Raw genomic sequence first — 72,089 nt, forward strand, 5'->3', positions numbered from 1 at the left:
AGCGTACACCCTTGTGCACGCTCACACACATCTTGCCCAGATGACAGTTTTAGACAGCTAATTAAATTAGACCATGGAGTGAAAACTACCTGGAGAGACTAAAACAGAAAAAAAAACTTTAAGACCCACATTGTGAGACTTGGGGGCATAGTTTGACATTTTGGAAAATCACATATTCACTTTCTTGCTTAGAGTTACATGAGATAAATGCCCCTCTCATATTAAATTAGCTTAGCATGAAGAATGGAAACGGGGAATCAGCTAGTCTGGCGCCGTCTAAAAGTAAAGCTAAACTAATTAACACATTGCATTCCTTTGTTTAGTCTGTACAAAAACTGAAATATAAAAATGACAATTTGCCATTTTAAAGGTAGGTTGGGTTCCAAACTACAGTATTTTCTTAGCTGGGCCCAGTTGTCAACCAATGGAGACTGCATCAATTGATTACACTACACATTTTGGTGCGGATTAAACAAACAAACAAATTTTGTTACCTCTGAAGAGAGCCAAGCTAGCTGTTTCCACTCGTTTCCAGTGTTTGTACTAAGCTAAGCTACCCTGCTGCTGACGATAGCTTCATACTTAGCATACCAAATGTTAGAGTGGTATCAATCTTCTCATCTAACTCTCAGCAAGAAAGTAAATACGCGCATTTCCCAAAATGTTAAACTTCCCTTAAAATCCCTTTCCTCTTACAACCACAGCCAAAAGTTGCACAACAATTTAAATTCTTGCAGATGTCTGTGAAAAAAGATAATTGTTTTAGTGCATGTATTCCTTATTTCAGACCAGTATACAGATCAAACTCCTCCTGTAGTGATCGGGTATGAATGGTTGCAGCTTGTAAACTGATGCACTGTATGTGTAAGACTACATGCCTTAATGTGTGTGGAAATATGTGATGGAATAAGCTTCCTTCATGTGCCAGCTTTTTGCCTTTGTACATCCCAAATGCTATGAAAGTAAAAAGAGAGACCGGCAGACTGAGAGGCATACGGGGGGTTAGGGGTTCACAGGTCAAATCACTCACAGCAGCCAGCTCAGTTCGGACTTCTACAATCCAATACGATCCAATACAATACAGCATCTTCTCTTTATTAAATCTGCTGTACCTGCACACTCCCACAATGAAGCATGCAACTGTCGAACTGTTTCAAAGTTCAAAGCATTGAAAACTTTTCAGTTGTGTACATGTGCATTAACTGAATAAATATAAAGAATTGACTCACACAGAAATATGCGAACCATGTTTTCAAGTGCAGTGTGAGTATTGTATTGCAGTGTGTGCACACATACGTGCGAGTAAGGGGTGTGAAGTGTGTGTGTGTGTGTGTGTGTGTGTGTGTGTGTGGGGTGTGTGTGTGTGGGTGGGTGTGTTGTGTGTCTCAATGTAGGAGGAGGGGCGATATAACTTCAGCAGCAGCTGACACTGTAAAGATTTTCTGAGCCTCCAAACACATGGTAGGGATTGTCTTCATGATGGCATGTTATCACTGATTAAATCCAGAATTGGCAAACTTAGGCAGAAATCTGGAAGTCAGTTTTGTATATGTATTAGTTTTATAAGCTGAGAGCATAATACTGACAGGATGACAATGTTCTTACTTCTTTTGCCCACTTCTTATCTGTGGGGGAGTTGGTCATTTGGTTTTGATACTGCAGCATTGTGTCATGTATTCCTTTCCTTTTCGATCACAACAAATAAATCCTTCATGGCTGACACTATATTTGATCTTACCAAGGGGATAAGCGAGCATCCAGAAAGCGTACCTCCTATGGGGAGACTCTGAGGCCAACAAGCCATCACCTTCCACTAGCATTCCATTGACTCCCATTCAATTTGGCGTCACTTTGACAGCGAATAACTTTACATCTGAAGCGTTTAAAGTCTCTATTTGTCCATTATTTATTTCTAAAGATACACGACAATGTATAAAAGGCTCCATTACCTTGTATCTCAGGTTATGGCCCCGTAGCAGCTGTTTTTGTAAAAATAGGAAACGATTGTGTCATAACCACACGACTTTCTGTCGCACAGTAGAGAAATCGTAATCGTAAAACCGTATAGTACAGGAGAAGCTCGCAGGAAATCGAGGGGACGTGGAGGCATACAGTCAAGGGAGAAGCCCATAGAGAGTCCATGAAAGCATCAGAACAAAATATTTCAGCAACGTTTTGCTCCTGCTCCTACACTCATGGACAGCTCCTACTCACGCTCTCTGTCTCTGCAAGATTCGGAATGATACAGATTTCTCTTGGTGCAGCTACCAGAAAATTACAAATTTCAGACAGGTTGCTCACGTCACATCTACGTCGTCAAGCTCAGTTTGAAGCTGCGCAGCAGCTGCGCAGTACGCTCAGCCATCACCGGAAAAGTGCTTCTAATTGACTTCACTGGTCTCCGTCGAAGTCTATGGCGTGGCTGTGTCCATTTCTTTCACTGTCTATATATCTTACGTGACACAGAGCATTTGGAAGATGCATCCAACACCCAGCCCAACGTCTCTGGACAGAGTGTCACAGAGAAAGTCCTGTCCCACTTTTACACTTCATTGTAATTTATCATAGATGCCTTTCTCTTATCACTCTAAAATGCTGAAACATGACTGGGGTTACTTTCCTTATCTTAAGCTAGATGGGTATCAATTGCTGTGCCAGAATCTGTGGCTAAGACCCATCATATGTCATGTAATTACATTTTTCTATTTAAAGACATAAAACCCCCTTTGCATGTTTCAGCTTTGTAAAAATAAAATAAAAACTTGACACTTACAGAGGCTATAGCTTAAAAAAAGATGGTGGAACTCAACAGACCAACTTGCTTACAATCACCTCGATTTTTTTTCACTCTGATCCAGCTACTCGGACTCGGTGCCAAAAAGATCACACCGTAAATCGTCACACATTTATCTCTCCTGCAGCACAGCAGAACACTCATCTGGTTTTCTTTTGGGGAGGATGAAATGCTCCAGAATATGAAACTAGCGCTCCCGATCCTTTGGCTCCCACACTCTGAAGCACTTCTATGAATGATTGTGGGGAAAGTTTAGAAATTTTGGCACGCTGCCTATCAGTGCAGCTGCAGAATACGGGAGAGATGGGAGAATAAGGAGCAGATTAAACAGGGTCAAAGGTTTAATTTCAGACCGTAATCCATCACAAATTACTGATTATACCTGCTTCAGGCTGTAATCTCCAGATCACGCTTGGGTTACAAAAACCCAGACTACTGAATTCAAATACATATTTTTCATTCATGTGTATACATATATAGGCTACTTTATACCCTACTTTTGAAACGCATCATCAATTAAAAACTACCTGATGTGAAACAAACATGACAAACACTTGTTGTTGCAGACTGTCCTTACAAAAAGGAAATGCAATTAGGCCTACTTAATTGCCCTGCAAGCAAACATTCTGTATGTGTTATTTTTATCACACACTGACTCTGTTCCTCTCAGAAACATCCTCCTGCAACCTGAGAGCTGGACACAAACCCCATCTCTCGGCACAGGTGTCAATTGTGATTGGCTACAGGCTGTACTTAACACCACCCCACCCCACCCACACCCCATTCCTCAAAACACACACACACACACACACACACACACACACAGTACTCGGCAACCTTGCGTTCAGTGCTCCCTCAGCAGGCTCCCGGGGGGTGGGGGGGGAAACAGATTCATTCTCGGTGCGGCTTTCATGGGAGTCTGCTATTGCTATTGCAAAGACGAGACACAGCCTATTTAAGACAATCACATGATTTCACTGGGAGTCAAAATGGTCCGCGAGGGTCACTGGGTAGAGAGAGAGAGAGAGCGCGCGGCATTGTGAGCGTGTGTGTTAAAGAGAGAGGGAGAGAGAGACTTTGGATACTGGTCGGACTGTCTGAGTGAATAAAAAGAAAATGACTCGCCTGGAGAGAGGACTGCGATTTGCCGCATTGGAATACTGCGCTTGGAAATGAATGGAACCCAAAGTGACCCAAGTGGAGAAGCCTGCATCTGAAACTCGTTGATGCCTCATTCACCACAAGTCCTGCAGAGCTGCAGCGGCGGCTGTTGGACCGGTTTATTAAAGCTCTCTGGACTGCCGGCAAGTGGCCGTGTGATTTAGGCTTTAGCTTTTGCGTAAAGGTTGACCACCAGCGATGGCTTTCCTACGGATTTGTGCAGAGTGGAGAAACTGGACGCGGCAGTTGCTGGTTTTCCATCTCGTTTGCCTTTTTACTCTGAGCAAAGTAAGTCAGTTGTATTATCTCCGCAGCGCCTGTACGTACATGCATGCAGAGCTCATAAAGTTGTCAACACTTCAAATGACAGAGTCCCGAGTTATTTTCCATGATATTTTGCAGAATACACAGACTAAGTCTTGTACATTTCCTTCCTTACAGAGCGTGCTTTTGACAAATGGTGCTGACAGTGTTGAAACATCGGCCCTGCTCAGCTCTCTCAATTTACCTCAACATACAGGTAGGTGGAAGTGTGGAACAAACCCAAATTTCATCAGTGTTTCTGCGACTGTGATGCCATTTTTGTTAGTGAGTGTGTAAGAGTGCATTGTGATCCGTCAGTTCATGTTTTGCTTTTCGGTACAATAATGACCATTAAAAGTAAAGTCATCCACTGCCTCTCTCAAACGGCCAGCAGCATTAAACAGCGCTCACCTGCGCTGTGTGTTGCCTCTCTTCACCGCTGGGGGGCGACCTGCACCCTGACACAGAGCCACCAGTGTCTGCTGCAGCGCTGCAGCTCAAATTGGTGTTGAGAAATATTTCACTTTTGTAAATAGATAATTTCTTTTAAATAAACTGATTATTAAGTTACTCTAAAGGAACTATTGATTTGTGGAACACTTGAGCAATAATCAGTTAAAAGGAAAGTACCAATAGGCAATGTGACAATCTGAATAGCACAGTGAAAATGCCTCCCTTATTAGTACACTGATTTTTATAACACACTGGGGAGTCTCCAAAACCTTCAGTGAAGGCCCGCTATAGCTGCTTAGTTAATTCAGTAATTAGTGCAAGCAGTGAGTGCATCATCTGTTCTGTGTCTTGTGGGTCTAACCTCATGTGCTGCGCTGAGTCAGCAACTGCTGTGGCTGTGTGATCTCCTTCAGATCCTTTGTTGTTGTTGTTTTTTTATTTTTTTAGTTACCATGAAAAGCAGACACATAAACAAACATCAAAAACTCCTTTCACCGGGCACATGCGGAGATGATCTGAAACAGAAGAGAGGGGAAGCCCTTACTTCTGTTTCAGATCATCTCACAGCCAGCACTTTAGCAAGTATAGCACAGTGTTACATTCATTCAGCTATGTTAGAGCGGGTGGGGAAAGAGTTCACATGTTCAATCTTTTGTTAAGTTGAAGCCAAGGCACCCATTGGTTAGACCCCCTATCAGTACTAATGGCACTCAGGAGCCACTAAACCAACAAACTAACCACCTCAGGATCTTGTCTCAGTCCATCAGACAAGATGTGTGTGTGTGTGTGTGTGTGTGTGTGTGTGTGTGTGTGTGTGTGTGTGTGTGTGTGTGTGTGTGTGTGTGTGTGTGTGTGTGTGTGTGTGTGTGTGTGCACTCTGTTCCCGTAGAGTCTGTGTTTGTATACTGTCAGACATGGGTCACTGCAGCTGGTTTTTGAGTTAGGGCGGAACAAACACAGTTGACTAGCTGTAAATGTGTAAGTGTGTGTTGGGGGTCGGTGGACAAAACACCAAAGATAGAGAAGACCATTTTCTGGTTTTGCCTAAGTGCTTTGGTGTCTGCACAGAAAATGCTTGAGACTTGAAGTATGAGTTTGCTCTTTGCAGTTATGTTACTCTTTGGGTTGATCTTGGTTGTAACACTTCAAGGGGTTGGAGGTTTGCTTTCCACTGTGACCACCCAAGCTTGTATGCAGTCATAGTAATGCAAGGTGCTTTAAATAAATGCATCCACTAATAAGCATATGTCATGTTGTGGGTAGGGGCTTTAAGTCCGCTCAAGATGCACCAAATAGCCAAGTTCAAACCTCAGGCATTCACACTGCCAGTGATGACACACTGTCTGCCACCCTGCATGTTTCTCCCACTGCCAAAACATGTCTGACTGTCTGTCTCTCTGTCTCTGTGCTATATTTAATTATTATTCAGGCTTGCTAAAGCAGGCCATACTGTACAGTAACTAAGACTGGCTCTTGCTGTTATTTCTGTGCACTTTAGGCTGACAAGAGTGGACACATTTGCAATGGCCATTACAACACTGTGACAAAATCAACAATGACACTATTTGTTTGCTTTGTGGTTACTCATAGACCCAAAGTGTTTCAAGAGCATAATGTGTCAAGGTGTGTGTAATGGCTTACAGCACCAGATACTCTATTACCATTAAGATCCTACCACAGTAACAAAAGTTACTGTAAAACACCCTGTAAACTTTCTCCCAGCATCAGTTAAGCATACAATAATTCACACTTCAATACATTTTGTTGCATTTTATAATTTTTTGTGTGTGCATGCAACAGGCATGATCTCCCAAACCCTGCAATGTATCCAAAGCTATAAAGACAATGAAATCCTTCATTGCTTATACAGGATTCCCTGCTTTAGTAGGTCAGCCCATTCTTCGTTCTGCCTCAGAGGATGGACAGGAGCAGCATCAACTGTCATGATTTCCTCTGGAAAACTCATTTTGGTTCAGCTGAATGAGTCAGCTACTCCTTTGATTTGACCGTTGGAGGAAAGCCTGTTAGTTTGTTGTCTGTTAGTGACCACAGCACCATTAGATATTTAACTGGTCTAAAAGGCCAGGCCTGTGACCTGCCACCATCTCACTTTATGACCTGCAGTATTTCAGCCTGAGCTGTAGTAAAAACTCTAGTAAAACACTAGGTCAAACATGATTCACTCTCCGCTATTAGGCCTGTGTTGGAATTGTCTAAAACCCTTCCTTTTCTTGTAACTACTTCATGACCCTGCCGGCAAAAGTATACGAGGCAGGTCAAGGAAACTTTACAAAGGGAAAATGTTGTCGTTTTTATTCAGTCCATAATGCAAGCAAGGTAGCAGCTGACACAGCATTCACTATATCACAGCAAATTATGTTGACAGATCAAATTATTAAGGAGTGACAACAAGGACAATGTGCTTAATGTTTTACCAAGTTGCATTCACAAAATATAGTTCATGACATCATAGCTTTCTCTCAGCAGTCTCTCCTGCTGTTTTGATCCCATGACATCTCTATTAATTTAATTGTCAAAAGAGTAGATTTTGCCTTTAAACTGGCTGCTTTCTTTTATATATATATATATATATATATATATATATATATATATATATATATATATATATATATATATATGTTCTCATTGCATTTAAATTTACTTGGTGAAAACACCCAATAATCTTATTTTCTTTCTTCTTTTATCTCTCATCCAGAATATGAGATTGTATCTCCCTACGAGGTCAACCACCAAGGCGTTTACATCTCTCACGAAGTTGCCCACCACCAGCGCAGAAGGCGACGCAGATCCCTGGCCCCAGATGCAGGCTTATCAAACAGCGACAGCAGCAGCGAAACGGTTCACTTCCAGCTGAGTGGCTTGGGGCAGGACTTCCACATGGAGCTGAGGGAGGCCTCTGAAAGCCTGATTGCACCTGGCTTCGCCATCCAGGTCCTGGGAAAGAACGGCACCAAGAGCCTGAGGGCCTACGAGCAGGACAACCTTTGCTTTTACCAGGGGTCGCTAAGGTCAAGGGTCAACTCCTCGGTGGCACTGTCCACATGCACAGGGGTGGTAAGTCTGAACATGCACAGAGTCGGGTTGCGGGAGGGTTTGGATGAGAAGGGGGGGGAGTATGTGGGGGAGTGTTGGTGTGTCAAAAGGATTCCAGAGTCAGTTCATTTGAATTTTTTTTTTTTTTTTTTTTTTTTTTTTTTTTTTTTTTGGCAGCATTTGGATTGATCAACCAAGTGAGTACTATAATTGCACTAACTGACCTAGAAGAAATACTGATCCCTGGAGCCAAATTTAAGAAATGTAGCTCATCCTGGGACAACTGTTAATATAAACACGCATTAGTGTTCTTGTCATACTGAATTAGTGTGGAGACCATAGGCAGAAGGAAATTACTGAAAGCAATACATAACATGTTTTGTAATTTTGGTTTAAAGTTAATATTAGACACCAGATGCCAATCAGACACTGAGATACTGGAAAGAGTGAGAGGGGAACAAAGTATGAAAGAAATCTGATTTCAGCCATCCAGTAGGTCTAGAAAAACAAACAAAATTTTTTTTAATTGTAAGGCACTTTCTTTTTCTTTGACAAAGCAGTCCTTTCAGTATGCTACTTGAGTCGGTGAATTGAGTTTTACTCGACTTAAATTGACTTAAAACCCACTGGCTAAGTTGCATGCAAGTCATGCACAGGAGTTTCTTCCTCCAGTCTGCCGCACATCATTAGTCCAAGCGCATTCCGTGTATATTGCACTTTTGCCCAAATCAGCTAATGAATAACTAATGGAATGGAAAAGTAAACTCTGTGAACACCACATCATGTTGGTTAATTAGCCAGGACAATCCCCTAAACACATCCAGTACATGCCAAACATGCCAAAACAATGTTTTGGTGGTAGTTAATCTTCTTATTTAGCACACAGTATACTGTTTAGTCAGATTTAATGGCCAACACATGACGTACAGTTTGCATGGATTTAATAAGGTTCTCAAACACACCTGGCAGCAATAGTAGGTAACTGGCTGTGTGCAAATTGCAAACTACAGTATATAGAAAATGTAATTGCACTGAATTGTCTTATAAGAAAGGGTGGGGTGCAACTTGGTAGCAAGCTTACTTGTTAGTTATGTTCATATTAACATGATATACAGCATACTAAAAGCTACTCGACTAATAAACTGATATCCAAATCCAAAATTGTGCAGATTTATTGGTGTTGAGATGATCGGTTCATAACAGAAGTTATTCGTCATTTTATATTGGATTAAAGTGTGTGAACCAAAGACAAGCTTTGTATTTGTTTTGGTGGTGTTTAATATTATTATTTTTCAGTTTCTACTATTGCTAATGTTATACATCCAACTCATTGTCTCAGATAAAAGTCTAAAAATATAATATGTTGGCTGATATTGCTGAATGTACAAATGCTAGTACACCTGGACTTGTTTGTGTTCTGTGGAGAAGGCTGGCTGAATTTCAGTTCTTGCCTTGGTGGTCCTCATCTTCTGTATGAATATAAAGGAAACATTACTGTCAGAATGACATTAAGTAAGCCTAAGTGAAGCAGTTCTATCCCAGTAAGACTCAAGTGTTATAGCCCTCTTAGCAGTCTGAACTAGAGAATAAAGGATTTAAGGAATACACACTAATCCTTTCTTTCTTGAACTCACATACACATGTATTCATTTATAACTAAACAATCACTGGGGACAGAGTGCGGAGACTGGGCAACAGGAACATAAACTCCTGTAATGTTACTTATTTGCAGTTACGTAAATGTGAGTGCAATCTTGCAGTTTATGGATTGAAAAACTTGTCTTGAGCTAATTCCATCTGGAGGACCTTGTTACTGCAGAAAATAAGATGCAGTGTAGTCATTCAAAGTTGCAGTCTTCACAGTTTTAGAGTAAACCATACAAATGTTTTTACTGTAAAACTAGTATCACCACATTTCGCTTCAGCATTGCTTTTCGGTGTTTTAAATATATTAAATTCCTGGCCTGTCTTTGCTTGTTTTCTGTATATATTTTCATTGTAGCGGTCCACTGCTATGTCTGAGAATCGCCCACTAAGAGAATGGCATGTCTCCAGGGATGCTTCTTCTTCCGTGTGTGTGTGTGTGTGTGTGTGTGTGTGTGTGTGTGTGTGTGTCTGCATTTCAGACCAGATCCCAATAAAAGATTCAGCCAAAAGGTCCGGGGTTGCATAGACTGTAAATGTGTTTCTCACGAATGAGGCTGGCTAGGACTGACTGGGTCAGTGCTTCAATGAGAATTCAACTTTTTCTTATGTGAATTAGGGAACTGCAAAACTACATCAGCAGATAAAGCTATTTAGGCTCCTGGGGACTGCCAAAGATAGAAAAATTTTTCAAAAGCCCCAAATTGACTCTCATCATGAGCTGAACAGCATCATTTTACCAATATACATTTTTACAACAGGACCTAGTGGATACTAAATATAATACGAGTTCTTACATCCATTCTTATATTCAAATAAAATCATGATTCATATAGATTAGAATAGCATATTGGTAATATATACATTTCTATCTTTGATGTAGTGTAAAACTTGAACACAACATCTGCAGTACCAACCTGGCTATGCATTTAAAAAGATTGCCCTTGATTATCTGACTGTTGTGCATGTGTGTGGCATGCACTCATATACATATACTATGTTTTGTGTGCTCCAGATGTCCCAGATTGTAAGCCTACAATTGGAGAAAATCTGGTAACAGAGTTCCCTAGGTCACGTGAGAGCTTATGGGAGACTTTGCACTTTGGTCAAGTTCCTATTTGGCAGGAGGGAGGTAAATATTGACAATAGGAACTCAGATCAATAGTTGTATCAGTGAGAGGATCTGGCCTCCAACTGCAGCATGAGATCATTCCATCACCCGTATTTGCTCCAACATTATTTCAGAAATTTTACTTGATAAAGCAATTGTATTTGAAGATTTGAACTTCACCTGGAAATCACATATCGCAGACAACTCCTTTCAGTACAAATCCCAGTATACATGTATTACTTTAGTGTCAAAATCCCTCAACAACATCTTGGTCCTGTTCTTTTTGTTAATATATATACACCAGACACTAAGCTAAAGATATGTCTGATGTTACGTGTGTTAGCTTAACTTACAGACACATAGTTAGCCTAAAACTAACATATGGATATTGGACATTTGTCATTATGTTTATATATGCAGTATGCATTGTTTGTTGAGTGTGATTGTGTTGTATTAATTCTCTTCAAACAAAGACTGAAATTGATCCTTTCCCTATTTATTGATGATCAGTGATTCTGTATTTGTATTCGTCAGAATAGCTAGTAGACTACTCTGTGAGATATTGTAAACATACATTCTCTGCATTGGCAATGTTGGCCTTTGCTTTAATTGCATTGGTTGTTGGAAATCATGTTGTTAATACTAAAAAATGCTTTTCAATTGTATATATGTTGTTATTGTTATAGCCGAGATAACCTCCAGCCCCTCATGACAGTGCTTACAGATAATGGTAATAATATATATAGATAATGGTTTTTTTATTTTAGTGTTTTCCTGAGTTTGCCAAAAAAGGCAGAGATAGATAAAGAAAGAAAGATGGGCGGAAGGATAAGAGAGAAATGAACTGTAGAGATGAAGGCTATAAGGGTCATTGTTCCCTCCCTGGCAATTTGAAGTTCTGAAAACCACCTTGTAAGGAGTGTTACATTGTAAAGCTTATGTATAAGTGGCCTTTTCAACTCCCCTTCTCTGGCAGCCCACATGGTGGTTATCCCCGCTTTGATGACAGTAGGGAGTTCAACCATTAAAATCTCATACTTACAAGCAAGGGATTGGTGGAATAAAAGAAGCAATCCCACTGACTCTGTTCACCTGCCAAATGGTTTAAAACTCTGCACAGTGACACACATGTGGAAGGAGAGATCATAAAGCATGTCCTTTTCTATGTTGACTTTATGCTGCAGCGTAATCCTCTTTAGTCTGGCTTTTATGGGGGTGAGGGAGTTGAGGGGTGAAGAGAGTGCCATTTCAGGCATTGTTTCACTCTGACACCATGGATCATTATTTTTCCTCATATATGATATCTTGTGTGATTTTCAGTCATAGCAGGCTCTAGGAATGGCCATGTTGGTCCGTCGGTCCACCACTTTGGTCCAGACTGAAATATCTCAACATCTATTGGATGGCTTGGCACAATACTTTGTACAGACATAGCCCCCAGGAGATATAGTCTGCTGACTTTAATGATCCCTTCACTTCTCATGTAGTACAATAATCAGGTCAAATTTTTAATTTGTCCAATATTTTGGTACTACTAAATACTTGCAGACTTTCCCATCAACGTCATCTGTTGTTTTTAGTGATATTTAGCAAATGTTAGCATGCTAAAATGCTAGACTAAGATGTGAGCATGGTAAACATTACACATTACACCTTAACTAACACATGTTGGGATTATCATTGTGAGCATGTTAGCATGCTGACGTTAACATTTAGCTCAAAACCCCACTGTGCTTAAGTACAGCCTCACAGAGCTGCTAACGTGGCTGTAAATTCTTAGTCTTGTAAATTGGACTAGTCTGTCGTGTTATATACGTTACCTGCTTGCTTTAATACCTCATACTTTATTTCAGTCTATTTTGCCTCTAAATGTATCCCTGAGCTTTACGTGGGCTACATCAGTATCTATTTGTCTAATCTAATTTTACTCAGACTTCGCAATGGACACTTTTCTTTTGTACCAAAGGGAAATGCTAAACGTCCTCCCACTACAAATCACTTGGAGGTCATGTGTTTTCCTCTTGTAAAAGGATGGGTGTGTTTCTCGCCTCAGGCCTGGTAGTAATCGTAGTAATAGAATGTTGTGCACTCGTCCCACCTCTGGGATTTCCAAGAATATATAAGGGATTGTTTATTGATGTGATAATGCTTTGAAAAGCAGGCAGTGTGGTCTTGGCAGGTTGCTTTAATCAATTTTCAAAACATACAGGAATATCAATCAAAGGATTGTTACTAGTTTTACCATTTGCTAACATCACTCATGTTGTTATATGAAGTAGATTACTGTACAGAGCAATGTGCATATGTCTCAGAGACTGGGGTGAACGCAGTTTTGAACATTTTTGGTTTTCAAATTGATAGAAATCCAGTTGGTGTGATGTGTTCTGGACAGTTAGCCAAAAGATGACTAAGGTACAGCTTGAAGTGAAATAGCTAATTCATTAGTAAATGGTGTCTAGTGCAATGTTGCAGTATAAATCCCAATTTTTCAATAAGCCCTGTCAACATTGAGCCAAAGTTTGAATCCCTGCCTTCAACTGCTAAAAATGCAGCCATCTTGGAACCAGTTTGTATGCACCAGACACAGTAAAGAATGGTTGCTGCACTTTGGTCTGTCAAAAGAAATGTGCTTTTGAAAAATAGATTTGCGATGCCAACTTATCCACTTATCTTTTTCTCTGTTACTGTAATAAAACTATCTAAGCTCTCAGCCATACTGTACTTCTCATATGCTTGGACTGAAATAGAAAGCTAGCTTTGACCAACAACTTAATTAATAATGAACTCTAAGTAAGTTTCTTGGTACATTTTTGGATTCATTTGGTCACCACAAGGGAGAGCAACTTACAGAGAGGTAGACAGAATAAAGGAGAGAACCACATACTATACACAATCAGGTGCACCTTGTAATGCACTGAATGCTTTCCACCTCAGTTCCGTTTTCCTACCCCCCCTTTCCTGTCGCTGCTTGTCTGGATGCGTCTGACTCCAAAGAGTCCAGCTGTTTGCGCCCTCCCAAGTAGTGTTTCAGCATTTTATGACTGCTATTTGCACCTCGTAGCAGCACAGTGTGTAATCTGATGACTTTGGCTATTTAGGAAAGGCAGTAGTTGACCTAATCTCTTAACATAGTGACTTGCATACACACATACTCTGAGGAAGTTGCAGATGCATTTTGTTTTGTGTGACACCAAGCTTAAAGGGTAATTTTTTTTTTCAACCTGGACCATATTGTCCTATGCATTGGTGTCTAAGTGACTGATGTGAACCAAAATCTTTGAAACTGGTCCAGTATTGAGCAGTCGCAAACCAAGCTGCAATGTAATCATATAGGGCAGATGCGCTTCACACAAAGTGCTGTTTTTGCCACTGACAGGCTCAAATTGGTATTACAAGTGTCTTTATGGAAAGGATCCCTACAGAAATAGACATTTTTCTGCAAGAGTAAAATCCTTTTTTTTTATCCATTTATATTATTTAGAAGAACACAGAACATACCAACACAAGTTATTAATGCAACATGAAAAACTGGATTGAATATCTTAAGCACAGGACAAAAAGCATAAAGACGGAATTCATTAAACAATAAGGAGCATTGAGGGGAAACATTCCAGCCAGTCGGTGTGACTGCAGACGTAGATGAGAGGAAACAGGAGGATGTGTGGAGACTCGTGCATCTTGTTATGATGGCCCCATAAAACACAAGCCATACCAGTAGCTTATCCCTGAGCATAACAACCTTCATTTGACAACAAATTTACTAAGGAGCCATGATTTGAGAGAATAAGGGTTTATAGAAACAGATTTCAAGTTGTACAGAAATAGACAGTGGTCATACTGCAGGGGGAGTGGAAGAAATGACCCTTTAGCGTCTGTATGGGACGCACCGGGCACAGCAGTAGCTCGACCGCAGCGCTGTAAGATTACATAGTATTAAGAGCGACAATGGTAGAGAGTAGTACGAAGGACCAAAAATCTGTCTTAGGAGTTAGGTTGGGGTGGTGGATGAGAAAAGGCATCATCCTTTGCAGAGCCTTGTGGTCCTGTTTGGTGCTGTTTCCGTACCAGGCAGTGATGTTCCCCGCTAGGATGCGCTTGATGATGCAGGAGTAAAATTTCTCAGTATTTGAGGGGATACCCGGAATTTCCTCAGGCGTCTGAGGTGAAACAGACTCTGCCTTGCCTTTTTTTCAACACTGAGTTAGTATGCAGCACCCAGATCAGACCCTTGTGATGTGGACACCAATGTACAACCTCTCCACTGAGGACCCGTTGATATTAAGGGGGGCATAGTTCCTTTCCTTTCTCTTCCCAAAGTCCACTATCATGTCTGCAGCCTTGCTGACATTCATGTGTAGGTGTGTAGGTTGTTGTCCTGATACCAGCTGGTCAGATCCTGTACTTTTTAAGGTAGGCCTTTTCATTGCTGTCTGTGATCAGGCCCAGCACAGCTGTTGGAGTTAAAAGTGGCTACACAGACCCACAACCCTGGGGTTCTCCGGTGTTAAGGATGAGGGTGGAAGATGTGTGTCCGCTTCACTTGGGGTCTGCCTGTCAGGAAGTCAGGGTTCCACATGCACAGTGAGGTGTTTATTGACATTTTATTCCCCTTCTCTTGATGGGCAAGGGCCAATTCTAGATTCATTACGAGCAGTAAATGCAATTCATGTATTAAACTAGCTCTGTTTTAATCCACCTCGCAATAATGTAATAATGTTAATAATACCAAACCTTTTTCTTAACTATCACATGGCACCTATTATTCCCGGGGAGCTGCATTAGCTCCACACTAATGCGACAATTCTCAACATCGCCCCCCATCCCAAATCACCCACCCAGACTTGTGCATGTGAAATTTTCAAGGTTGACAGCAGCGCAGTTCAAGTCAGAGGCCTTACCGTGACTTGGAACCAAATTATGACAGTCGCCTGTGATTACACAGTGCTGGGGCGGGTGCCATGCAGATGACAGAATCATGCACAGGTTGTCACATATGATTGTAACCGACGATCATGGCTCTGGTTCCCGGCAAGGACTATTTTTTGACCGTTGGCACGCCAGACTCTCTGACCTCTCATTCGCTCAATAATTGATCTCACACCCTCTTCTTTCTTATTCCCCAAAGAAAACTGGAGTGTATGTCAGTTATATCAAATGTTTCATAAAATTGGTTGCAACATTATCATGAGAAAAAACCACAGCTGTGCTTTTGTTTGTTTTTACATAGAATAGGACCAACAGTGCTGGTGACTTGTCGATGTAGTAAAAACATGCGCACTGTCTGAGACTTGAACACTTCATTATGAAGATACTATTGTTTTGGTTTTTTTAAGGGACCTTAATAATTGTAATCATCGCAATAAGTACTGGGTCAGACAGTGTGTTTCCGGCTGTAAATATGTCTCCAAATATATTTCTGCGTCGCTGTTTCTCTGTCAAAAACCAGTTTCTGTATGCTTGGAAATGATCATTACCTGTAAACAACTGCTCTCCAATGGCTTGTGGTAAGGGAATAAAAGTTAACAGTGGGGCTTGAGCAAGCGTTCCCCTACATGGTATCCTACATTTGACAATAATCTCCTATGAAATCCTTGCACTTCAGAGTCATACAGATGCATGCCTACTATTTAAATGGCTTTGTTCTCTTTTTGCTGATAGATAATGCAAAGTTTGACCATTACAATTTGTATAACAGTTGAGAGACTAAGCCAATTTGGCTCTTGTAATAGAGCCAATAATATAATATTTATAAGATAAATGCATAACTTTCTTTTGCCACACTATGTGATGAAAGCTATAAACTGTACAGCCATTGCGGTCACAGCTTACACATCTGCGTTGGCTTGTATTCAGAGTTCATCATTTTCAACTTCAGTGCTTAATACAGTCACAGCATTTTCCAAGGACTCTGTTCCACTGGTTTCCTGATTTGTGGTTGAAAGGCTGGCGGAGGCAAAGGCGGAGGGTTGTAAGTGATGATGAAATGGGGAAAATCAGTTGTGGAGATCATTACAGCAACATCAAACACATCACCAATAGAGGTCTGCTTCTGCAAGTTAGACTAAGAGACACTCCCACTTGAATGCACACACAGGTACGCACAAATTTGTACACATTCACACAGGCAGACATTCAGTTGTGTGTAATCACTGTTCTCCCACCTTCCACGCTCACCCTTTTTTGTCCCACATACACACATCCCCCCTTGTATTGTGTTGAGACTGTCACACACGCACATATGCATTCACGCTTACCCTGAGCCAGCCACAGCCTCACGACTGCCACTGTGTCAGCCCGTTTCTGTCAGCCAAGGACCTCACACTCCTCTCGTAGTGAAAAAAAAACGTCAGTCAATTAAACGTATATTAGGGAAACTACTTTTTCTGCCAAGAACAGTTACAGTCCAAACACTCCATGCCAGTTGACTGTCAACACAGATGTGGTGCGTGTTTGGAGAGACTGAGAGAGACAAAAAGAGAGGCGGAGAGCAAGAGAAGTAATCTCCAAGTGTCTGAATCGGCTGCGTTGATAGAAGTTTATTGAAAATGGAATATGAAAACTGGAAATGTCTCTGTCTCTTTTCCAAAGAGAGGCAGACAGACTGACAGACAGAGAGAGAGAGTGAGAGAGAGAGAGAGAATAATGTCAACTGTAGAAAACCTGTGCTGAACTTTTAGAGCTCTATAATGGGCTTTCCCAAAACGTATACCCTAAAATGGAAAGCATACGGCACTCATACTTAAAGTGGGGCCCTCAGCCGTTTAAAAGAGTGAGAAGTATTCATAACATCTGCAAGTAGGATTTGTTTATTACCTATTATATTCAGATAGTACTTTGGGGTCTAATTTTTGTTTGTTAGATTTCTAATACATGTGAACAAGAGAGATGCCACCTCCCTTCATCCTCACACCAGCACTTTTGTTTAAAACTCTTTCTATCTGACCGATTCTTGTTTAGTTTTTGCTGAGATAACGTCTGACCCGGTACAGCAAAACAGATGTTGAACATGAGTAACACGGCCAGTAATTGAGCCTTGCAGAGGTTTAGGGGGGGGTCAGGTTCGCAGTGACCCAAGAGTTGAATCCTAACTAATTGCTGACAGAGACAGATTAGAAAGCCAAATGAATAGCTGGTGAGGGGTATTGCTTTGTCCATTAGTAATATGACTGTAGCCCTATGGGCTATTTTTGGAGTGTAGGAGAATGGGTCAGCTGTTGAGGTGTTTGACACCAACAATATATAATCTATAAGTCACTTTTGAAAATGTTATGACACAAGTGTAGCTACTTGAACAAAGGCTGAACAAGTAGGTATACAAAATAAAGTCAAACATTGCAAATTTTTGCAAAATAGAGCATATTTTTGCCCAGGCTAAATAGCTAGAACCAGCACTGTAAAGTTAATAGGACTTTCTGTTTTGCCTCTAGTCAGGTTTGATCAGAACACAGGATGTGGATTACTTCCTGAGACCCGTGTCCCGCAGCCTTGCTCAGAGAGAGAACTTCACAGCACCCTCCAGTCACCAGCCACACATCCTCTACAAGAGTGAGAGAGACTCCCGGATGGGGCAGAAAAGTCACGACCCTCGGGCACTTCAGAAGAGATCACCAGATTCAACTCATCACAAATCGCCCAGACACTCTGTCACCAAGAGATCCATCAACTCAGAGACGGACCCCGCTTACAACACAGTGATTGAAGATCAGAAAAGTGACATCAGTCACGGTGACCAGATGGAGCACCATGACAGTGGCCATTCCCGCAACAGTCATCACCATGCCAATGACTACAGACATGGGGAGAAGCAGAGGCAGCACTTCTGCGGGAGATGGAAGAAATGTATGTAAGGGCAATTTTTCATTCTTTCATTCTTCTCCAAATGTCGCATGCAGTGTTATTATAAATTGTATACCACCACTTCATGTTGAGATGCATTAAACATCCCTGCAACCGCTTCCCATGCATATATTAAGTAAATAGGGAGACAGAGTGTAAGTAACACACATTTCTTTAGTTTTCTACACTAAGGACATGGAGAGAAGTAAAACATAGAAAAGCACTGATGATACAAGATGTGTTTTTAAATGTCTCAACAACAACTCAATAAGGTTTTATAATGAGGTTAATCTTACAGCTACCTAAGGGATATTTGCTTTTGGATTTTTTTTTTTACTTTAACTCATAAAATTAGATTATGTGTTGAAAAATGTAATGTGGTCATTTTGTCCCTTTTCAATCCCTCCAATGAAAATGGTTAACATTTGACACCTAAAATAAGAATGTTCCCACCTAGACGCACGTCTCACATTGCACATTTTACTCACTGTCATAATCTTCAATTTTTTACATATGACTAAATTAGTAGTTTGAACTCAAAGAAGTTAAGCCACATTTCAAAAAATCATCACATCACTTACAGGGTCACAGAGAAATGAAAAAAGATTGACATATGATAATAATTGTATTTGTAGAAGATTCTACTTAACTCTGTTAGCACTCAGCCTCCCAGGGTTGTGGTTGGTTGGCGTAAGGGGAACACAGAGACCCCACCATTAATATGAGCCCAAATTAATGTTATTGCAATGAATGCCAATGTATATTCACTTAGTGCTTCAAAATTCACAGGTACTTACAGAACTAATGTGGTAAGAACAACACATGGTGAATCATTTGTAGCACCGCATTTAAAGTAACAACATGTGCTGTCGTTAACACATCATTAGCCCTGTTGTGGTAAAGAGAGAGAACAAGATGTGTTTTTTTACATAACAAGAGGGTGGAAAATAAATCCAGACATGCCGCCTTTTTAGACCTCACTGTGTTTTTGACTCATCATTCAATTTTTAACTGGGGAGATTTTGTAGCCTTTGAATACAATGGCAAATCAGCAAGTTTGGTAAAAAAAAATAATCCTGAGGCTATAATGTTTCCTCTGAAGAATATTATCTCAATCTATATTGACATTTTCTTGGTGACATTCGTGACATGACCTGTGAAAGGTTAAGGGAAATGGTTTGTATTCACTTTACAGTGTGACAAATGTTTGCTCTCAAGGAATTACCACAAGATCAGTTAAAATTGCTGGGGTCACAGGGGCCATATGAAAGAGAGCAGGCAGGGATTGGACTGGTACCACCACCATTAGACTGCAGAACCCCAGCTGCCTGTCCCCTGTGAAAACACACCGATGTTTACGTTCCCATGGGATGACATCACTGAACACCTGTGCCATGTTTTAGTCGAAAAGGCACTTTGGTCGCTCACCTGCTGTCCCCCTATATAAGCAAACTTTCTAGCCTTTGTAGTTTATCGCAGCCAGATAGCAGGTCAAGGTTTAGATAACCTGGAAACATAGTGAAGTGATGATTAGGTATGTGTTCGTGAGTCACAGGTTCACTTATCAAAGCCCTGATAAGTTTTCACAATACGCTTGTATTGTGAATTCATTGCAATTTACGTCATTGTACAGCTTCATAAAGCTTCTCTTGACACACTGATACACTTTAAGCACCATTTAAAATTACCTCTATTAACAAAGCTTGCGAAGTGGATTAAAACAGAGCTAGTTTAATACATGAATTGCATTTACTGCTCGTAATGAATCTAGAATTGGCCCTTGCCCATCACTATATAGCATTGTGTTATGTCTACAAAATGTGAAATTGCTCAGAGATCTTTTCGTTGTCTACACTAAAAGCAAAATGGATTTGCTTTTACTAATGTCACTGTAAAGCTTCCATGTAACAGTTGCATATGAGAACATTTGACTTTATGCTAATGTACAACCACACACTGTGGTTTCACACTTTACTTAATGGTAACATAAGACTGCCAGAGTCAACAACAGAAAAAAATCTGTGTGGAGTTTATCCATGACATCAGTTCATATGAGTATAGTTAATCACCCACAATTGTTGTCAGCTACCTGCCAGATTCGCTGGTTAACACACACAGGCAAAGTTGGCCATTTGGCTAGTGGCTATAGTTTCATTTCAAATATTGCACAACATATAGGCCTAATCAGCTGTGGGAAGGAAGGGTTGTATATTTGTAATGGATGCCATAACTGCTATTAACTTGCTATTATATGCACTATTGTTTTTTCTTTCATCAATCACTTAGAACTCTGCAGCCACAGTGTGTTTTATAAAGTTTCATTCCGTTCATTCTGTAGTTGTTTTTCCTTTTGAAACAGTCAATTAGTTCACTGCCTTTGCCCTGTTTTATTTAGACATGCCCAAACCTCCAGAAGACGATGCCTTCATCCTTCCAGATGAGTACAAGTTCATCCCGAGGAACAAAAGAGCAGTGCTAATGAAGAACCAGGCCAATCGGAAGCTCAACGTGGAGACGCTGGTGGTGGTGGACCGGAAGATGATGGACAACCACGGCCACGAGAACATTACCACATATGTTCTTACTGTGCTTAATATGGTGAGGGAAACTCAATTATAAGTGCAGTGTTAGACATCATAGCTAAAAGGGAAACTACAATAGAAATGTATTGACTTTATTGTTTTAGTACCAATTAGCAAATATTACCATGCTAACACGTAACATTATACCTGCAATACTATAGCATGTTAGCATTGTCATTGTGAGCATGTTAGTATGATGATGTTAGCATTTAGCTCAAAGGACCCCTGGTATTAGGTACAGCCAGAGATGGTTTAGAACTGAGACACCCCAACTCAGATAATTTCTTGTATTTGTGTCACGTGTTTACCACGCCTCTTTAGGAGACTAGCAGCAGGTACTGAGTGTATTGATTCCAATGGGAGAAGTGAATGTGAACACAGATTATGACCGATTCTTTCGCCCCATAGTCACCAAAGTAAATATTGGACCCATTATTTACAAGCCACATATCTCCTAAACATTCTGACACTAAAATGACAATTTTCAGACGGACAAATCAGGAGAAAATTAGTTTGAGACCTGTTTCTGTCTCAGGAACAAACTCTTGTGAGATCTGGCAACACAAATAAGCTAATGTAATGTCAACTAACGTTCTGGAATGCCCTAACAAAATGAATTTCCGTAATGCTAGCTGTGTAAATATCAAATGTTAGCAAATATAACTTTTCATCCATAGTGACGTGACACCCCTGTGTTCCATTCTCACTTATCAGAAAGAGCACATCTAAAAACATGAAACCGATATCTGGGTGAGATCATTGCCGCGACGCTCACAGTGTCCACCCGTCCCTCTCAGCTGATCTGCAAGCAAATTCCGTCACGCTCATTTTGCTACTTAATGACTGACTGACAAATCCAAAGATAATCCGTCTATTTTGAAAACATAGTTCCCTGTAGTAGAAACCAAGTTGGAGCAGTCACAGCCCGCCTCAGAGGAGTCACCTAAATACAGTATGGAGTTTCACAGAAAACACCCAACCCCCTACCCCATCTGCCAGCTTGCATGGGTCTTAAAAAGGTTATTTGATATTTGTCAAAAATTGAATATGATATGCCGTTCCAGGATTTTTGTTTTCTTTGCAGCGGAGTGGAACGACTTCAAAAGTGTTAATTACCTATTTAAAAAAACACACTGTACACAAAACCCTGAAGCTCTATGGAAACTGGTGATTGTTTTGGTGAAAACACAGTGATTCACTGTATCTGTTGAATTTTGCAAATCTGGAGCTCTGTCAAACACTGCTGTTCCAGAAGATCTTAGTTTGTAAGTGGTTTTGATTGCCTCTTTGACCTCTGAATGCTGCTTGAATTTGGTAACAAACCACAGCCATGTGTCTTCTCATGAGTAGCTGCAGAGGAAGACCAAACATCAGGAACATAAGGAACGAATGAGTGTTAATGTTTCTGCAGGGGGAGGGTAAAAAGGCTTAGTGAGTGGCACCTGAGGTATCCACAGGGCCTGAGTGAACAAAAGCAAGAGATCAGGAGCCCACTTTCAAAGCCCAGCCCAGCCCAAGTGTTATGATTGATGGTCAGATATCCATGTGAGTACAAGAAGCTGAATTGAAAACAGCAGTTGTGGCTGTCATACCTCAGCGATACATCAAAAGGGCTTATTTCCACAAGAATGTCAAGGTGTGTTGTCTCATACACATGACATAGAGCTCTCTGTTGTATTGTATGTATGTCTAAATGTTGCAAGAACGTAAAGATCATAAGTATAACAGTATCAATATCAAGTTTTATGTAGTGTTATAAGCTTGACCCATAGATGAAAATATCCATAATAATCTCATTGTGTCAGTCTAGATACTTTTTAAAGAAGTACTTTATTCTGAATTTGAATATTTTACTGACTGATCCAGCATGTCTGAATGTGTTTGAGACGCTGAAAACAGCTTTTTCTGCCATTTTTGCATGAAAAATTACAATTAATTGATTATCAAAATAGTAGTCTGTCGATTAACTAATTGATTAGTCAACTAATTGTGGCAGCCCTACTGGATAACAGTGCCTGTGTTTGTGTGCCTTCTAGGTCTCCAGTCTCTTTAAAGACGGTACGATAGGGGGGAACATCAACATAGTGATAGTGGGCCTTGTGCTTCTGGATGAAGAGCAGGTGAGCATCACAACGCATATAAGCATTGTCATGTGAAAACCCTAATATGTCCAAAAATCCAGCCTCTCAAACAGTAAACACTGTGATTGATGGTTGCATTTTAAAATGTGGTTGTAGGGTTGAAGGATTTGAAAATTACTCTTATAAAGGGTTTGGTATACATATGGTTAAAGAGACTTTAAGAGCACTACTAACAGTGTGTGTCCTGCAGTGTTAGCAGTACACATCATGGAGCTTCAGACACGAAGGGACTGCAATACACAAAAAAACTTTTTGTTTATTTGTTTTTATGCCCGAAGGTCCAGATCTTAGGTTTCACAGAGATTTTCCTGGGGTCTTCCCAACTACTTAGGACTTTTACAGTGGTTAATTATAGGGTGTATATTTCCTTGGATCTTTGCCAGATTTAGGAGGGAAATTATCTTTGCAGGAGATGGAAGGACAGCTTGAGTACAAGTGAAAAAGTGGGAGAGAAGGGAGAGGGACAGAAGCAAAGAGCAACAGGTGGGGCACTGTCAGAGCAAAAGAGTCAAGCAGGCCGAGGCCATCCACCTGTGTTGTTAATAGATTCAATCTTCCTTAAGAGGCAATAGTCAGTGGGAGGAATGCCAAAAATGGCAAAAATGTCCCAGACTTTTGTCTTTCTAACAGCAACACTTATTTGATCAGTGTCTCCTCTTGCATCTTCATGTTTCCTTTAACATCCATACATCTAAAGATATCGGTAATTGAATGAAAAGACCAAGCAAGGAAATGGTAAACCAAGAAAACTGCAATACATATAATAGTGTGGCCTTCTTGTATTCAATGAGGTTGTTATGTGGTTTTATTGATGTTTTGAAGCAGTGGAAAGGTAATGTCTTTCATTTGCCTGACATTTTTCTCATTTAAATCCATACCACTCTGTGCTCACAGCTTCCTTTCACGAAGACAATATTGTTTCTCTTTCTGCCTCCTTTTATCTGCTTTATCTCACAGGATGGCTTGGTGATCAACCACCATGCAGACCACACACTGAACAGCTTCTGCCACTGGCAGTCCACTCTGGGAGGCAGACAGGGCCGACACCACGACCACGCCATTCTCCTCACAGGACTCGACATCTGCTCTTGGAAGAATGAACCCTGCGACACCCTTGGTACATTTAAACACTGAGAAGTACAGTAGATGCTGCAGTTACAATATGTCTAAAAATGTAATTTGAGACAGGCAGATAAATGGCACTAAATGTGTGGACGAGAGGAAATACTGATACTGTGTTGTTCAAGGTCAAGTCACAGAAACGCCACGATCGCTATTTTGTGTTTGTTTGCTGCTCTTGGTAGAAATATGTGATTCTCTCTTGCTGTCTGTCTTTCTCTGGGAAGGTGTCCCTGTCCTCTGTCACACGGTGTGACCGAGGATCCCATTAGCCAAACCAGATGTTGAAAAAATCTGCAGCTTTCAGATCTTTTGGGCTCAACAGTATCGCACACTGTATATAGTACTGTGAAAAAAATATTACTGTTATGAGCATAAAAAGCATTATCAGAAGGGCAAATCTAAAACATTTTCATAGTTGCATTATTGCATCAGAGGAATATAAGCTATACATTCAGAAAATGTTTTCACTTAAATCACAGGACATTCCAAAAAGTGGGTTAGGGTTAGTGGGTTATTATCTGTACAGACCAAGCTCAGCTACTTTAAACACACGTGTGCACACACACACACACATACACAATGTAAACCATCTAACCAACCTACAACAGCTTGTATGTGGTAATGGCCATGCAAACACATTGTTGTCTTCCACACTGTGAGAAAAAACTTGTGTCCCAGAAAAACACAGTCACACTGAAACACACACATGTAAGAGAAAACACACACTCCCTTCAAACCCCAGACTTAAGTTTTGACTTCAAAGTGTTGAGGCTAGCATTAGCTCTAATCATTGCTATGAAAGCCCAGTTCAAAGGTCTGTGTGTGACTCTGCATGTGTGCAGTAAAAAAAAGAGTTAGTTCTGACTAATTCCCAAAAGGAAAAATGGCTATCAGTGCTAACAGTCACTATATAACACAGTGTATTTTCATTGTTGTTACAGCCCTATCCCTTAGTGTTTTCCTCAAAAGCAGTATAATATAAATGATCTACCTCTTTCCTGACACAAAAATGGAACTACATCGCAGTTCTCACAATCAATCTGCCTGCTTGTGTTTAATATCATTTAATTATCATTATCATCTGTGTGTGAGACAGAAGGAGAATGGACAGAGAGAGGCATAAAGGGAGCTGAATAGTAAAAGGGAGTTTAATAGACAATGAGAAATATGAGAAAGAAGTGAAGACAGACAAATAATGTTTTAAAGTGAAGTGAAAGGGAGTAGGGGATCGAGGAATGTTTTCAAAGAGTCCCATATTTTAACATATGGAGGGGTTTTAACTCAATTATTCTGTTTGATATTTCTTATGCATGCAGTCCACAACTAGCTCAAACTGGGGTATGTGTTGGGCTTCTCATCTGAGAGAATCCTGTTGGAGAGAATCCTGTTGAGTTCAAAGTCCAATTTTTGTTAAGTAGGAGGAAACACAGTTTGACAGTGGTTATTGTCATCAATTACAGTTTGGGTTGGAACTAAGTGAGTTACCACTAATTAAATAATTGAAGTGTGATGTAAAATCTGTAAAATTGTACCACTGGTTTTGCAGGCTTTGCTCCAATTAGTGGGATGTGCAGCAAGTACCGGAGCTGTACCATTAATGAGGACACAGGCCTGGGTCTGGCATTCACAATCGCCCATGAATCCGGACACAAGTAAGGATTTCCATTTGTTTCATGAGTGCCTGATGACAAAAGAAAAGTGCTGAGATGTCTTGTGGCAAAGTTAAGGTGTTAACCATGAACCACACTGCCCCTGGTTTGTGTCCGGCCAGGGGCCTTTGTTGGATGTCATTCCCCACCTCTCCCCTCGTTTACTGTCATTTGTGTACCGTCGGCTATCCATTACAGTAAAGGTATAAAATGCCCTGAAACCTAATTACAAAAAAATATAATAGGTGGTAGAGCAGTCTTGTACCAATCGAAAGGTCGTGGTTCCACTGGGCAAGAAACTGGACCATGAAATGCTCCTGATGTTGCGCCATCGTTGTGTGAATGGAAGTCGGATAAAAGCGTCAGCTAAATTAAATATAATGTAATGATCCAGTAGGATAACAAATGCTGTAAACTTCCAATGCTACATGTGACATGTTATCAACATATAATTAAAGCATGAACCGCAAATTATGTTTTCAAGCATTTTTCCATAGTAATGCAATGTTTGGTTTTCTGCTTGCACACCCTTGCTACAAACACATTAACATGGTACGGCTGCCTGTCTTCTACTGTTGGATTAAAAAAATATGAGCCCATTATTATGGAGCACTGTCACCATAACTTGTACGCAGAAAATATTTTATACCGTTTTTCACTCCCCAGTTTTGGAATGGTCCATGATGGTGAAGGAAACGTTTGTAAGAAGTCAGAAGGCAACATCATGTCTCCAACATTAGCGGGTCACAATGGTGTCTTCTCCTGGTCTGCCTGCAGCCGGCAGTACCTCAGCCGTTTCCTCAAGTAAGCAGCCATACATGTATTTTCTATTACTGCTATATGCTTTTGTTGTGGTGCTAAAACAATGCGAAAATAATTGATTTAAGAAGCACTTATTGTTAGTAATGACATTTATGGGTATCACTGCTTGAAGAGTCTTATTAAGTTTTCATGACATAAGAGCTCCATCACATTCATATGGCACATTGATGAGTAATGACTAAATCCTCATGCCAGCCTTTGTTGAGTGCTCATGCAACAAAGACATAAAGCACTCTATCAGTTTATAAAACTGACTTTTAAAGCAAGAGTCCCCTTGGCAATAGCCACTTTTAACATGCATCGTGTTTACAATATTCAACATGTGTTACTGATAGATGAACATATGTTGAAGAAAAAAGCATGTCAGCGGCAGATATATCAGTTACAAAGGCTCTGATCCAAAGAGTGGCAAGTAAAAAAAGTGCGCTTATGTTATAACTATTATGAGACTTTTGCAAAAGCAAGGAGAAACAGGCCTACTATACTAAATATATAGCTGAAATAGCAACTAAGTGATATGTGGTGCTGCTATTCTCCTGTACATGTTTCTTACAGACTGCATACTGTATGTTTTATGTGTCAACGTGCATGTGAGTGAAAGTGTGTGAGGCAGAAAGTTGTGTGTATGTTTGTGCAATAGTTGCATTGTCATACACACAGGCTGTTAATCCAAGCAAAAAAGAGAAGCATCATAGACATAGCTCATGGCTGTCAGGCCGTATTTCTATGTCTGTGTGTCTGTGTGTGTGTGTGTGTGTGTGTGTGTGTGTGTGTGTGTGTGTGTGTGTGTGTGTGTGTGTGTGTGTGTGTGTGTGTGTGTGTGTGTGTGTTTGTGTGTGTGTGTGTGTGTGTGTGTTTGAAACCAAATAGCTTAGAGCCAGTGCCCGCCACTAAATTTACCAGTGTGTTAACTGAACTGTCAGGTCTCCCCTCTCAGAGTGGTGGAGACAGACAGTGTATTTCCTCGCTGAGTTATTAGAGCTGTGGTGACCTCACCCTTGTTAGAGCTGTCAGCCTTATATTAAACTCCCATCACCCCCTGAGGCCACGTGGAGGGGATCTCTGCACCACTGAAACAACCAGGGGTCGTCTTCCTGCATAATCACTGAAAGATAAAAATGCTGTACGTTTTCCTAATTGCAATCAACAGAAAGTTATGATATTAAAATGTTTTTTGGCTAAATGTGTCTCGTTGAGTTAACCAAGACTCTTACATGTCTTTACATTCATCTGCTATGGAGGGGGAGTGTTGTGTCAGCCAGCAGAGTTTACATCACACTCACTCTAAATCTGCCTCTCCTCAGTCAGCTATGACAGAGAGATCTGTGCCAACACTGTATGTATAGTTAGATGCTTTATCGGACCTCTTTGTCATGCCTAGAATGGATGGACAACTTTTCATGGCAGGGGAAGCAAAATCTCCTTCAAAGCCACTTGAAGTTGTTTTGGTTTTTGTGAGCACTCGTGAACCCCTTTAGAAAGTCAGTGATACATAAAAGTTACAAGATTCTCTTGAAGTCCAATTTCTTTTCCCAGGGTCAGACATGCTACAATGGACACAGTTTGGCTCTTTGGTCTCATTCTAGCGAACATCTGAGGAGACATATCTGTGTCTCTTGTAGAAGCTCCACTTGTGACATTTTGGGACGTTTGCTTTTTTTTGTCAAGAGGATCGATAGCGCTCAAGTCTGTTTGATAAGTATGTGGCTGGACCCAGCAGGTGGTTATCTGGTTAGCTTAGCATATAGACCGAAAACAGCAGACAACAGCTAGCCTATGTACAAAGGTAGCAACATTTGTATTAATCAGTGATCTCTAAAGCTCACAGATTAACACGTTATATCTCGCTTCCATGAGAAATTCCTACAATTGACCATTTTATGTGCCACACTTTGTCTTTGTGTTTGATGTACCAAAACTCTGTGGTGAATATAAAATAATATTTTTTATCTGGAAGAGATGAGTCAGGAGATCTGCAGAAAAGAATGGGTGCTTTTCTTATTTATTTTATTTTTTATTTGTATCTATTTTTTATATCCCCAGCTGATGATAATCCCGTGGTGTTCAGTGCTTACAGCTTACATTTTGGAAATAAACATTTTGTCCTAAACCTCTTCCAGTGCCATCATTGAATGTAAAAAAAAAGAGCTGCTCTAAAGGGAATCTGTACGGAGCTACGTTGAGCTTGTAATTTCACGTGTGAGTGACTGCCTGCGTGCATGCTTGTCCACGCCCCTTACTTGTGCGCCTGCTGATGTGTGTACACTGTAAATGTAATGTATTTTTCAGAAACGTTATTATGTGAATAATATCAGAATATTGCACTTGAAGAACAGCCATTGTTCTCTGTAGACACATAGGACCCATAAAGCGATCAGACACACACAAACACACACACACACACACACACACACACACATATACTCTGCTAAAGCAATCATGACCACTCACTAGCACGATGAACCTTTCCAACATATTTTGCCTTTTCATGCTCTTTCCACCATATTTCTGTATTATATTCCCTTGACTGCAGTGTATAAGCTGTAAAACATATCTGTATAGTAACCAGTGATATCAGTTAACATTGGAAACCCTCCGCTGGTGTTAGGATATGAACGATATGGGCAAGGTTTTTTTTTAATGTCTGTCATAATTGAGCCTCTGATGCATTAAAACCATTACTTTCAGGGTTTAAGTTTGGCAACTTGTTATGTTACCATGGCAACACTTAACAGTACTCTCCAAAGTGGGAAACAATGGAGCATCATGGACTGCTGCTATGCTCTCTGTTGTGGAATTTGTGTGTGCACAGCATGGAGCCTTATATATACCAGCTACCTTATATTTATAAAGCACTGAATTACATGTCTGTTTTGACTGACTGAAAGTTGTTTAAAGATGAATGATTAAGTCTGCTTTCTTTTGTTTTACTTTCTTATTCCCGTCTTTCTTTTTCTGTCCTCTGCTGACCTATTCACTTCCACTCTCTCCTTTTCTTTACCTACTCTTCTATGACTTCCTCTTTTATTTTCCTCTCCTCCAGTTCTGCCCAGGCTGTGTGCTTATCAGATGAACCCAGAGCAGTCAAGGAGTATCAGTACCCTGAAAAGCTGCCTGGTGAGCTGTACGATGCAGACACACAGTGTAAATGGCAATTTGGGGAGAAGGCCAAGCTCTGCACTCTGGACTTCAAGAAGGTAAAAGTGGTTTTGACTCAATTATGCCATCCTATACTAATTTAAAAATAAGTAAAAAAAAAAAACATTCCATGCTGTAATTCTCTGGTATGGTGGCAATTGTTCCATAGGAAAAAATGGAGAAAAAGGATGGAGGGAATAAGGTAGAGGAAAAAAGGAAGAATAAAGGAAAAAAGAAGGAAAAGAGAAACTATTACTGATTAGTTTTGTATTTCCTCATGTGCACACACGCACATGCATGCATACTGTACTCTTACGCACACACACAAAATAAACAGTGAGATATAATTCTGCCCATATAATACTCACTGGGATAGATGACTAAATATACACTGGAGCGTTGCCAATGGGAATCTCTTCTTGTTGCTCTCCCATTGTCTCATTACTGCTGATGTTACTGTTTAAGATACCCTGCTTACTGTGAGTCTAGATAGGGTGTAGATCATTTCAATGTTTAATGACAGTGTAAAGATGTTTTGAATTATTGGTGTTCTTGCATCTGGATTAGAGTTCTTCACGGGTCCAAACATGGTAAACTCACCTGAAGATGGACCCGCCCTTCCAAAAACATGAGTCAATGGATTTTTTTTATTTTATTTTCTTGAGATAGTAATTTCTTTAGAAATTGTTCTGACACAGCTGACTTTTGCCCCAGGACCCCTTGCAGGCCCTGCACACTGTGTGCATACATGGAAATGTCAGCAAACAAATTCCAAAATACATTGGCCACCATGTCTACCTTCAGGCAGATAGAAATCTGTAACTGTAAGACTGTAGCATTGGCCAGTTAGACTTTAACTAATTGGTGCAATATTGTACAGTGGTCCTGAAATGCAAAACACAACATTTCACAAAAGAAATGCAGGCTATCAACTTTATCTGTATGATGCCACTCGTGAACTTGTGACTCCTGAACATGCACTAGTACACAGTACATTTTTAATGCACTGTATTGTCTCCAATGTGATGGACATAATTAGTTCTCAGTCTCACTGATTAAAAGCGTCAACATTTGACATGGGATGAACTGGTATGGAACTGAACTGGCAATGAGACTTCTTTCTCTTCTTCAACATTACTTTTGAGGATTTTTCTTTTTTATTTAAGAGTATGAATGAATGAATGACTGAAATCTTTATTTTGAACAACAAAAAAAAAAAATATATATATATATATATATATATATATATATATATATATATATATATATATAATGTATGTAACAAATAACAAGCAAATAATGTATAAAAAATAAAAAATAAATAAAAAAGTCAGTCTCACTTAACAGTCTTTACCACATCTAAATCACAGTCAAGCAAGATAAATCAAACATACCATTTAAAAAAATACAAAAATACTACTCCACTATATGTCCTACTTTATAAATCTAAATCTAAAATATTAGATAACAACAGTAACATCAGTGTAACTCTCTTTCATCACTTTTGTACTTCAAAAACTTCAAAAATAAATTGTGTCAACCTTTTTTTTAAATTGCAACATGTTTACACTTTGTTTAATCAATTCATTCACACTATTGCACAAGTAGTATGTAGAAGTATGCTGGAAAACAGAGTTGGAAAAAGGGACTTCAAAATGCCACAGAGATTATTAGCTGGATTTGAACCCATGATATCAGCACATGGTATCCTACTTAGCCTGCTCATCCATGCAATATTTCAGCTATACGATATTTGAGAATTGTTCCCTCATGGTTTTGTTTTTGGTCTTATACTGTCTTTGCTTATGCACCTGGTGGTAGCAAGGTGCATAGGACCCAAAAAATCCCCAAGCAGCACTCATGCTCATACTCACTGTCTTGTCAGACACTTGTTACTCATAAAAAAACACTACAAGAATCGGCCTCAGCGGGGCAATTTATCGTGTAATGAATTCATATTTCATGAAACTTTTTGGCAGGCGTTGTCAAGATAAGGTACCGCTGGAGGAGCCAAATGATACTCTCCGTGGTGTGTGTGGTTAGATAGAGCTGGGTTACCCTAGCAAAGAGCAAGATGATATGCATGGGTGTTTTTCCCTTTTTCTCTCTTTAACTCAGTTTCTGTCTCACTCTGTCCATCATCTCTCTCTCTCTCTCTCTCTGTCTTTCCCTTTCTCCATCACTCACTTACTCTTTTTCCTGTCTCTCTCTGCCATTTTAACTGCTACAAAAGGCCTGAGCAAGCAAAACAGCTGGATAAATAGGCCTTGGGATGGATTCCACGTTGGCTCTTGACAGCAACAAGCTGAGGCCGAGGTGCCTGTCAACATCTGCATTGAGTTGTCAAAATCTGATATAGTCATTCAGATAGTAATAAAGTGGACATGTTAAAAAGTAGCAGACCATGTTTCTCAGGCGATGCGAGCAGGGAAACCACTCGGCGCTCCCATCTGAATATTTCAAACTGCTGCTGAGAGACACAGCCATGACTTCATGTAAATTTAAGTCTATTGATTGCATGGCATTATCTCTTTTATTCTAAGGTTTATATTGTGTGTGGGTTTCACTTTTTGCTGACATACTGTAAGATTTAGTGTTTGTTAGGCAAAGAAAATGTATGAAAATACTAATTGCAAGTTTTTTAATGTAATTATTTGTTGTTCTGCTGCAGTAAAAATGGATACGCATGTTTTATTTTCACTGATGCATTGTATTGCCCGTGGGATCATACAAATATTGTTATCCTAGCTACTGAAGCATAAATATTTTGGAAATACAAGGTTACTGCACACTGATAGCTTGCCAGCTCAAGATTCAGACAATCTGTATATCAGCAAGTTTCCATCAACATGTTTTAATAGCTCTCTAGTGACAAAATAACAATGTTATTATGATTTATTGTCTTTCCCATCACTAGCTTTGTTTACAACTGCTGTATGAAGGAAACTGATTATCCCACTACTGAAATGTGGAGCACAAAAATATATTAGCAGTGCTGTGTAACTTACTCTCTGCCTTTCTCCCATGTTGTTCCAGGATATCTGCAAGGCTCTGTGGTGCCACCGTGTTGGGAGGAAGTGTGAGACTAAATTCATGCCAGCCGCTGAAGGCTCTGCCTGCGGCCCTGATATGGTGACTTAACACGTGTGTGTGTGTGTGTGTGTGTGTGTGTGTGTGTGTGTGTGTGTGTGTGTGTGTGTGTGTGTGTGTGTGTGTGTGTGTGAGGGGGGGGGGGGGGTCGCGTGATAGGCTCACAAGCTTTGTCACCTCAAGAGTGGCATCACATGACTGGCATGGGAACCCATTCATTTCTATTGGACTTTTTTATCCATCGCCTTTGAGCTAATTCAAGTGGCCATACCACGGACATTTCCAGGAGCTAGCAGGGACATGTAGCTAGATACCTCTATCTTCAGTGTATCTTTAACCATGGTTTTGTTAAAAACAAAGAAAAGAAATGCACCATCCATTTAAGGGGTAGAATTACCCTTTAATCATACCATCACTAAGATAACCTTTGTTCCATTTTAGCCGAAGGAGCCAAAATGAGTTTGCCCTTGATACGCCTGTTTCGTCAAATGAGGACAGCATGTGGTTTTCTTCTGTATTTTTTATTTTTTTTTTACTTCACTGTTGACAGCACATTGCTTCATGGCAACATCTTACCAAATACATCCACAAATAAAAGGTACCAAACAAGAGCCTTTCGCAAACATGTGTTTGCAGTTTTGGTGAGAATATGCCCAACAACACAGTTCAAACCAGAACATTGAAAGCCATAGCTTTCGGATTCCCTGCACAGCAGACTGAGCTGCAATTTGTGGATTTTTCCTTATAGGCATCAGTTTACCCAGTTATTGTGTGTCACTGTGCTGCTCATTATTATCAGCTGTGTGACATTTAGAATAAGAGGTGTAGAGCTTGTAAAGATGTCTCACACACAGACGCGCACATAGATTCCCCCTCCAAGGGATACCTCGACAAAGAGTGTTCGTATTTAATAAGGTGAACATGCTGAATTGATGGAGATACTACTATAAAAGTAACATTTATTGAGTGTTTTAGTGTTATGTAGTGGAGATACTGCCACTCAGTTCGGCCGTTTCAAGACAAAGGCCTTAAACTGTGGGACACTGCACTCCTTTGAACGGTGTCTTTGTACACCAATGTCTTTGTCCCAGTTCAGACTAATAAATCTACTTGAAAGCAAATAGTTGGGATTGACTTTATAATGTTTTAGATTTGGGTTCATTTGAGTACAGTGTCAATACAATCTCTTGTTGATAGAGGTACCACAGTCTCCCTCCATTATTTCACCTCAGGGAGCAGCTGCAATTGGTTTGTTGCTGATGTGGCAAAAATATGCCATTGTGGCTTGCGCCAAAAAGCAATCTGTACTCTTTATTTATTCTATGTTTCTTTTCTTACTTCTATCAAGATGATTCTCCCCCAAGGCTGAGTATCTCTCTCTTACCCTCTCTCCCCTGACAGCCCATCATCCACATTTGCTTCTCAATATATTGAACTTGATGGTTTGATCCCACCCTCTCCCTCCACGGGACAATTAACTGAACACAAACAATGACAGGCTCACTTAGGAATCTGTGGCATTCAGCCGCAGGGGGAAAACTGAGGGGAAATCAGCTGTTATAGTTCCTAGTCAAGGACCACGAGATTAGTTGGAGGGGCGTGTGTGTGTGTGTGTGTGTGTGTGTGTGTGTGTGTGTGTGTGTGTGTGTGTGTGTGTGTGTGTGTGTGTGTGTGCGTCGTGGCAGGCATGAACACACAGTGAGAACAAGAACAGCTGAATAGACAGTATATGCCCCCCATCAATACTAATGCATGAGTGGGTTGTGTGTACAGTGTGTGTTTGTGCTTTCAAAGGATCACTCCAAACCGAGCAGTTGAGTATATTGTGACTGATGTCATCTTCTGATGTACAAATCCTGTGCCAGGGAACTGCCTGTGACATAATGTTACTTTAAGTGAGTCTAGATTCTGCAAAGTATTCTCCCATTACAACTGGGGATTTTGAGTAAAATACTGCTCATTTTTGGGAAACGTGATTGGTTGGTTGGTTGGTTAATGACTAAGCCTTTTTTGAGATAAAGATTCAGCCGTTTGAGAAATGAACGTCCTGTAGCACCTCCATCATCTCATGCAGTACACTCTACAGACAAACTGAATTCACTCTACTTGCCTTTTAGTTTAACATTTGTCTCCTGCCTTGCCTGTTTGTCTCATGGAACACCTTTATTAATGCTCATGGGTGGAAAACCACTTGGTCAGAGTGGTCCCTGTGCAGAGGGGTGGTGGTATCTGAGGTGGTAACTGTGAGCCACTGAACCTCCTCTTTGTCGGGTCAAAAGAAGCAGCATACTGTATATAGTCGTGTGTGGGGGTAAAACCTTAGAAAATGCATAGTAAAAATGGGCCTGTTCTGCTTCACTTCTTTCAAAAAGTAGGTAGACACCAGATATGATACTAAAAGGCTGATACCCCACGCTTACAGTTAATTATCTCAGTGCTTTGGCAGATATTTATTCTTTTGTTTAAGAATTAAATATGTTTCAAAAGATGTTTTACAACAGTGAAGAAACATTACTATATTGATTTATGCATTATTGGCAGCAATATTTCAACCTGTTTCATGGTTTTATAGATATATTTTTAACTGTTTCTGCTTTTATAAAGAAAAAAAGGGCAACATGAAATGCAAATATGACACTCTATCACTGTTGGAGAATATCCTTGTCAGGTATGAGACAGTTTTTCCACATTTCAGTTGTGTGTTTGGCTTAGCTCTGTTAATTCTAGCTGATGACAGCTCAAGGTAGAGGCTGTCCAAAAAGCACAACTGGAGTTTCACTGATAGATTGAGAGTATGTAACCAACCAGGCCCACAACCTTTTTGACAGCAGTTAAACCTGAACGCTATATCTTACAGAACTCTTCTGTGGTTTGACAGACAGTCATCATAAAGAAGATAAAGGGCATGGTACATTGGAAAGTCTGCATGTTTTTGACACTTTTATGGCTCTTTTCTAGTGTGTGCCTCCCTTCTTCTGCCACCCTCTCTCCACTCATAATTCCTCTCTCTCTTTCCTCAGTGGTGTCGTAGGGGCCAGTGTGTGAAACAGGGTGACGAGGGCCCGAGGCCTCAGCATGGTCAGTGGTCAGAGTGGTCGTCCTGGTCTGTCTGCTCACGAAGCTGTGAGAGCGGAGTCACCTATCGAGAGAGGCAGTGCAACAACCCCAGGTAGAGATTTATATAATAACAGTCCCGAACAAACAAGTACAACAGTGCATGTTAGCAAAGATTAAAACCGCACAAAAATGCAAATCTCAGCAACCCAGGTATTAGAGGAGTAGTTTGACATTTTGGGAAATGCTCTTTCTTGTCAAGAGTTAGTTAAGAGAGTCAATCCCACTCTCATGTTTATGTCTTAAAGGTGCAGTAGGTAAGACTTACAAAACTAAATTTCTGTCATATTTGCTGAAACTGACCCTATGTTGGAGAGAACTACATGAAGCAGGTAATTAATCTGGCTCCTCTGGCACCACCTACAGCCTGTAGGGTAGTGTGATTTGCAAAAATCCACCGCTCCCTGTTCAGATGCACCAATCAGGGCCAGGGGGTTGTCTAACTGTGTGTCAATCACTGCTCATGCACATGCATTCATTCTCCCTTGTGGGGGTTAGGGGCTTAGGAGACCGTTTTGGGCTTTAGTGGAAAGGGAGGAGGGACTGAGAAGTTGTCGATATTCAAATTTTTTGGCTAAATCCTGGATCTTCACAATCCTACCTAAAGCACCTTTAAGTAAGTCGTAATAGAGCTGGAGACAGCAGGCAATTACCTTCGCTTAGTTGGAGTCTTGATGCTGTTTAAATTATGTAGTCAAAGAGCTTAAAACAAGGGTAAAACCCACCGCTAAAGCTGAGTGTTATGTTGTTGTTTTTGACTAGCTAAGAAAAACTATTTGACTCACACTTTTTTGCTGTAATCAGGACAGAAGATGTATCAAGTGACTATGCTTTGGTACGGAGATGGTCTGTACTTTTGTATGTTTGTGATTGCTTAACTCAAGGCCAAGAGTATTTTAAGACACATGATTAAAATAGTGAGGATTACTCTCACATGGGTCTCTCACTTGATCACTTATCTGCTCACTTAGTCCCCTACTCATCAGTCACTCAGGATTATTTGCTCCGCCAGTCAGTGAGGGGGCCCTATCCCAAATGCCAGTGCCTCCTCCTTATCATGTCATGCCAAGATCCTGACAAGTGGCGGGCTAAATTAGACAGAGACTGATGAGGAGAAAGAGAGGGAGATGGTGATGGAGGGTAAGGAAGACAAAGACAGGCAAGGGGGGAGAGAAAGGGGGTTAGGAGAGATGACAGAGAAGGGATTAAAAAAGCGAAAGATGAAATGCAGAGATATGAAGGGAGAGAATCTGAGAGCAAGAGAGAGATAAGTGACAATGTGATTAGAGGGCTTATAGAAGGTGTAATTGTACCGTGAAAGGGATTTTAAGTAACATAGCCCGGGGATATACACCTGTGATTGGAGGAGCCTTTACAAAGGCACACACAGAATTACAATGAAATTCAATGTTATTTGTAATGTATCACACTTTTGCTCACTCAGATCAAATGCAACACAGGTGATTGTCATGTCATGTTAATGCATTGCAACCTGGTATTACCTGTAAGTGATACATATCATCACTCACTCACTCACACACATATTTAGAGAATAAATCACGGCATTAGGAAGATAATAATTCTGTTGAAATACTGGGTAACACTTTACTTGAAGTTATCTACATAAGAGTGACATAAGAGTGTCATGATACAGTTATGACACATGAACCCTAACCCTAACCATAACATGTCATGACAAAAACCGAATGACACTTACTAAAAGAAGCGTTATGTCATAAACGTTTATTTAATTAATAAACTTGTTGTTTATTGTTATTTATAAACTTGTTCATGTTTATGACTCGTTCATGACAGTGTCATGTCACTCTTACAGTGGGGGAAATAAGTATTTGACCCCTTGCTGATTTTGCAGGTTTGCCCACTTACAAAGAATGCAAAAATCTACAATTTTAATCATATGTACATTCTAACAGTGAAAGACAGAATCCCAAAGAAAATTCCAGAAAATCACATCATATGAATTTATTAAAATTGATAACCATCTGATGAGGAAAAACAAGTATTTGACCCCCTGGACAAACAGCAAGTATTCTGGCTCCTACAAGCCAGTTAGTCTTTCTTTAAGACACAGCCCCAATCCGAACCAATTATCTACATCAAATACACCTGCCTCACCTCGTTACCTGTATAAAAGACACCTGTGAACACCCAAACAACCAGCATCCAACATCACTACCATGGGCAAGACCAAAGAGCTTTCTACGGACATCAGGGACAAGATTGTTGATCTGCACAAGGCTGGGATGGGCTACAAGAGAATCGGAAAGCAACTTGAGAGAAAAGATCAACTGTCGGTGCAGTTATCAGGAAATGGAAGAAGCACCACACCACCGCCAATCTCCCTCGGTCTGGGCCTCCACACAAGATCTTGCCTCGTGGGGTGTCCCTGATCATGCGAACGGTGAGGAATCATCCCAAAACCACAAGGGGGGGGAACTGATGAATCAACTGAAGGCAGCTGGGACCACAGTTACAAAAGAAACGGTTGGTAACACACTACGCCGTCATGGATTGAAATCCTGCAGCGCACGCAAGGTCCCCCTGCTCAAGAAGAAACATGTACAGGCCCGCATGAAGTTCGCCATTCACCACCTGGACGACTCAGAAGAGGCCTGGAAGAAGGTGATGTGGTCAGATGAGACCAAAATAGAACTTTTTGGCCTCAACTCAACTCGTCGTGTTTGGAGGGCAAAGAACACAGAGTACAACCCAAAGAACACCATCCCCACCGTCAAGCATGGTGGTGGCAACATCGTGCTTTGGGGGTGCTTTTCAGCCAAGGGGACGGGACAACTCCATCGTATTGAGGGGAGGATGGACGGGGCCATGTATCGTGGAATTCTGGACCGACATCTCCTTCCCTCAGTGAGAGAGCTAAAGATGGGTCGAGGATGGGTGTTTCAGCACGACAACGACCCTAAGCACACCGCCAAAGCAACAAAAGAGTGGCTGAAGAAGAAGCACATCAAGGTTCTGGAGTGGCCTAGCCAGTCTCCAGACCTGAATCGATTGAAAATCTTTGGAGGGAGCTTAAAATTCGAGTTGCCAGGCGACAACCTCGGAACCTGAATGATTTGGAGGCTGTCTGCAGGGAGGAGTGGGCCAACATCCCTGCCGAAATGTGCACAAACCTTGTCACCAACTATAAAAACCGTTTGACATCTGTGCTGGCCAATAATGGCTTTTCTACAAAATATTAACATGGTGTTTGTCCAGGGGGTCAAATACTTGTTTTTCCTCATCAGATGGTTATCAATTTTAATAAATTCATATGATGTGATTTTCTGGAATTTTCTTTGGGATTCTGTCTTTCACTGTTAGAATGTACATATGATTAAAATTGTAGATTTTTGCATTCTTTGTAAGTGGGCAAACCTGCAAAATCAGCAAGGGGTCAAATACTTATTTCCCCCACTGTATGTAGATACCTTCAAGTAAAATGTAACCAAATACTGAATATCAAACATGCAATATGTTGCATCAAATAGAGGCATATATTTTTCAATCCTTCTCTGCAGACCTGCATATGGTGGGAAGTTCTGTGAGGGCTCCTCCAGGTCGTACAAACTTTGCAACACTGAGGATTGTCCACACAACGCCACTGACTACAGAGCGCAGCAGTGTGCTGAGTTCAACGGCAAACAGTTCAGAGGGTGGTACTACAGCTGGAGGCCATACAGTAGAGTGGATGGTGAGACAAATGTTCCATTCATTTTTAGAATTACTTAGGAAAACAATTAAACAATCAATATGCTCGTTGCCTGTGGCCCATGTTGTTATTTTTCTTTCCCCCCAGATCAAGATGTGTGTAAGCTGTACTGCTTTGCTGAAGGCTATGATTTCTTCTTTGCCCTGGCCAGCAAAGTTAAGGATGGGACACTCTGCTCACAGGACAGCTCTAATGTCTGTATTGACGGACTGTGTGAGGTAATACTTTTAAATGGCAAGTGGCGAGACAGTAACAGGGTTTGACTGGATAATGATTTCAAAGCGTAGCGGAGTTAGTGCTAGATTTTCTTTGAAGATGATATCATATGTAAGGTGTTTGAAGTTGAGCTATAAATTCTGAGCGTGGATTTAGCAGTAGGAGAACATCAATAGACACTTTCGCTGTGCTGGTTTACTACTACCTTAAATGTCGTGATAAACCAAAATGTTCACATGTCAACACATAAGGGATAAATGATTGAAGTTTTCAACTCATTTAAAGTTTGTTGCTTTTTATGTATAATATACTTGTTTGTCAAAAGCAATGATGTTTTTCTCCCACAGAGAGTGGGCTGCGACCGTGTTTTGGGCTCCACAGCTGTGCCTGATGCTTGTGGGGTGTGTAAAGGAGACAACTCCACCTGCAGGATCTACAAAGGCCAGTACACCAAGCAGCATTATACCAACCGTAAGTCCCAGTAGTTAAATTGTTCAGTTCATTGGTTTTGGGGGACTTCCCAACTGCCTTTTATTTTTTTTGCCTTTTATCATGTCATATCTCATACACAGCTACAAAACGTGTGTGTAGTTTAATGTTGTATACTCTTTCTCAGAGTACTATGGGGTGGTAACCATCCCAGCAGGAGCTCGGAGTATCCGTGTGATGGAACTGAATACGTCCAGCTCCTACCTGGCTGTCAGGGACACCCAGAGACGCTATTACCTGAACGGCCACTGGACGGTGGACTGGCCAGGCAGACACCCCATCGCTGGAGCTATTTTTGAGTACAAGAGACCCTACAACAGACCAGAGAGCCTCATATCAACTGGCCCTACTAATGAGACACTAGTCATAGAGGTAAAGGATCCCTGGACACACAAAGTGTTGCTTTGACTGATGTTATAGATTTATGTCAATGTATGTATGTATTTGTGCAACTAGGTTGTTTTTTTACGTTTTCTACAACCCTTTCCCATCTTTCATTCCTCTGTGACTTACTTTCTTACTTCCCATGATAACTTTTGTCTATATATCTGCGCTATGTTTTGTTGTCCTTTGTCTCATTGCTCTTACCACATTCTTTCTCCTGTAGATATTGTTGCAGGGCTGGAACCCAGGTGTACGCTGGGAATACACTCTGAGGAAAGCTGATGAGAAAAGGAGCCACATCAAACACAATTATACATGGGCCATCATACGCTCCCAATGCTCAGCAACTTGTGCCGAAGGTAAGTGTAAGCGTTAATGACAAAAATAGTTGCATTATCATATTACAGCCAAAATGTAGTGAAAATGTGTTTTTCCAAGCTGTAATGATTGATGTGTTCAAAGTGTGGCATTGTCCTTTTCATCTCCCTTGTCATATTACATATGTTGTGCAGTTAGCTATTCTTCTATTTGTTAAAAAAGTACCATCATTGTTTGTGGTTTTTTTAACATAGATATAGTTCTAAAACAATTTAAAGTCTTATCGCGTTAATGAAAAAGTAAAGATCACCTTCTAATATGAAAAAGGAAAAATCACCTTCTGATCATCAATCTGGGCCAGCATCTGAAGCTCAGTCTGACCTCCCTGATCCATAATAAGGCTTTTAGCTGCAGGTTAAATGGAGATGGGAGCGTTCCCATCATTACTGAGGGGACATTAGTAGCTCTTGTTTGGGACTGGTGGGACCTCTTCCTGTTCTACTGAAGACCTGCTATTACATGCACGCACACACACACACATACACAAATGGATACACTAGAGCAAGCAAGCACACACATGCATGACTTCGACCAGTGCCCTTTGTTCCACACACAAAGACACACACACAAACTAATGCAAAGTTGTTGTAATGACCTGGGCAGACCCTGGCATGGTGATTTGAGGCTTGAAGTCAGTAGACATAAGTGTATGTGTGTGTTTGTGTGTGTGTGTGTGTGTGTGTGTGTGTGTGTGTGTGTGTGTGTGTGTGTGTGTGTGTGTGTGTGTGTGTGTGTGTGTGTGTGTGTGTGTGTGTGTGTGTGTGTGTGTGTGTGTGTGTGTGGACTTGCTTGCCTTCATGAGTGTGAACAAAGCCCCCAGTGTAGAGTTCCTATTGATTGACACTGCAGGTTAAAGTTCCCCACCCTGGTCTGTTGCAGTGCACCCTAACCACCTCCGCCTCTTTGTGTCCTGATTGTAGGCCATGATGGGTTGGGGGTCGTTTGCTTTATTAAAGAGTGTGACTGACTAACTGACCTGAATGAGTTAGGATGTGCAGATTGACCATGCCTGAGGCAAAATACCAACCAGGGGATCTGTGAAGCTGGGATTCAAGTTTCTCATACATCAAACATTGTTTTTCTTTTTCGTTTGTCATCATCTGAAAGAAAGAAAGTTAATAAAAGAAACTGTCCATGTGTTGTTTTCATATATTACAGAGACAAAAAAAAAAATTTGCAAATCACACATGCAGAAGGAGGTGTGGCAAAAAGACACAAGTTTAAATGTCCATGAACATTCCTTTGACTTCCTAGAAGGTATTTTAATGTCAGCGTAAAACCAGTTAAATTAAAAAGGTGTCACATATTGCAGGTACTGTATATTATGTGCAAACATTTGATAGCATCCTGACAAAGAGCTTGACACAATATGACTTACAAAACAATGCTGTTTTGTTTTAAGTTTCAATACCTTTTTTGTCAAACTGCTGTGTTTCAGTGCACAATAACCTAAGATACCCCTCTCCATAACTTTTTAATCCATTACTGTAAATATGAGACTGCAGTGTTATTGTACTGTTATTTTAACATAGTTTATGTTAGTCAAAATGAAAATGATATTCTCCTTTCATGATGATGTGCCTGAAATGATTGATATCACCTATACAGGCCAAATGAGCACCAAGTCTGCGTGCTACAAAGACTTGAGAGCGCAAGTGAATACGTCCTACTGCAATCCCAGATCAAGACCAGCTACTGGACTGATGCCCTGCAACACTCAACCATGTCCCGCCAGGTCAGACTCTCTGCTCTGTCATATGTCAGTGTTGTGTTTGCTAGTCATAGTGGTGATGGTTGGTGATGTAGTTACTGAGTCAATCTAGATGAAAATTGTGTGCAGGCATTCATGGTCCCCAGAAGATGAATTGTAGTAACTTTGGTGATTCCATAACTTTTCCTCTAGGGTTTGAAAATGTATTTGTTTAGTGAAATATATTGACAGCTATTGGATGGATTGCTTAGCAATTTATTACAGATATCCATGGTGTCCACAGGATAAATCCTAGTGAAATATCTCAACAGCTATTGGATGGATTGCCATTAAATTGGGTACAGACATTCATGTCTGCCTCAGTATGAATTGTTATCACTTTGGTGATTGCCAGATTTGTTATCCAGTGTTATCAGCAGGTCAAAATTAAATCATAAGTTATTTGTCCAGTGCCAAAACTATTGACATTCCCATCAGCCTCAGCTGTGTTTTATATACAACCTCACAGAGCCGCTAGCGTGGCCGTAGACTCTTGTTGTTAAGATTAGAGTTTATGTGAATTAAATATCACAACTCATTCAACTCAAACCTTAGTGATGTCAATGATAATTTGTGGCTTCAAACATTTGTGAATGACCTCAACACTATATCTGTGCTCGAGCTCTCAATCTGGACATCATTAGAAAATGGTATTTGAACGGTACAGACATTTCCTCATATTTTCCTGATACACACTTTTGGATGGAAAAAGACAGAATAGTTGGCCCATCTGGACTTCTAGACTTTGGGGTATGTCAATTATTCAATTGTTCAATTGGCATATCCTGGAAGGGCTATTTTGTGAACCGTAGGCTATGTGACAGCCAAAAACATTGTTGGCTGTTACTGCTCAACATTCTATACATGCACGTTCATGTTTGGAACTTGAGGAGGCAGCTTTAGGGGCCACCAGCCAAACAGGTTGATATAGATATTTAAGCTCACCGCGCTAGTGAAGAGATGGTCTGGTGGATCGTATTTTACAGTAAGTTTTCGCTCTTCTTTGACTTAATGTCCTTTTTCTCTCATCCTACTTCACTGTTCACAGGTTTAGTCTTTTGTCCTCCTACCTTCTGTCCTTTTCACCTTCCTCTTCCCTTCCTTCTTCTGACCGTCATGTGTTATTGGTCTACAACACCTACACATCTGCTCTGTAATTTCTTGACATGCGGTGTCAAAAAGAGCTGTTTATTGGTTGAGTCAACTCTTCCAAACTACTTCCCACACTATCTCCTCATAATAAAGCAAATGAATGGTGTCAGGCAGCACTGGCTGTATTATCCACCCTTTTCGAGCTCAATAAAGCACCTGTTCTATGATGATGACATTTTCCTCTTGTGTAATGAAAAATAGCTTTAACATTTTGGCCAAACGTGTGTGAGACATGGTGAAGAAGGGGAAGTTCCACTGGATATTCTCTTTGTGTCTTTGTCCAGTTCAGCATGATACCTCACCAACTGTCAGGAATGGTTAGCTCCTGTGTTTGTTTAATACAGCAGGCCAAGGACTTGTAAACCTTTTCACATGCAGTCTCCCCGTGGGACCTAAGCTCATAACAAAACACCAATTCTCTGGCCCTATCAACACCCACCAGAGACATCACTTTTCAAATTGTAGTTTAAGAAACACGGCTGGATAGAAATGGGCAAAATCATTCTTTTCAGTATACTGAATCACTAGGATCAGTTCCCTAAAACGATTCATACAAAAGATTTGTTCACCGAATCGTTCAGTGCTTAAAGCAGTACAGGCCAAAAGTTTGGACACACCTTCTCATTCAATGCGTTTTCTTTATTTTCATGACTATTTACATTGTAGATTCACTCTGCGGTCCAGCTCACCCCAAACCATCTTGATTGGGTTCAGGTCCAGTGACTGTGGAGGCCAGGTTATCTGGCACAGCACTCCATCACTCTCCTTCTTGGTCAAATAACCCTTACACAGCCTGGAGGTGTGTTTTGGGTCATTGTCCTGTTGAAAAATAAATTATGGTCCAACTAAACACAAACCGGATGGGATGGCATGTCGCTGCAGGATGCTGTGGTAGCCATGCTGGTTCAGTAGGCCTTCAATTTTGAATAAATCCCCAACAGTGTCACCAGCAAAGCACCCCCACACCATCACACCTCCTCCTCCATGCTTCACGGTGGGAACCAGGCATGTAGAATCCATCTGTTCACCTTTTCTAATGTCCATTCCTTGTGTTTCTTGGCCCAAACAAATCTCTTCTGCTTGTTGCCTCTCCTTAGCAGTGGTTTCCTAGCAGCTATTTGACCATGAAGCCCTGATTCGCGCAGTCTCCTCTTATCAGTTGTTCTAGAAATGTGTCTGCTGCTAGAACTCTGTATGGCATTCATCTGGTCTCTAATCTGAGCTGCTGTTAACTTGCGATTTCTGAGGCTGGTGACTCAGATGAACTTATCCTCAGCAGCAGAGGTGACTCTTGGTCTTCCTTTCCTGGGGCGGTCCTCATGTGAGCCTGTTTCGTTGTAGCGCTTGATGGTTTTTGCAACTGCACTTGGGCACACATTCAAAGTTTTCGCAATTTTCCGGACTGACTGACCTTCGTTTGTTAAAGTAATGATGGCCACTCGTTTCTCTTTACTTAGCTGATTGGTTCTTGCCATAATATGAATTCTAACAGTTGTCCAATAGGGCTGTCGGCTGTGTATCAACCTGACTTCATCACAACACTAAACTACATTTAGCCTAAACAGTAATAAACACACAAGTGCTATTTACGCTATTTTTTATAATTAATAGACAGAACAAGCATATAGATTATGGATTTATAAGGGCATGGAGAGAAAAGATGAACAGAGACAGCTACCGTGCAGCAAACTGCTGCTACAGAATTATGTGCCACACAGTCATTAATATACAGTGTTCTGCTTTTGTGTTTCACCGTAAAAGTTATAAATATAAGATTTATTTATGTAATAATACATTTTTTCGTTTGTAGAGCGGAACGCTGTGGCACATACTACGACAGTTTTTATGCTTTGTAATTTTTGTATATTGCTGTAGGCCTACCCTGCCTTGTCAAACTTTAAAAAATGAAAATGAAACTGAACGTTGTCGATAACGGTTACAAACAGGCTTGAATTAAACTTAAAAGTTCCATTAGATCTGGCCTCAGTGTTCTTCAAATTTGTCAAATCCGAACCTCAGTCACTACACATGCGTGGGTTACAGAGAGACATTGCAGCTAAAGCTGTTAGCAACCTGTCCCCAGTCAGCTGTGTATTTGCTGTCTTGAACAAACACCAGTCCTCCTGTAAAGGAGTCTTCTGCTGGATGCAAAATGCACTGCCAGCTGAATTGATGGGGCATGTTGGTTCATCCAAACCCTGGTGATCCTCAGAATTGTCTTTCCACAAGGGTGCACCAGAAACAAGCTCAAGGTTGAGTTGCAGTGGGGAACCAAAGTACGAAATATTATCATATGTTGTGGTTCAAATTCAGGATGCTGTGGACAAGAGGGTTTTTCTCACAAATGTTGTAAAATGCCACAGCTGTCACTTAGAGTGGCACTAACACATTTTCTATGATGCATGATAATAGCAGACAGTGAGAGTGGGAGCGAGACCCGCTAATGGCTCTGTGGTTTCAGGGTGTGGTTCTGTAGGATCTTGGCTCAGCTCAGTTGGTTTGGTCACTGTCTATACCCCTGACACACAAGAGCCAAGGCAGAGGATCAAAGATCAGTCAACGTGGTGCGATTCTGCAGACATCATAGGGAGTGGTGCGCCCATTGACAGGCAGGACATGTATGAACACACATACATAAAGACACGCGTGGGGGAAATGTCCCTCCCTTGTGTGCTGCTCTGGACAGCGTCACGAAGGGTAAAACCCTGGCCAGAAAACAAATCAGTGAAACACACTCTTGGGATAACATTGGTTTAAATGAGAGGGGAGACTTTTTTTTATTTAACTTCCTATATACTTGTGTAGTTCACTGACTGCAAGTATTAGCCAAGGCACAAAACATAGGCCTAAAAATGCCAAAAACTAAATATTTAAATAAATAATCCTTAAAAAAAAAAAGAAGAGGAAATATTTCCTCACCGATAGCTTCACCCGTCCAGGACACTCGGACATACTTTGCAGACTTGTACAGGTCGCGCAGCCACGATGTTCCATGCATTGTTGTGGACAGATGCAGCCACTTTCCTGGAACAGCTTGTGTGTCTATGCGACCGACACAAGTCTGCAGCCGTCCGCGGATCATATGTCCACCGCATCGACCTGCAAGGTTGTCAGCTGTGTGTCTGCCTGGCATACCCTGTGTGTAGGACCGCTGGTTTAACCCGCCAGTCGTCATCGATAAAGTAGCATGTGTCACATAGCTCTTCGCTATGATCACCATCCAGCAGAGAGCGAGAGAGAGAAAAAAAAGAGCTTAAAACGCAACATGCTACTGCAACGTTTGCACTAGTAAGTTAACTTTTACAATGCATAAACCGTTTTTTAATTTACTTTTTTAGGTTTGTTTTAATAATATTGTTTTTAACCGTTTAATTGATAGTATTAATCGGTCAAAATTCTTATTGCTGGTTAACGATTTAACGGTTAATCATTAACATCCTTAACTCTGAGCCTCTATCAGGAATACTACTGCACTGATAGAGCAGGAGAGTTACAGAGTATAGTAGATGCCTGTCTCCCAAGGAATAACAAGAGCATTTATCTAGAGGCTTTTGACAGCTGCTGTTGAGGCGTCAATTCCTCTGTGCCTCTATTCTGAGTATTCCCACGTACACTCTTTGCAGTGGTCTGAAATATCAGCCAGATTCTTGCAAATGAAGTGGACACCGCTGACAACTTGTGCCTTGATTTACGAGCAGAGAACGGTTTAGCTGAGACACTGACCTCATCTTGGTCAGTGTTGCCTGTGGATGTCCAAAAGAATTCTGTTGTTGTATGTCCAAATGTGACTTTGTCCCAATGCATGTAAAACTGTTTTGTTATGTTGTGGCCACATCAAGCCTTTTAAATTTTTGTAAGAAGTCTCATTATTTCTCGATATTAGAAGGCATTGCCAGAGAAAGGCACAATAAAGCCTTGTTGCATCTTTGCTCCTGGACATCAGTGCCTCTAATGCTATGAGTCACTTTCTATTAGTGTTTGCTGAACGCCTGAAATGTAATATTATATAGTTAGTTGCAAAGTTTAAAGAGCAATGAAATACAAAATAACAGAAGAGAAAGAGAGACAAACAAGTAGAACAAATAAAATCAAACTGAGTGTTAGAGATGCTATGCATATAAAGTATAAAATAACATGTACAGGACACTTGCAGTCATTGTGTATGATGCTGTTGTTGCTGCCATCATGTTGCCAAGAGTAGAATGATTGGCCATCAGCTGCTGTCTGGCAAACACACACAAACAAACAAACACACACACACACACACACACACACACACATATACACAAACAGAGGAAGAAGACAGGGCAGGGCAGCAGAGGAACAGTGGTGGTGTTTGGTTACTATGAAGCTCACTCCCATCCAAACTCTCTCACCCTTTCATCAAGACTCCCAAGGAACAATTTTCTCCACTATACTCCACCCAGTGAACACTGCAGTCTAAAGTCTAACAATCAAAAACAATCCACTCTATTACTGTAACACTAATGCACACATTTCCAGAAGTAGATTCAATCAATCTCTCCCTCTCTTTTGTTCTGGATGCTTTTCTTTGAAATCTCCCCTCTCGCTAACATGAAGTCATCTTCTTGTTTAATTTGCATTCCATTGGTGATGTCCCAACACCTGCTGAAAAGCCACTGCATTATACAGGGCACCAATATTATGTAATCACCACTGAAATCATGGAATCCCAGTTACGTTGCCATTTATCTCATGTTTTATAGTAACCAACAGCTGTTCTAAAGGGGATTTTTCCTCCGCACAGCAGTGCAAGTGCCTTCTTTTTCCTTCTTGCTCATTTGGTGTCTGTCTCCGTTTTGGAACAGGTATCCTAGGAAAATCCAGCATGATGACCACAGAGCTGTCTCATATTCACTGACATAAAGTAACGATCGTGTTGACAGAAAATACATATATAATCATCAGAAAAGGAGGGCCATGTCCCTCCAGAGCTTTGTTAGGTCAGACATTTTAAGTAATAATGGCATGTTTGTGGTTCACTGTGTCATCATGTGTATTCATGAGCTGTATATTATGTAGTCATTCCGGCTTTGTTTTCACTGTTATATTTAAAAAAAAAAATGGTACTGTGAGCTCAGCGCACTACTGCCAGCTATACAGATTATTCCCAACGAGGCAAAACACGTCTGCTCCCATAGAGTTGTCAGGCACTTGGGACAAAAGAGATCCCCGAATGTTATGTTAGGATGGCTACCACTGTACTCCACCTACAGTCTACATTATTAACTATTGGGTTGTATTGGGGTAATTACTGTTACCAAGGATTCTTTTACAAAACCACACAACATTTTAGTAACTTTGTAATGTAGAATTAAAGCTCAGCAAAGAAAAACACATTTTAACTAATAGGACTGTCAAATGACAAGATGACATAAGTGCAGTCAAATGTTACTTTGTTTAAATATATGTATAGAGTTAACAGAGTTAACTTACACTTTTCACTTACTGTAACATAAACCAATGAGAAATATAGACATTTAACTTGTCACTTTTTGTTACTAATCTCCCCAGTTATGTTATTCATTAATACATATGCAATCAAATTAGTCTTGAGGGGGAGCATGACATTGTTTCAGCCTTCAAATGGGTGATGACAGAAAAAGTTTAGGAACCACTGGGTTACAGTAAGTTCAGTAAAAGCTCATATTTCACCATAAAATATGTCATTTAGAGGCTGTAATAGCTCATTTTATGACTCTAAAAATGGCAGTATATTGAAACAAGACTCACTGAATGGTCTCAACTTGGTTTGTTAATTAAACCCTTGTAAAAATCAGATAACAAAAAGAGAATATTACTGTATACATAAATGTATGTGAACCAAATCCATGTAGTGTATTATGTGTCTATGCCGCATACAATGGAACATTTAATTATGTTCCTGTTGGTATATGGATCTTAGTCAGAAACTAAACATTTAAGGAGAGAAGAGGGCATACATCAAGGAGGACATAGGGAAACTCTTGCTCATAGTGTTTCTGGGTTTATGCAGAGGAGCCAAACAATTAAAGCTTTATCTGCCCATCTACAGTGTGTGATCCCATTGTCATTATCTGGTAGCCAGAAACAGTGATTGTTCCACTTCCTTATGTTTCAGTCAGTACTTAACTGCTGACTCATCTCTCAACAGATGCTTCATTTCCCCTCTACACACACACACACACACACACACACACACGCACACAGCCACTTGTGTGCAAGGGGCACGGCCTCTCTCTGTCCCCGTACCTAACCTCAGTTTTTGTTCATCCCACTGTCTGACTCTGGTTCCCTCTGTCTGTCTCTCTCACACAGAGGCATAGGTGAAGCCTTTGAGGTCAGTCCACACACACACACACACACACACACACACAAACACACACACACACACACACGCACGCACACACACTCTGCACAGTGAGAGCTTGGTTGTAACACAGACCTAACTGCAGTGTCCATTACCTGGGTGGCTTCAGGCTCAGCTGTACCTAATGGCCTGGACACTTTGATGTGATTTCTTTGTTTCTCTGTGACCTGTCCAACCCTGTCCTAGCACACACACACACACACACACACACACACACACACACACACACACACACACATACTCCACCACGCAGCCAGCCAAGGATATCTGTCATTTAAACTTTGTTGTGCTCGGGTCACAGCACTTCCAATCTCTCAGCAGGGATTTATGAGGCTGTGGCTTGCTTGTCTGTCTGTCTGTCTGTCTGTCTGTCTGTCTGTCTGTTTGTACCTCACTGTATCTTTTAAAAGTCACCTATGAATAATCTCAGATGTTGATACTGCTCTCTGATATTTCTTCTTTCCACTTAGCTTTCTTTTCTCTCTCTTACCTCCTCTCACACACTCCACCACTTACAAAGTTACACACACCACCACCCCTATCAGTATTTATTCACTAATAGATTTGTGTGTTTACACTAAGTTGATGAAGCAGTGATAATGGTGGCTGTAACGTAATCTCGCAACTGTTAACACTCATCTCCTATCTCCTTTAATATCTACAGCTGGGGCTGCTTAGGTGTGCCTGTGTGTGTGTGTGTGTGTGTGTGTGTGTGTGTGTGTGTGTGTGTGTGTGTGTGTGTGTGTGTGTGCGCATGTATGTGTGTGCATTGAAGTATGGAAGAAGGCACTTACAGAGCTACTTTGCATGTTTTTTATTCAGTTATATTTGACCGATTTTGTGTGTTTGAGTACACTACACATTTATGTGGAGGTCTTTGGGAACTGGTAATTAAACTAATTTATCGATCTATTTGTAAAATGGAAGATTCCCCTACACTTTTAGGTAAAGCATTGGTACCATATTGTAACCACATTTTACAATTCTTATGTTTCATTTTTATTGTTTAGACTTAAAAATTAAGAATACAAAATGAATGCTGATTACGACAACACCTCAATTTGTTGCACATTATCGCTGACTTATTATTGTATCAATTAAAATTTCATTACGTCTCTCTTAAATGAATAGTTGTCAAGGTGATTTTATTTAAATATCCAGATATGTATTACATTCTTTTATTAGGTAAAGGGACATTTTATGCCATTATTATCATCACTTTGTTCATTCTTCGTGTGTTTACCCATCACGCTTTGTAACATCTTACTGTATACCGCCAGACTTTTCTGGCAAATGTTCAATACAGACATTTAAAGCAACAGCGTTCTCATGTTACAGCAGAACATTTGCACAGTAACAATATTATTAGTCATCTTTTTCTTATTGGTTTCAGTCTAAACCTCCAGGCTTTATTTCCATGCTTTTATACTCTGTTATTTGCAGCATGGTAGTGTGGTATACATATCTCAGATTTCATATGAAACGTTCATAAGATGCATATAATATTGTTACAGTGTTGCTGTAGTGTGGGTTTCTGATGATCACATTAATTTGTGTATCCTACTATATTAGAGTTCTGTTTCATGGTTTAATCAACCAGAACTGATTTTAGTTGAACCTCTGTGAAATGCCTGGTATAGAACATTTTTGTTGAACTAAACTGAAACATATTGTCCAAGAATACGTGCATATGTTTATTTTTTTCACCAAGCATCTGGACACATTTTTCAATACGTTTCTAACAGTTTGTGGGCCCTCCTCACGCATAAACTGTGAGCAGAGACAAAACATGTGGACCAACCAGAACATGCGTGCCAGACTAGACAAGGTATCTGTGGTCACCGTTCCATCTCTGCAGGTTATACTATTGTGAGGCCCTGCAGTTAATACATTTTGCTGTGTCTGCACTGGCATTACATCACGGAAAAAGTTTTCCGATGCCCGCTCGCATTTAGTGCATGATATCATTCTCTCTTGCAGTGTGGACGTACACTGATACAAGCACAGAAACACCCTGACATGTACACTTGAAAGCTCAAACACACGCACGGTGGCACAGACATAAACACTGGTCACAAGTTATTTAATGCCTCTGGTGAGCATGTAGACGGTGTCATTTAGACCACAGAGACTATCTGACACTGTCCACAGGACATCTGATCCCCCGCGCTTCTGTCTAGAGAGTGTGAGGCTTGCTCATCGTCCAACGTCCCCCACTTACAAATAAAGGCAAAGATCACAAGGTGGTCTATAACTTGATATGGCATTAATCATTATATTACACCAATGGCCATGCCAGTGGGGTCACTAAGGTGATAAATCCATTTTATAAGCAAATACCTTCAGTATCAATTAAAGCTCTAAAGCTCTAATATTACCTTTATCATCTCTCACATTAAAAATCCTTCAACCTCCTGCAGAAACTGATATCTGAGATGTAATTAAGTGATGTATAAGGGCCAAAATAAGATTTCATTAAGTATGCCAGTATGATGTCATACTGTAGGTAAATGTTCTAATCCATGGTATCAGCTACAACCATTACCTGCTTGTGTGTTACATCATAGCAATCCTGTACAATTTAGGTATTGACATATTTATGGAAAAATACAAATTAAGAAGTATTGAATTCCCTCTCTCTTGAAGCCAACAGTGCAAGCGTAATGTGTCCAAATATGTCTTAGCTCTTGAAAGACACGATGTGGCTCTAAAAATTGCTGTGACTTGAGTTGGTCGTCTGCTTCCATTTATTTATGTGATGTATTCAATAACACCATGAGGATTTAGCTCCTATTTCTGCGCCAAGGGCCAATAAATATATCAGCATGTTAGATATTTTACATGTATGTGTTGATCACTCGGTTAAATGTTTAAAGTAATAGAAATGTTCATCTCTACATCCCCCTTATCCTCCCTCAAATCCTCCTTTGATGATACTACAGCATGTCTCATCCTCCTGACAAGTCATAACATATATAAAACCAGATGGAACTTCTCCATCCGTACATCCAATTTATTTAGATTTAATAGTGCATGTAGAATGCCCGTTAGAGCTAAACTCTTCTCATCCTCCTTATACAACATTCCAAACAAGTGATACACCAAATTAGCACAAATAAAGTTTAGACTGTTAATATATACAACTCGATGTGCTGACAGCAATGTTTTTTGGGTTATTTGGTGTAGAACCCTAGGAGGCCGGGTGGGTATATTGTGGTGAAGTTAGCGCTTGTGATGAGGGATTGAGCTGCCTGCACCTTGAGTTTGGGGATAGATACAATGAAGCTTTGAGGAAGAGGGAAGGAATAGGAGGTTTGGGGATTAGGTATGATTAGATATGGTATGCCCGGACGCAGGGTTGAAAAAAATGCCCTAAAAACAACATAAACTTTCCTAAACTGAGCACTCATCCGATCAGAGGATTGTGTGTCTCAGATGAATCAATATAAAGGATGCGTAATATAAATTTCTTAAAAAATCCAAGTTTTTGTAACTGCCAACATACCTATTTGTTCAGAGTGTACAGTAGAAATGGAGGTAATTATGAAAGAATCATGTGGCGATTTTTTGTTTTAGGGGTAACGCGGGCTGCGTTTAGGCAAGGAGGGGGTTTAGAACTGTGCAGTGGGGTTTAAGTTACAGTTTAAAAGCCTGGTGTTTCGGCTGTTCTGACTAGCTCTGGAGCCAGTCAACCTTGAACAAATGTCTAAGACCCTAAAGAGTTAGGCGTGCAACGCCCTTATAAGTTAGCGATATATGAAGACTGGTGTTATAGTCACAGAGATGGATACTTGTATTTTCATGTTTATTTCATCTTTGTTATCACATTATTGGTATTGTCTGCCAAGAAGTTAGGTTTCTCTGTGAGAAGATGTTTTACTACTGAAAATGAGTTAAGGGCTATTTAAGCTTATCTTAGACATCTTAGGGTTTTACATCCCTTCTATTTTATTTCCGAAGAAGAAAAGTCTGGAGAGGCCACTGAAGAAGAGATAGATACAACACAGGGAGTTTTCTGCATTCGCTGTCATTGTACAGTTATAGTGTCATTTGTGAATTCCCGCAGGCCTGTCTGAATAAGTGATTAAGGAGCTGTGCATGTTGACTCAGCAGGCTTGTATTGTGTTGTCCCAGCTGGTCTGTAGGAGAGTGGGGGGTGTGCAGCCGGAGCTGTGGAGGAGGGGAGCAGATGCGGCAGGTCCAGTGTGTCCAGAGAACCAGCCAGACCAATGTAGACGTCCTGGCCGACTCTCACTGTGCCCAGCCCACCCCAGCCAGAAGGCAAGCCTGCAGCACACACAGCTGTCCACCAGTTTGGACCACTGGGCCATGGTCACAGGTAAGCATGTGTGAAAGTGATCTGCCACCGTCATGTAACAATGTAAGAAGTTTCAAGGCATACTGGTGTATTAGTACACCACTTTCATCCTAAGCAGGAAACTTCAAAGTTGCACACTCGCCATTCAGCCTAAAGAGCTGAAGTGAAGCCTTGATGGCTTCACCACATTTTATGACAGTGGCTTTAAACTATGAATGTGCCCACTGAGACTGTTCTCTGTCCAATTCCTATACATTGTGTGTAGTGACTTGTCTCACTCTTAAACTTTAACTGCCATTTTACCCCACATATCCTTAACTACCTGCCACAAATGGTGTCCAGTTTACTTCCTCTCTGGTTTTCTGTGGCATGGTGTGATGCGTCACAGCCCACTGTTTCATGGATTTAGGCCCTGCCATAAGATGTGTGCATGGCATAAGAATGAATATTTGGGGAATTGTTGGACTACCTCAAAGGAAGTATTAAGGAAGTGAAGCACAATATGTCACTGTGTGGAGAATGTAAATATATGTTCAAATGTTTTCTGTGCATAGTTGGCTTGTTAAGATCTTTGGCCTGTGATATATTTCTATGCTTAAGTCATTTTATAGCTACATTATGTCAAATCTCGAATTCATTTTGACAAATCCTTACTGTTGGTAGATTAAAAGCATTTAACATTACATTACATTTTATCATTACCATGTTTATTTGGCAGTGTTCTCGTAAGTGTGGCAACGGCTCAAGGAAGAGGACGGTGCTGTGTACGAGCACCAACCCCGGTGCCCAGACACACTCACTGCCAGACAGTTTGTGCGCAGGCCTGTCAAAACCCACCAATCAAGAATCTTGTTTCATCAAACGCTGCCAGAAACAACGCAAAGTCCAGTGGTTTGTCTCCACGTGGCAAGAGGTAATTCAAGAGCAGTTATAAAGACTGATCAAAACAATATGTAGCTGAAATAAATACAGCATTAGTCATGTAAAATTATAATTTTTAGCTAATGTAAATATGTTTTCTCTCCATTTCTTCTCCGTTCTTTCCCGTCTTTGATCGTCTAGTGTTCAGTAACATGTGGTCGTGGCTATCAGGCACGCTTCATCAAGTGTGCAGAGAAGGTGTGTATTACATATGTAATGATGTTCACTCAAATATAGCAAAATGTTGATTCTTAATTATTAAATTAGTAACTTAAAACATGAGTTGTGACAAATCCCTGCCTTAAATTATCATCTCTTCAAATCTCGATTTGGTATAATTTAGCTTTTAATTTTTTTCTTTACTGTAGTGTTCAACATTTACAGATTTTATTGTAAAGGGTAGTTTTCTTGAGGGTGTCATATTACAAAATGGCATCTTGTGGTTTACATGAATGTTTTTGGTTTCCATAATACAGGACACTGCAGGAAAATACAGAGAGCTTGCTGCCAAGAAGTGCCACCATGTCCCCAAGCCCACAGTAGAGCTCCAGAGGCCCTGCATCCTGGCCGAGTGCCAAGTCCGCACTACCCCACCAGTCCACCGATGGAGCACACATCATCATGCCCATCCACCTCAACCCCTCCCTCAACCTCCGCCTCGAGCAGAATGGCACTCATCTCCTTGGTCTCAGGTAGGAACCATGCATGAGCACTACATTACATTCTATGCCTGCAGAGTTTCTGCTTTGTTAATGGTTGTGGTGGAATTTCCAGAAACACCATATTGTGGTAAGATGAGGCAAGGGGGAAAACTTAAATAACATCAGGTTACTTTTAGGTCACAGGTCAGGGGACAAGAATGTCTATTTGGCGATACTCCAACACCAAACCTGTCCTGTGTTCAAGTATGAATTTATGAATGTATGTGTGTCTCTAGAGATTGAGGAAGTCTAGGCTGCTTTATGATAAGGGAATGTTGTGTTCCGGGACCGTCTCCTTTTAAAGGTCGGCAGAAACAGGGTAAAGGGGCCTCACACACACCTTAGTCTATTTCCCAGAGATAGACTGAACTTGCAAAATAACAAGATTTAGGTGAGCATCTGTGTTTGTGGTGCCTATGTTATGGCGCCATCAATATCTTTGCATAACTCAAACTTGACAGCTTCAGTGGGAGATATAAGCCTCTTGGAAATTCACGAAACGCAGAGTTGGGATGGCACTGGGGTTAAACTGTGCAGCTCAATCCTAATTCTCCTTGATAAAGATTTCATTAAATGCTTCTGTGTAAGTCATCAAAGTCCCCCCAACATTCTTCACGTATCCAGAGTTGTGCTGGCAATGGTCACTTTGTAAGCTAACACTTGGTGATTGACAAGAGAGGAGGAATTGAATAAGTTAAAACATGTTTCATGACATTCATTGTATCCATCATCAAGGTTTCTTTGTACCCTACAGTGCACAGTGACATGCGGAGGAGGAGTGCAGGCCAGGACAGTCCAATGTCTGGTCCAAGGGAAACCCTCTCCTGGCTGTTCCCTCCATCTTAAGCCCTCAATGTCCCAGGCCTGCAACACCAACTTCTGCCCACAACCTGAGAAGAAAGGTACTGACGCTCTAACATATTAGTGCTTCATTCATGCTTGTATACAAACTCTTCTAATCTGGACTGTGAACAGAGTTATCTTCAAATACACTGTCAGAACAGAAACCAGCCTTCATAAGGATTTATTATTTTTTTTTCTACAGACCTTGTGTGTCGGGATTACTTCAACTGGTGTTACCTGGTGCCCCAGCATGGAGTCTGCAACCACAAGTTCTACGGCAAGCAGTGCTGCCAATCCTGTTCAAATTCAAACCTATAATAATACGGAGTGACTCTGTCTGTGACGCAGACAGATAGGTAGTTAGATAGACAAAAGACTAAATTTGACGCCCATGCTTTAAGCGTGTGGCGAGCACTGAAAAAAAAATGACACTTCATTGGAAGTGCAAGAGAGTTGCGGTGCCCTTTCTTCTCCCCTGTGATGCCGGACATCTGGATACAACAACTTGATTCACTACACAGGAATGTGATCAGGACAGTACAACTAAAGGAGAGAATTATGAGGAGGAACTAGCAAAATGGGGATCTTGATTAAAGTGAATAAGACTGACATATCTAAAAGAAACTGAAAACCTTAAAAATCCCAGCTTTGTTTATGTACTGTATGTGATTGAACAGATCTGTACCCAGGACACCCAACATCTCCCAGTCAACCAAAGGCTAATGATGGCAGGCCAACAGAGAAAACAGTTGATGAGGTTTCAGGCACTGTCACGCAACAACATGTGATATGGCCTAGACTGCACTGCAGTTCTTGATCAATTGGAAATCTGGGGTTTGATAATGAAAAGGGATGAATCAAAGAAGCAAGTAAGAAAACATAATTTTACTCTACGGCTTGATACAAAACAGACTGGGACAATAGCAGGAAGCTTTGTGTTGTCATGTAAAAAAAGAAGAAGAAGAGAACAAAACGAAATGCATCATACATAAGAGCTATTTTGAGATGGGTCAAAGCTTTGTGAACTGACTTTCATACTCAGCGGTGCTACAACAATGTCTTCTGTCACCAAATCTATGTGAAGTCCCCCAGTTTCAGGAAAGAACAAAAGAATTGTGTGACCCGTGTACAGTATTGTTTGTCTTATTTATTGGCTTTACAATACAGCGTTGCTGGAAGACTGTATTATTAAGCAGTATAAATGTGCCATTGTATTACTCTACCCTAAGCCCATTACCTTTATATTTTTTGTATTACGTTTCATAGGATTTCATGCTGACAAACTGCACATTTTTTATTCAAAACATTTATTTTATTTTTGAAGAAAATAAAAGTCAATGTCAAATGTCAAAAGTCCAATTCAGCAAGTGAACATTACCGATCATTTACAACAGGTCGACTGGAAATCTTTTTTTCATGACATAAGGTATAAACATGCTGTCTGAAGTGTCACTGCTCTGTTTTTTCATTACACTGTCCTACAGTTTTACACAAGTCATGTATTGCATGCATTAATATGGAACAAAAATGGTTCAAAGCACTGATAGACAGGTGATGGCTTTTTCAATGTGATTTTTACAATGTAAATGAAATAACAATAAACAAAAGTGTGTCATGTCAGCATCTCAGCTGTGGCATGAGTCTTTCTTTTCAGCTGTCAATTGGAGTGAATTTGATCTTACCGGGGTGGTGTGAAACTTAAACGTCTACATCATATATTCTTCCAAAGGTGGAAAAAAAAGCTCTCAAAGAAAACTTGATTCCTTCAATCATACATTTTGGGCTTAAAGCTTAAATCATGCTTTTTTAATCCTCCGTGTCCTCCTTGCATACTAGCAACTGTGTGGAGGAGAGGGGTGGGGGCGCATTCACGATCACTGAAGGCTTGAATCACGTGGACGCGCCGTCAGTGTTGTTGTCATTACAAAGAATTCCTCATGGGGGAGACAGAAACTACACACTCTTCAACAGGGCACAATATTGTCGTCATGCCTTGAGTTCCCCTATTCATACCTCCACAGTGCAGAAAAGTACTGCAGTTTAGGCTTGGTGCATTCTGAGCTTAACCTGACACACCAGATGGTTTTTGAACACAGAACCATCTGAGAAGCCAGCATTGGAAACTGTTTGGAAAAGGGCAGACAGGTGATTGGATGAATCATCTATCTATCATGTCCGCCAAACCGTCACACACATAAACCACGCCCGTAGCTGCCAGTAGCTCCTCTTCAGATGCTGATTGGTTCGGTTCTGCTGCTGTTCAGACACAAATGCATTACTTGAGCCTGAGAAGATGGATTTTTGTCAGACATGTGATCCCGCGATTCACGCGTGATCTTGTGATATTGATCAAGCTGCCATGCAAGGTAATGCTTAGCTAGGTTTAGTTTAGGATTAGTCAGAATTGTTAACCCTTCATTAATAAATTTTTTGGCTACTTGGGGCCAGCACAACAATGACATATTATCACCTTTAAAAGTTGATATAGCAAGCGTGTTGGCAAACAGTTGCCTTTGCCTTTGAACGTAAATCCGAACGTTCAAAGTACTTAAATAGATTAAGTAGTGTATACTCAAAGTTTTAGAAAAATTTCTACTAACTTAATTTTTTCTAGTTGGTGTAACATGTTCTTCCTTAACTTAAAAAACATAACTTAAGTACAACTTAATAGAATTGAGTAATAACATACTAATACTAACAAGTTGACTTTACTTAAAAAATGTATGGAAACTCATTGCCTTGAAAAAAGTAAGTTCAATGAACTTAGTAATAGTAAATTAGTGCAACTTTATTGTTCTGAGTAAACAATACTTTATAAACTTATATTTTCTAAGTGAACACAGCTTGTTTATTCTGAGTAAGTAACACTCAATAAGCTTAAACTTATTAAGTGAAGAGAACTTGTTTATTTTAAGTAAATGACACTTAATTAGCTCAAGGTTTTTAAGTTAATCAAGCTTGCTTTTTTAAGTAAATACTTAATTAGCTCACATTTTTAATATAATTGTATAACTGAGTATAACTCTGAGTATAACTGAGTAACTGTTAATTTTAACAAGTTGACTTTACTTAAAAAATGTATGAAAACTCATTGCCTTGAAAAAAGTAAGTTCAATGAACTTAGTAATGGTAAATTAGTGCAGCTTAATTGTTCTGAGTAAACAATACTTAATAAATAAAAAAATTTTAAGTGAACACAGCTTGTTTATTCTGAGTAAGTAACACTCAATAAGCGTATACTTGTTAAGTGAAGACAACTTGTTTATTTTAAGTAAATGACACTTAATTAGCTAATGGTTTTTAAGTTAATCAAGCTTGCTTTTTTTAAGTAAATACTTAATTAGCTCACATTTTTTAAGTGAGCACTACTTAATGCTACTGACTTGTTTTCTGGTTCAGTTGTAGCAGTCAGGTCCAGCATAAGTATTTATTTGAAGTTCTGTTTATGGCCATCAGATGAATGTGAGTGTTTGTCCAAACTATGTCAATGAGGATAACTGGTGTGGCTTAAAACAAGGTTGATGAGAGCGGTGAATCAAAACCTTAACGTTGCGGGCCGTGAAACCAAAACAACACTCCATCCAGCTGAAGAGAAGTGCAGCGTCTGTAATTATGTGTGGGTTTGTCTCTACCAACAACACCTTTCACTTGAGCATTACAATTGTGATTGGAGCGGGTTTAAACTGATGGATATGGCATGTTCCCAGCAGTTATGGTCCTCATGATTTCCTGCTATGGCTATTCTCCTTCTCCTCCTTACACTATTTTCTCTTTCTCCTGAGATTCCCAGTCAAGGTTCTAAAGTTTAAGGTATATGTGATATTGAGGTATACAAACAAACTTCACCTGTTTGCTGCAATTCTATTTTGTATCAAGTTTAGTTTCCTGGACTGAGCCATGTTCAGCAATTCCTTTGAAACCGTGTTACTGTGTAGTTGATGCACAATTTCATGTCATATCGTAACATTAAGAAACAAAAGTAAATAGAAATGACCCTGTAGACTAAAGGCCTTTTTATGGTTCTGCGCAGGCTCCACGCAGAGCTTTCGCCGTAGCCTACGTAAAGTGGCCTGATGTTAATATTTGTGCGCTGGTGTGTGCGTCGAGCCGGCGTGTGTGTGTGTGTGTGGGGAGTGTGTTAGAGTGAGGGAGAAGTGAGAGAGTGACGCCGATTAGCTTCGGAGCAAGTACCAACTCTAGAGTCATAGTGAGAGAAACAAAGTGTCTCCCCTGTGTTTTCTGACCAAGGTCGGAAATCTCCATCCATCCATCCATCCATCCATCCATCCATCTTCGCCCGCTTATCCGGTATCGGGTCGCGGGGGGAGCAGCTCCAGCAGGGGACCCCAAACTTCCCTTTCCCGAGCCACGTCGGAGCTGGTTAATGTGGTTGGAAATCTGTAGCAGGAAAAGTTAACCCCCTCCTTGATTTCATGTTGTTTATGGAGAAGGAGAACCAGGAAACTGAAAATGCAATGCTACCAAGCCACGGCCAAGCGCCGTGCGTCACTGCGACATGTAGTTACATTTTCCGAGAGGTGCACGTCAGGCCACGGCGTAGGGTCTGGCGTAGACACAGAGGGGTCTGCGAGGGTACGCTGTAAATTCTACGCAGAAGCATAAAAAGGCCTTAATTCTTAGCTCTCTTCTTTAGTCTGCAATGGAGTACAGCACATACTATAAGTCAGCCCCCAGGCTAACAGTAATGCCAATACTGGTATTAGCCATTTCAACACCTATGCCATCTTCTGTCTGGGCTTTACTCTTTAGTCATTTCTCAACAAGTCAAGTAGACACATATGCCCAAAAAGAGGAGGAGAGAAGAAGAAAAGTGTGAGAAAAGAAAAAGAGTAGAAAGAAAAGGGAAGAGGGAGGGCATCTATGTATTTGGTGCTGTCATAGAAAAATGCTTTGAGAAAGAGAGAGAGTGAGCCAGAGGGAGAGGTGGGTATAGAAAGAAAAAGGGGTTTTCCTCCATGTCAACCACCTCTCTAGTTGATATATAGTCAGTCAGCTGTGGGCACTGTGTTACTCTGTCTGTGTGCTTGTGTGTGTAGACACTGTATAACTGAATAAATGTAGGCCAAGTTAGCAGTGCTTTTTTTCCACAACCAAATGTCTGTAAGACGTTTAGAGATGCAGAACAGTTTTATTAATTAATGCCAGTTTGTTGACACCACACACACTCACAAACACACAGTGAGTCAGATTACTCAACCCCACCCCCCAGTTTATGGAATGCACTGACATCAGCCACTTTGCACCCCTGTCAAGTTAAAACTCAATCTTATGGAGAAGAGAAGAGAAGAGAAGAGAAGAGAAGAGAAGAGAAGAGTCAAATGTCAAAAATCTTTTCTGTGTTTAAAAAGAGTCAAATGTCAAAAATCTCTTCTGTGTTTAAAATGTTTAAATCATGAACTATACCCTGAAAACCACCAGTGGGCTTCAAAAATGGGTCAACATTAAATTTTAAATTGTGTGAGGCAGGAAAACACTTATCCATACAAAAATCTCTATAAAATAATGAAATATTGAAGTATCGTACTGTTTTGAAAATGTACACCTGAAAACCTATGTAAATCTGTTTTTGATTGCTATACAGTATTCTGGAGTTTGCATTGTCTCTTACTGTCTGTTTGGGTTTCCTCCTGCTGTTAAATGAGCAGTTCAGGTGCATTAGAAACTCTAAACTGCTTGAGGTGTGAATGCGATGGAGATGTATTTTTCTGTCGATGTGATTGGTGACCAGTATTTGTATTTACTCTTCCTAGATTAATATTCTTTTTCAGAATCAATTGCTTTAGGGACTTTGGCTTTCATTAGACAGCAAAATGTATTTCCACCTCACTCTGTATAATTTGCTATAGCAGTTTAACAAAGAAAAAAAGAAGAGGGAAAAATCCAACCACACAAGAAGGAAGGGATTAAGAGGATAAAGCATTTTGTTTATACAAAGATAGTTATCAGTCAAAGGCTCCCTGTAGATAGAAAAGGTGATAGAGACAAATCTGGCAACATCCAAAGTGTTACCTAACCCATGTCAGGCAACAGAGGAGAGTATCTGTCAGAGAGAGACAAGAAGAGAGAGAGAAAGTATGCCCAGCACTCCCCTTCCCACTTTAGAGAAACTATGCTATCTCTGACTGCATCTGTTTGGAGAGATTTGGCTCTTTCGCCTGGAGGCTACACTCGGAAGGTTCATCTGAAGTTAAAGGGCTATTATCTTTCCATCAGGATCCACCAACAACAATCCCAATTCTTTTTTCGATACTCTTTGATTTCATGTGTGTGTGTGTGTGGGCGGAGGGGGGGATAATAGATTGGGAACACTGTTACCTGTATAACAGTACCCTCTGCTGACTGTATAGAAAAGTAACCCAATGCACACATTGAAGCAAAACACATGTAAACACCTATAGTCTCAACACTTGCTATAAATCCACCAAAAATGCTGGTCACACAGCACTGTGTCTTTTAGGAGTGTAGGATACAGTAAGTAAGGTTGCTGGGATAGCTTACCTAGCTGAACAAGCAATTTTTCACATTTGGAAACGATATTGTGCTTAGAAGGATGCAAACTGGTGGTGGACATAGATTTGGGAGAACAGTATCAGACTGTAATAATGGCTTTCTGAGATTTAAAAACGTGTTCCCTGACCGGGAATCGAACCCGGGCCGCGGCGGTGAGAGCGCCGAATCCTAACCACTAGACCACCAGGGACGGCTGTAAGATTTACAAAATCCTACGAATATATTGTTAAAACACATCAGACGCAGACTTTCACGTCGTGGTAAATAAACGCGTCGTGGTAAATAAACGCAACGTGAGATCATTAATTCCATAGTCAGCTAAATTATTTCTCACTGATACTCACTATACTATGCCGAGTATATATATCTATGATGCCGACTCTTTGCGGTGTAGAGTATAGCATAGTATAGTATACAGCGGTATGATACATGGGTGTATTATGTTGTTACCGTAGCTATATACAGTCTTGGTCTTAACTAGCTAGACGGTTACACTGCCCCTACTGGCCTGTACGCGCTGTTGTAAACGCCCATGCCATTTGCCATAACTAACTGCCTGACGCTAAATCCGAATGTCCGGAAACATTATATTACGGCCGACAAAAAAAAATATAATATACAACTGAACGCCTATCTTAGTCGCAGTCAATTGAATACATACTAGAACGTGAAAGTGGTTATAACGTAGAAAGAAAAATTTAATTTTAGGTTAACCGGCATTTCACGAAGCTCCCTTTTGGGGTCCTGGCTTGGGTCCTTGGTCAACGTGGGAGACGCGAAAATGTGAAGTTTATTTTGAACCTGTCTGGAATTTGTGTCATATTGACATAGTCGTCAATTTATATTATATACAATAACGGCTGTGAGGGTTTCGGTGGAATCTGTCTTACCATGATGCCAGGGGACAGTCAGTCCAAAACGGCAGCAATTGCCGCGGTTGGAAACTGTCAGAACTGCTCTGTTTTGCACCAGGTCAGATCATCTTTTATATGACAGAAAAGTCAATTAAAAAGTTTTGTTTCGTCTTTGTTGACTGAACATAAACAGTCATCAACGATTGTGACGCGTTTCATCTGTTTTTATCTTATCAGCTCAGAACGTTGTTGGTAATTATGCATTTTCCTTTGTTTGTTTTTGTTTTGATTCGTCCCGTCTCTTATTGCAGAGCCTGACCGAATATGTGTCGTCATTTCTGGCACTGAAAGAGAAGATACCGCTTTCTGAGTGAGTCGAATGTATTCTGATTGCCATGGCAACAAATCATAAATAAATGTCAATTAGCTAGCCGTGACATGAAGTTGGGCACTTGAAATAGCTACTTCGTCTTTCTGACATATCTATCTAACTCCTTTCAGTATTCAGGAAAACATACACATTTTGTACTGAGATTTTGACGGAGCCCGGGACAGGTATCCGGTGTAAACTAGATAAATGTAATAATCTGTGTTTACTAGCTAACTTTAATTATCGATTTGTTCCCTAACGCAGCTATCTTTGTGTGCTGTCTGCGGGAATTTGTCTTTCCACTAAAATTAATTGACTTCATAGATACGTTTTAACTTTGAACTACGTGATTTAGAATTTCCTTACTAAATAAATATAACAAGTTAACGTTAGCATAGTCACATAAAAATCAAGACTATTGAGTAGCAACGTGAGCTATATTGCTAGCTAGCTAAACTGTTGTAACTACAGTTAGCTAACTGACGTTAGGTGTCTGTTTGCTTTTGCTTTTATTTTGCTGTTTGTGTGTGTGTGTGTGTGTGTGTGTGTGTGTGTGTGTGTGTGTGTGTGTGTATATGTATATATATATATATATATGTGTGTGTGTATATGTAGATGATATATGTAGATATAATTTTTTTTACTACCCTCAACATGCATTTTCATAATGGCGTCAATGAAATAATACTCTGTAGGGCTAATATACTTAAATAACCTCAATAATTATCTTCCCATGTAGCTAGTTTTTGAAGAATAAATACACACAGAGAGATATGTTCTTTCATGTTGCATGCAACTGGGTTTAACACATTCCTGTTCTTAACATGCTTTATGCAGTGACACAACCAGGCTCCAGCAACAGCTGGGAGAGCTGCAGATCAGATTGGTTACTCTGGAGAAAAAGACGGCAGATTATGAATCTGTGCAAGCAGAACTGGAGGAAAAGAAGGTACAGTATGCTCTTTCTCTGTAGAATCCCATTTAAAGCATATTCCTCCTGATGGTAATAGTGTATCTGTCTCTAGTGCTACAACACAAAATCTGCCCAGCTCTGAATACATTTCCCCAACTTTTTCCTAAACGTTAGTGTTTGTTTTTCTGCCATTATGCTAATATTCACACTGTGAATTCTTCTTATAGGATGCCCTTAAGACCTATGAACATACGTCAGAAGAGATGGAAAAATTGAAGCACCAGAACAGCAAGACGATGGCAGAGTAAGAGATAATGATGTCATAATTATGACATAATGTGCAGATAATTGTATTATAATGGTATTATCCTTGTGGTAGTGGAATGTTAACTATTATTTATTTTTTTACATCCCTCAGGAATAAGAAGCTTGAAGACCAGCTAAAGGATGTAAAAGGTACTTAGAATTCACATGCTGTAACTTTTACAAGTGAAGAGTTACTTAACTTGTAAATAATAGTATGTGTTAAAATGCAACCCTGATTTTTTTGCTAAATTATTTTTCAACCAATTAGAATTGACAGAAACACAGTCAGTTGAAAATTCACAGCTGAAGAGGGAAAAGGCCGTAGTAGAAAATGATTTGCTGGAAACTCAGGTAAGCAAAAAAGTGCTCTCCAAATACACTTCAGTCATTTGAATTTGCTGTAATCTCATAACTGAAAATGAATGGAGCTTTTTATATACATAATCTTTTAATTTTCACCTCTTCAGACATTGTTGAAGAAATTTCAGGCTCAAGCAGATCATGTTGAAAAGTTGATAGAAGAGAACACCAAGACAACAAGCATGTAAGAACTTACACTTGCTTTGCATATGTGGTTTTCTTAAATTGATGCAACAAAACAGCAAGACCATGGCAGAGTAATAGATAATTATATCATAATTATGAAAGCGCAGATAATGATATAATGTTATAATCCTTGGGGTAAAATGTTAACTATTATGTTTTACATCCCTCAGGAATAAGAAGCTTGAAGACCAGCTAAAGGATGTGAAAGGTACTTAACATTCACATGCTGTAATGTTTACCAGTGAAGAGTTACATAACTTGTCAATAGTTATCTGTTAAAAATGTGTTTAAATGCACCCCTGATATTTTGCTAAATTATCTTATAACCTGTTAGAATTGACAGAAACACAGTCACTTGAAAATGCACAGCTGAAGAGGGAAAAGGCCGTAGTAGAAAATGATTTGCTGGAAACTCAGGTAAGCAAAAGAAGTGCTCTCCAAATACACTTGAAATCATTTGAATTTGCTGCACCACATAACTGACAATGAATGAGAACAATTGTTATCAGGAGCTTCAGCCTGAATGTAGCTCAGGAAACTTTTATAGTTGTTGGAAATTTGTATTTTCACCCCTTCAGACATCTTTGAAGAAATCTCAGGCAGAAGCAGATCAAGTTGAAAAGTTGATAGAGGAGAACGCCAAGACAACAAGCATGTGAGAACTTCCACCTGCCTTGCATATGTGTATTCTTAAATTGGACTTTAAGAATTGTCATGTTTTTTTATCTCTCTCTCTCTCCTGGTGTCTTTTTGTGTTATTTGTTATGATACTTTTATGTTACATTATGATCATTCATGGGTAATTTTTTACCTTCTTTTGTTTGTGAGAAAATCTTTTAAAAGATATTATGCTAAAACGTCCCATGTTTTTTTTTTCCTTATCAACAGAAAGGACAACCTCGAAAATAAAGTTAGACTGCTTGAAGGTTGGTATTGAAAATTGGATTTCACACAACATAAATATTATATTATGTTCACAAGGATGTCTTGCATCTGTGTTTATATGACGATGCTTGTTTAGTGGTTTAGCTATACATATTTCTGTCCTTTTTTCAGAATCACTTTGCAACCAGAATCATCAAATATCCCAACTGAGCAAAGAAAAGATCCTGCTAGAGAGAAATATTGATGACCTCCAGGTGCAGTAATGTCCTTTTTATATATGGAAAATCGGTGGTGGTATCTTTCAATAATACTGAACTGGCGTTTGTTTGTGTATAATTTCAATTCATTTGCAGGTGAGACTGATGAAACTGGAAAGAGAAATGAGTAAAGGTAAACAAGTAACAGCTTCATTTATAAATACAATGAATGCTTATTTTGATGTGGTAGGATGTTGTTTCTTCAAGAAGTTAGCTTTTCAGTAATCAAAAAAAAAAAAAAAAAACTCTTCCAAATCATCCAACCTTTTGAATTAGGTTCCAAATGTCATAATGTAGAGGAAGTTAATCTGATTTATAAAAGAGCAGCAACCTTTTCTGGCCTCAAAAATCACATTTAAGTTCAAATTTAAGTAATTTCAGATTTTTCTTCTCAACAGAATATAGGAGCACATCAACTCAAGCAAGTGTACCTGAGGAGCCTAAAGTTGACAAAGGTATGCAGTCAGCCTCACTTATTGTTTATTACATTCACAAGGATCTAATCACATGCATTAACCATAAAAGCAGATTGTTGTAATTTTTACTTTTGCAGCGTGTGATTGTTTGTGTGTGTTTTTTCAGAAAAGTTCCGGGTGCTTCTACAGAGCTTGTGGGCATGTGTGGAACCTAAGCAACAGCAGCAATCCTCAACAGACCTGTTGCACTTACCTGGTGGGGCATCGTTAGGCTCTCTTACTACTACTGTATATCTGTGTTATTATTGATCAGAAAGTGCCCTCACTTTTGAATACTTCTTGTTCTTGTTTTTGTTTGTATTTCTTTCACCATTCATGCATTTATTGCAATCATTTCTTTTATTCTTGTAATTTCAGAGTCCAGGTCCAAGCAAGTTCTACACTCCTCCCCACAAAACAGACTGCACTCTCATCTGAGTAACGCGTCCCAGTCTGCATCTCACAAGAGCAGAGAATCTCACAGTTACCCCATGCTGACAGAAGACACTTTTACACAGTTAAAAGCCTCTCCTCATTGGGAGAAAGCCATCAAGCAGCAAACATCTCTGCAGTCAACAAGTAGTGCCAAGAAACAAACAGACACTCCCAAAAAAAGAAAGCGATTGTCCAAGGAACACAAAACTGAGGAGTCATCTACTGACTTGGACAGCTCCGAAGTGTCTGTTGAGGAGATAATGGCATTGTTCAAACCATTGCTTGCCTGCATTTCACCGCTACCAGATTTGGTAAGAATTCAGAAATGTTTCATGCAAATGCTTTTTTAAATTACTGACTAATATGCCGTTTCCCCTGTATTTATTTGTGATGTTGAAATCTCTTTAGATGCGCAATGCAAGAGTTGGGTTAGAATCACAATGAATAAACAAGCAATTTAAAAAGAAGTCACAGAAGGTAGAATGTAAAACCACTTTCCAAAGGGTATGTTTGTGTCATACACTAGTTCAACACGCTGTTAATTTATCCTAAAATATTTCAAAACCATTTGATCATATTTTTTAATTCAAAACTGAACAAAGTACATTCTGGATAGTGTGTCATTGTGAATTGAATTATGATCAATTGAGAAACTCCCTAAACTCTATTTCCTTGTATAACTTGTTTGTGGATATAGGTATGTTTATATGTCTTTTTAACAAAGCACAACTTTGTCACACCAACGCTCCTGTAATGTAATTCCATAGTGAATCAATTAAGCACTGGCATTTTTCTTTCCTTCTGATTACCCTGGTCCTTCTAAAAGTGCCGTGGTGGTTGTATCTTATTCCAAACTACATCTGGGTTTTCTTCTTTCTGTCAGGACACCGAGATGGAATCAATGGAGACAACTGATGGGGAAAAGGAAAACCATCCCAAAATCTCTGATGACTCGGTTCCTTGTCAACAAGAAGCGTCCTTACCCAGCACAACATCAGGAGAAACAAGCCACTGTCCAAAGACTTCTGCACTACCAACAGAGGGGAAGGCAGACTTGCCAGCGGTCACAACACTGGAAGGGGAACACATTTCCAATGAAAATGACTCCACGGACTTGGGACAAATTGAGTTGGGTGGTGTTACTGAAATGAAGGTCAAAAGCAGCAACAATGGTGAGGAAATCCATCTTCAAAAAGACATGCAGACTGAGCAGGAGCCAGAGGCTGTGTGTTTAGTATCCGCATCTTCTTCTTCTTCCACATCAGACATAACAGTGTTGGTTGAGGTTGTCTCGGTAACTACTGAAAGTCAAAAGGGATCCTACAGTGCAAGTCCCAGTAGCAGCAGTGCCAGTAGCATCTCTGAAAGTGAAAATGCTTTAGGAAAGGCCCACGAGGATCAGTCAGAGACTATTGCAAAGATGGATGTAGACACAAGCCTGAGTGATGTTACTGGTGCTGAAACTGAAACTGAAACTGTCACTCCTGATGGTGGAGAGTCACCCAGAAGGAGTGATACAACAGCACTCTCTGAAGAAACAGGAGATGTACAGTTAGCTACTTCCTCATTTACTTCCTCAACATTCATTGGCTCTGTGAGAGACGCTGAGGTTACAAATACAGAAAAAGGTTCAGAAATGGACACTCAAGACGCCACAGTCTTTAAACCCCAGGAGAATAAAGGCTGTCTTGGCAAGGACACAGATGTGCCAGACTATACCCCCTGTTTGCCAAGCAGCAGTGATGACATTGGTAGTGTCTCCAATAAAACTGTTGAAGAGAGGCTTGAAAGTGATTCATACATAAAACCTATTGGAGAGGTAGATGGGAGTGAAGCAAAAGGAACTGGAGCAGTTGATGTAGCAGCTTCTCCCTCAGAGTCAAATGATGCTAATAGACCTCCGTCTCCTCACAAGTCTCCACCGTTGAAGAAGGAAGATGACAAGTCCCATGCTCACCAGGAATCTGGTCAAGCAAATGTTGAAACTCCTTCAAAAAAGGATGTTGACATGGAAACTTTGGAGAGTGAAATACTATCCGATCGTGGACCTTCCCTTTCTAACTCCCAAGAGACTGTAAACTGTGAATCTCTGAAAGAAAATGTACATGCTGTGTGCAGGCAGTTGAGTCCTACGTGTCTGTTACCCACTTTAAAATTGCAGCCTTTGGAAACGCATGCAAACCCTGAAAGATTGAATGTCGGTGTTAACATTGAACACGGTTCAACAAACAAAGAAACTCTACAGTCTGTGCCTAGTTTAGAAGAGGAAAGCGTCATTGAAAAAGCTATTGTCAACGGCTTGCTTCAGGACAGCATAGACGCAAGTAACCATAAAGTGGGCAAATATAAATTACGCTCTGGTAGGTCTACTACCTCATTAAAGAGTGCTGCTGTCACAAATGGACAAAATAAATGTTTGAAGTCGTGTACAAAAGTGCTTGAAAAACAAAGCTCACGTGTGATCAGAGAGGGAAGACCTAGCCCAATGGGTGATTCAACTACAGCTCAGTCACCAGAATGCATAGGCCAAGTTCGCTCTGAAATGGGCCCTCCACTTCCTCGTGTCCTAACCCCCCTGAGCACACCTCCAAAGGTGGGCAAATCGATCAATCCAAGGCAGGCTATTGGGAAACTGTCATTTCCCTCACCCATGGATAGATTGGCTTCGCCTACCACTCCTGTCCAGGCCCACTTGACACCCAACAGCCAGCAGCTGAGTTCCTCATCTCTAAACGGAGTCCCCTCATCGCCACTACAGTTTGGCTCTGCCACTCCGAAACACGCCGTGCCGGTCCCAGGTCGCCTGCCCGTGACGGCAATGAATTCTTCCACGTCGTCTTCCTCCACACCCGCGTGTCAGGAAAACTCCATGAGGATTCTTGACACCATGTACCCAGAGCTCTCTGCCCACGCCCGGACTCTGAGCATTCTAAGAGGGAACGTCGGTCTCAGCCTTTGTTCATCGGAGAGTGGAACGTTACCAACAACGACCGAAAGTCAGATGTCTTGCTTTAAAACTATCAACTCCGCTTCAACAGCCTTCACCAAGACTGAGATGAGAGGAGAAAAAAGACAGGGCATCGGTATGCCTCAACCTAAAAGCAGCAAATGTCTCCGGCTAGATAACTGCTCTCCTACTGTCAGTCGCAAGCAGGTGCCTTCCTCTTCCTCAAACAGTGGAGAGGAGACCACCTCACCCCAGGCTCCGAGGCTCCAACGGCTCAAAAATGAGACAACCTCTCCATCCGCGGAAGGTGGAGAACCTGCAGAG

The 72,089-nt window shown here is 40.5% G+C and overlaps 2 protein-coding genes and 1 non-coding gene across 7 annotated transcripts in view; 2 read left to right on the top strand and 1 right to left on the bottom strand.

Moving 5' to 3' along the window:
- The first annotated feature begins 3,631 nt into the window (after window positions 1-3,631).
- On the top strand, window positions 3,632-58,798 carry adamts16 (ADAM metallopeptidase with thrombospondin type 1 motif, 16). The gene is made up of 24 exons (XM_028580515.1): window positions 3,632-4,243; window positions 4,397-4,475; window positions 7,428-7,786; window positions 17,948-18,359; window positions 20,752-20,954; window positions 22,975-23,058; window positions 24,037-24,196; window positions 25,748-25,853; window positions 26,517-26,654; window positions 29,716-29,869; window positions 32,847-32,942; window positions 35,921-36,069; window positions 39,554-39,726; window positions 39,832-39,962; window positions 40,308-40,431; window positions 40,577-40,821; window positions 41,057-41,192; window positions 42,820-42,946; window positions 54,618-54,822; window positions 55,520-55,714; window positions 55,864-55,920; window positions 56,199-56,414; window positions 57,178-57,325; window positions 57,469-58,798. Exons 1-24 carry the CDS (start codon window positions 4,154-4,156, stop codon window positions 57,582-57,584), a joined length of 3,903 nt encoding a protein of 1,300 aa, XP_028436316.1. The 5' UTR covers window positions 3,632-4,153; the 3' UTR covers window positions 57,585-58,798.
- Window positions 58,799-63,915: 5,117 nt separating this feature from the next.
- trnae-cuc (transfer RNA glutamic acid (anticodon CUC)) lies at window positions 63,916-63,987 on the bottom strand. The gene has a single exon. It is a non-coding gene; the product is annotated as a tRNA-Glu (tRNA).
- Window positions 63,988-64,547: 560 nt separating this feature from the next.
- Window positions 64,548-72,089, top strand: part of ice1 (KIAA0947-like (H. sapiens)) — an 11,622-nt gene continuing 4,080 nt past the window's right edge. For 2 of the 5 annotated variants that reach the window (XM_028581450.1, XM_028581454.1), the window contains exons 1-17: window positions 64,548-64,769; window positions 64,963-65,021; window positions 65,859-65,970; window positions 66,162-66,238; window positions 66,353-66,390; window positions 66,509-66,591; window positions 66,708-66,784; window positions 66,957-66,994; window positions 67,121-67,203; window positions 67,365-67,441; window positions 67,675-67,712; window positions 67,843-67,925; window positions 68,025-68,061; window positions 68,327-68,383; window positions 68,511-68,600; window positions 68,762-69,129; window positions 69,702-72,089. The exon at window positions 69,702-72,089 is cut by the window's right edge and continues 159 nt beyond it. In XM_028581450.1, coding sequence (XP_028437251.1) covers window positions 64,689-64,769; window positions 64,963-65,021; window positions 65,859-65,970; window positions 66,162-66,238; window positions 66,353-66,390; window positions 66,509-66,591; window positions 66,708-66,784; window positions 66,957-66,994; window positions 67,121-67,203; window positions 67,365-67,441; window positions 67,675-67,712; window positions 67,843-67,925; window positions 68,025-68,061; window positions 68,327-68,383; window positions 68,511-68,600; window positions 68,762-69,129; window positions 69,702-72,089 — 3,786 coding nt within the window. In that variant the 5' untranslated portion in view covers window positions 64,548-64,688. Of the gene's footprint in view, window positions 64,770-64,962; window positions 65,022-65,079; window positions 65,231-65,858; window positions 65,971-66,161; window positions 66,239-66,352; window positions 66,391-66,508; window positions 66,592-66,707; window positions 66,785-66,956; window positions 66,995-67,120; window positions 67,204-67,364; window positions 67,442-67,674; window positions 67,713-67,842; window positions 67,926-68,024; window positions 68,062-68,326; window positions 68,384-68,510; window positions 68,601-68,761; window positions 69,130-69,701 lie in introns of those variants that run through there. The other 3 variants (XM_028581453.1, XM_028581452.1, XM_028581451.1) reach the window with 3 other exon arrangements.

This window comes from Perca flavescens, chromosome 6, assembly GCF_004354835.1.
Source record: "Perca flavescens isolate YP-PL-M2 chromosome 6, PFLA_1.0, whole genome shotgun sequence".
NCBI classification, from domain to species: domain Eukaryota; kingdom Metazoa; phylum Chordata; class Actinopteri; order Perciformes; family Percidae; genus Perca; species Perca flavescens.

Coding starts and splice junctions, on each gene's coding strand:
- adamts16 (XM_028580515.1), top strand. CDS start 4,154: ATGGCTTTCCTACGGATTTGTGCAGAGTGGAGAAACTGGACGCGGCAG. Junction 4,244..4,396: donor GCCTTTTTACTCTGAGCAAA/GTAAGTCAGTTG, acceptor CCTTCCTTACAG/AGCGTGCTTTTGACAAATGG. Junction 32,943..35,920: donor CTGCCTGCGGCCCTGATATG/GTGACTTAACAC, acceptor CTCTTTCCTCAG/TGGTGTCGTAGGGGCCAGTG.